Source organism: Ursus arctos, unplaced genomic scaffold (assembly GCF_023065955.2).
Source record: "Ursus arctos isolate Adak ecotype North America unplaced genomic scaffold, UrsArc2.0 scaffold_2, whole genome shotgun sequence".
Classification (NCBI taxonomy): Eukaryota; Metazoa; Chordata; class Mammalia; order Carnivora; family Ursidae; genus Ursus; species Ursus arctos.
The window spans coordinates 88,498,822-88,567,449 of NW_026622874.1; the positions used below are offsets into that span (position 1 = coordinate 88,498,822).

Below are 68,628 nucleotides of genomic sequence, written 5' to 3' on the forward strand. Positions count from 1 at the left end.
GTCCACTTATACCCGGATTTTTTTCAATAAATGTACATATAGCTCTGTAAATGTATTTCCACTTTCTTATGATTTTCTTAGTAACATTTTCTTTTCTCTGAATTACTATATTGTAAGAATATAGTATGTACTACATAGAACATACAAAAATGTGTTGACTGTTTATGTTGTCAGTAAGGCTTGGTATTTATATCTATATATTTATATATAAATATACAATAAATATATAATATATATTTATGTATATATACACACACATTTATATACATAAATGTATATATAATTTAGTATTTAAGTTTCTGGGAAGTGAAAACTTATATGTAGATTTTTGAGTGCATGGCAGTCAGTGCCCCTAACCTGTGTATTGTTCAAGGGTCAACTCTAGAAAGGTCCAGCAGGGCAGGGACTTTTTGTGCTTTGTTTACCAAGCCTGGCACATAATAGTTGCTTAATACATACTACTGAATTTTAATGAACAAATAAATGCATGAGGAATTTGTGAATTCAGTTGTAAGGGTCTAGCAAGAGGTTAAAAAAACTGCAGTACTAGATATTATGAAAGCTAAACATTTTAGGCAAATAAGCCTCGTTTTCATATGGAAAAGAGAAAGCAAGGAGAACCCTTGTAAAGAGGAACTTGAGAATAATTCGGTTTAACATAATCATGGAATTTTAAAAAATGACATGAAATCACTGGGTTCTTCTTTTTAAATTTTATTTTATTTTAAAATTTTTTATAAGGTTGAGAAAGATTTTAAATTTTATTATTATTATTATTATTATTATTATTATTATTATTATTTGGGTAATCTCTTCACCCAACATGGAGCTTGAACTCATGATCCTAAGATCAAGAGTCTATCGGGGCACCTGGGTGGCTCAGTTGGTTAAGCGTCTGCCTTTGGCTCAGGTCATGATCCCAGGGTCCTGGGATTGAGCCCCGCATTGGGCTCCCTGCTTGGAGGGGAGCCTGTTTCTCCCTCTCCCTCTGCTGTTCCCCTGCTTGTGCTCTCTCGCTCTCTCTGTCAAATAAATAAATAAATAAATAAATAAATAAAGTCTTAAAAAAAAAAAAAGAGTCATGTTCTATCGACTGTACCAGCCAGGGACCTTGAAATCCCTGGGTTTTTAATAATGCCACTGAGCTGCTGAATGCCCAGCTCCGGAATCCACCTCCGATCTTGCTCTGTGATACAACATACTGGCTATTGTTTGAATTAGGATCTCTATTATTTGTAACCCACAGCGTACCAACAGATATAAGCTCTATTGTAAAAACTTGGTGTATAATTATATAACTTTTATGTGCCTCAGTTTCTGCATCTGAAAATGGGGGTGATAATATCTTCTTCATAGGATTTCTAAGAAGATTAGAAGAGTTAACACACTTAGAACTGGCACGGAGTAAATGTTCAGTCAATGTCAGTTGTAATTAGTTTTTTGTTATTATAATATTTTAATTTTTTTATTTCTTTTAAAAATTATTATTATGTTATGTTAGTCACCATACAGTACATCATCGGTTTTTGGTGCAGTGTTCCATGATTCATTGTTTGCGTATAACACCCAGGGCTCTTTATAACACGTGCCCTCCTTAACACCCATCACCAGGCTAACCCGTCCCTCCACCCCTTCCCCTCTGAAACCCTCAGATTGTTTCCCAGAGTCCATAGTCTCTCATGGTTCATCTCCCCCTCTGATTCCCTCCTTCAGTTTCCCTTCCTTCCCCTAATGTCATCCAGGCTATTCCTTATGTTGCACATATGAGTGAAATCGTATGGTAATTGTCTTTCTCTTACTGACTCATTTCACTTAGCATAATACCTTCTAGTTCCATCCACGTCATTGCAAATGGTAAGATTTCATTCTTTTTGGTGGCTGAGTAATATTCTATTGTGTGTATATATATCACATCTTCTTTATCCATTCATCTGTCATTGGACATCTGGGCTCTTTCCATACTTTGCTATTGTGGACATTGCTGCTATAAACATTGGGGTGCATCTGCCCCTTCGAATCATGATGTTTGTATCCTTTGGATAAATACCTAGTACTGCACTTGCTGGATCGTAGGGTAGCTCTATTTTTAACTTTTCGAGGAAACTCCACATTGTTTTCCAGAATGGTTGCACCAGTTTGCATTCCCACCAATAGTGTAAGAGGGTTCCAGGAAGAGAGAATCTTAAGTAGACTCTGTGCTGAGAGTGGAGCTGGATGTGAGGCTCTTTCCTTGATGCTTGATCACAACCTGAGCTGAAATCAAGAAGCAGTTGCTTAACCGACTGTGCCACCCAGGTGCCCCTATTATTATTATTTTAAAATATATTATAAAATATATTATAATGCTAAGTGTTCACTATTTGGTCTGTTTTCTTAAAATGTTCAATTTTCAGAATTTGGCATTTTTAGTTCTATTTTTGGTACTTTCTATTTTTTACTTTAATGTACCATGATCATAGAGTGTGGCCTGAATCATTTTTGGTCTTTTGTGGCATAAAAATGGAATGGTTCTTGTAAAATGTGCTTCAGTGCTTAAAGAAACTCTATTTTATTTCTCAAAGTTAATCTTCACATATGTCTACTAATGCTGCCTTTCCAGTTGTGTTGTTCAGATTAATCAGCTCATTCCCATATCTACAAGTAAATCTGAACTTGTCTTCCCTTCTCTACTTTCTAAATCTTTGCAGGATCCACCTTCCAGGTTCTAATTGGACATCATTCCAACCTCTTCTCAAATTTCAGTTCGTTTCTAGACTCAGTGCCTTACCTCTAAGACTTTCCTGTTCTCTACTCTTAAAATAACTTTCATTATCAAGATTCTGGAAAAAGACTCCAAGCTATGGCTTTTCTAGCATCTCTGGTGGATTATTTATTTATTTATAATTTAAAAAATTTTAAATTCAGTTTAGTTAACATATAGTGTATTGTCAGTTTTAGGGGATAGAATTTAGTGATTGATCAGTCGCATATAACACCCAGTGCTCATTACGTCAAGTGCCCTCAAAGCCCATCACCCAATTACCCCATCTCCCTACCCTTCTCCCCTCCAGCAACCCTACTGGTGGATCTTCTGGGGCACCTGGGTGGCTCGGTCAGTTAACCGGTTAATCTGACTCTTGATTTCAGCTTAGGTTGTGATCTCAGGGTCAAGAGATCAAGCCCCGTGTCGAGCTCCACGTTTAGCGTGGACTCTGCTTGATATTGACTCTCTGCATCTGCCTTTGCCCCTCCCCCTGCCTGCTCTCTCTCTCTCTAAATAAATAAATAAATAAATATCTTTAAAAAACCACTTACACTTCTTGTTCTATGTGTGAGCAGGAAGTGTCTGAAACCAGATGTTCCTCCTTTCTAAATGCTGTCAAAATTTAACCTCCTTCCCTCCCCCACCACCATGTTGCATGCACTCGGCTTTTGGCCACATTATTGCTTCAGTTCTCTGTTGCAATAGTTTGTACACGTTTCTATCTTCAGACTAATTCTTTTGAGAGCAAAAGACACTATGGAACCATCCACTACATCTTACCTAGGCTTCATTGGCATTTTTATGACCCAGGAAAAGAGTTTTCAATGTGAGCTAAAGAGCTTGTGGTCAGATGTCAGCTAGGGCCGCAGTCATTTGAAGGCTTGACAGGTGTTGAGGGATTTATTTCAAAAGTAGCTTACTGACACAGAGGGTGAGTTCATATTGGCTGTTGGGAGGCCTCAGTTCTTCTCCATCAAGGCCTCTTCACAGGGTAGCTTAAATGTCCTTAACAGCATGGTGGGTGGCTTCCTTGAGACTCCAGAAAGAGTAATCCATGGGAGCAAAGCAGCAGCCAAAATGCCTTGGAAGTCACACACTTTCACTTCTGTTGTATTCTATCGATCACACAGGCCAGCCATGATTCAATGTGGAAGGGTTGTGAATGAATATTAAGAGAGGAAGATCAAAGGGGCCATCTTGAATGCTGGCTATTACATAGGGCATGCCAAGTGTAACAGATGTAGTGTGCTTGGACTATAAATGGCTAGCAATGAGGCTGAAAGTTATTTATGGACTAAATTATCAGGGATTAAAGAGTTTGGCTTTTAACTGTTGATGGTAGGGAAATACTGAAAGATTTTAAAGAAGGCACCTAGAGGGTTGAGCTGTTTCTTCTTATCCAAATTTGGCAGCAAGCTGTCCAATATATTTAAATAAGCCCTCCACATTCTCTGCTTTTTCTTTGGGTTATTTGAAAATTCATGTATATTTACATACATCCCCTTGTTTCATTTGTGTTGGACTGACTTTTGGGTCTATTTCGGCTCTAGGTACTTTGAGGTGACAGGGGTGTGATCTGCTCTTTCAATCCTCTTTCTTCTCTTTCCTTGTCTAATTGAAAGCTAGCTCTTCCAGGGTGAGACACTGGGAAGAAAGAATTGGAGAGATAGCAGAGGGTTCCTCACATGTGCCTGGCTAGCTGTTGGTAGTCAGAAGCATTCTGGTGCAGACTGAGTCCATCTCTCTTACTTATGACCTTCAGGATTTGAGTTCAAGGTGTTCTTGGGGGTGATATTTAGCTTTACTATGGTCCCCTTCCCTGCTGAGGAGTCCCTTGGAGGAGGAAATGCCCAACTCACTTGACCTCTCCAGGCTTAGCCCATTCTCTAACATGTGTTTCTTCATTTGGAACCATGAAGTCCCCATCTCCCTATTTCTTGGTCTTATTTAAGCTGCACAAAACTTTTCTGGAGGAAGGATCTTATACATGCAGCCCTTCCCCAAACCCCCAAACATGTCTGTAAAACCCTGAATAGGGAGACCCTGAAGCTGAATGTGACTGTCATGATACAAGATAAGGTCAAGCAACGTGGTTATTTGTCAAACGGTACCAGATGTTGTAACCAGAGGATAGTTAGTGTGATGGTAATGACAATGTGGCAGAGACACCGAGTTGTCTCCTGGTATCAATTTGCTTCTTTAGAAATTAAAACTCCAAATTTTTCCAGAATTTAAACTTCAACCTCCCTTGTAGCTATGTGTGACTATGCCAGCCAATGAGATGGGAAGGGAAATAGGTGTAGCTTATGGGTCACACCCTTGAAGGAAAGAGGCATATCCTCTATTTTTCCTGCCCGTGAGAAGGTGGACATGATGGTAGGCTGTCTTTGATGAAGCGGATGAAGACATACCTCGTGATAACACCACCTGCTGGAAGGCGCTTGGCTTTCCAATACCGTGGAGCTTCTCGAACCTCCCTGGACGGCCGATAAGGCAGGCTGGTTTAAGGCTTTGTGATTTTCGTGTCTTATTATGGCAATGAAACCTCAGCCTCAACTAATACAAAGTATCATTTGTTGGGTACATCTTACATGCCATGCACGGTGCTAAGCTTTTCACATACATTATTTAATCTTGATTGTTTGTTTGTTTATTTGATCGAAAGATAGAGAGAGAAAGAGCGGAGGCACTCATGAGTGGGGGGGGGGGCAGAGGACGAGGGGACGAGGGTGAAACAGACTCCCTGCGGAGCAGGAAGCCCAATGGAGCTCGATCCCAGGACCCTGGGATCATGACCTGAGCCGAAGGCAGACACTTAACTGACTGAGCCACCCAGGCGCCCCACATTATTTAATCTTTACAATCTTTTTGTTTTTTGTTTTTGTTGTTGTTGTTGTTAAGTAGGGGATCAGGTAGGGTTTATTGGGCAGAACCAACAGAAACAGATTTTGGCTAAGAAGTGACAAATGAAATTTACTGGAAGGAAATATGGTGGCTTATAGGATGGAAGGCAAGCAGACTCAGAGAGGACAGAAACCATGGCTTTGGCAGTCCTGACAGGAGAGAAAGAAACCAAATATTAAGTTTCTGCCTTGCATCACTGTGCTCAAAACTCAAATTAAAAGGAGAGAGTCCAGGGGTGCCTGGGTGGCTTACTTGGTTAAGCGTCTGACTCATGATTTTGGCTCAGGTCATGAGATCCAGCCCTGCATTGGGCTCTGTGCTCAGCGGGGAGTCTGCTTGGGATTCTTTCTCTCCCTCTGTCCCTCCCCCCACTCACATGTGCTCGCTCTCCGTTTCTCAAATAAATAAATAAATCTTAAAAAAAAGTAGAGAGTCCATTTGGTCTTACTTTGGTCAAGAGGCTACTCATTTAGTTAAGGTGGGGGTAAGGCACCTTAACTTACTTGATTTATTGTCTCACCAAGAAATGTATACAATGATAGAGGGGTCGTTGGTCAAAAGGAAATGGGCTGCTATTAGCAAAACAAGGGAAGAATGGGTATTGAGTAGCCTGACACAACAAATGTTCACCATGCGTAAGTAATATGGTTTCCAATTATGTGAAAATTAATAAAAGGGAACCTCACTAAAGCAAAGCCAGGAGGCCAGAGTGGGAGGCTAGAAGAGGAAACTGTACCACTCAACCTCAGTTACGGGAAGACTTGCTAATTACAGACCCCAACAGAAGAATCCTCAACAGGAAAGAATTATAAATTATAGGCTCCAACAAGGAAAGATGTATACTGCATCTCCTATAAGAACTTGACCACCCCTGCAATTCAGCCAACGGGAAACTGTCATCGCCAGGAACTCTGCTTCTCTCCAATGAACTGTTGTTCAAAACAATTCCTCCCAGCTTCCCCCTTTTCTATAAAAGAACATTCCTCTTCTTTGTTTGTTGTACTTGCCCGTGGTTTTGTCATAGCTTCCGTATCCCAAATTGCCTTTCTGTGCTATTCTCGAATAAATCTATTTTTGCTTGTAAAATAACTGTTTTATTTTTAAGGTTTAACAGTTATGAGGAAAACGAAGCTCAGAGAGGTAAGTTAACTTGCCCAAAGTCACACAGCTAGTAGAAAGCAGAGCTAGGGACTGAACCCAGATTAACTGACATGTTCTTAACCATGACGCCGGGTGGCTTCCAATGGCCAAGTCAGACCAGGTATATTTATGTGTGACTCTCCACAGAGCAGTGCTGTGCTCAGCTGGCTTTCTACTGACTGATGCTGCTTCAAATAGGGTATAAAGATGAATCCAGGGGCGCATGGGTGGCTCAGCTGTTAAGCGTCTGCCTTCGGCTCAGGGCGTGATCCCGGCGTTATGGATCGAGCCCCGCATCAGGCTCCTTTGCTGGGAGGCTGCTTCTTCCTCTCCCACTCCCCCTGCTTGTGTTCCCTCTCTTGCTGGCTGTCTCTCTCTCTGTCAAATAAATAAAATCTTAAAAAAAAAAAAAAGAATCTAATGCTAGCCCTTTTCCCTCTTGATCCTTGGCCTTATTTAGCCAGAAGTTGGGGGTGTACTTTGATAACAGAATAAAAAATTTGAAATCATCTGCAGTCGGCTTCGAACTGCAATGCTGCGCAGGAAACAAGTAGTTCGGACAGCAGTCCTGGGCTTCCGGCGTATGCACAGCCTCCTCTCCTCTTGTGGCACAGAAAGAACAAAACCCCGAATTGCCTCTATCCTTTGGGGCCACCAACATGACTATACATTGTAAGAACAGCTGTAATACCTGGAGGCTTGCCTGTTTATAAAGAATAGACACCTGCCTGAATTTCCCCAAGAAAATAGGGGCTTGGTGTGGAGACATGGGGATCAGGTATGAGGATGTGTGGAGGCTGGGCTAAAACCGGAAAGCACCCACAGAATCCAGGCTGCTCCAGGACTCACTCTCCAGGTCTCTCTCAGGGGCTGTGCGGCTCCCCTCATGGTATCGCGGCTCCTCTCTGTGCATAGACTTCATTCCCTTCCTGTGACCTCTATTCCTTCACAACGTAGTTTGCTCCCGTCATCACGTCCGCTTTTCAGGAAGAAAGTTCAGGGAGGGGAAAGGTCTGCCTCTTTGTCCATCAAGGTTTCCCTTCCATCTCATTGGTCAGAATGGGATCACATGGCCACTGGAGGTGGGCTGGGGAATCCTGTAGACAGCTTTTCTAGCCTGTCTCTTGGAGAGAGGCATGGGAGAGGGAGCTGGAGTTAACCTGCTAAAGTATCTGCCCCGGGAGGTGGAATTTATACCCATTAAAATGGGTATAAATATGAAATATTTGTGCTAAAATGTTATATCACAAAACCATGGTACAGAATTAAACCTACCCTATCATGGCAAATTTGTAAATTATATCTGTGCTGGGAGTGAGTGCAGAAAAGCTGATCTATGGGGCGCCTGGGTGGCTCAGTCGTTAAGTGTCTGCCTTCGGCACAGGGCGTGATCCCGGCCTGCTGGGATCGAGCCCCACATCAGGCTCCTCCGCTGGGAGCCTGCTTCTTCCTCTCCAACTCCCCCTGCTTGTGTTCCCTCTCTCACTGGCTGTCTCTCTCTCTGTCAAATAAATAAATAAAATCTTAAAAAAAAAGGTAAACCTGATATATGATGGAAGTGGGACTGCATGTTGCTTTTTCTTGTTTTCTTTAATATGGTCAAAATACTGTTTGTATGTTAATACAACCAAGAGAAAACAAAACAAAACAAAAAACAAAACAAATACGGTGGTTTTGTAGGCTTGGCTCAACTGTCAGGGACTGAACAGAGTCATGTATCTTAGGACATATCTGACCTACTCCCTGGAAATGATCTTTCTTGTGGAGTTAGGGAGAAGTTGTTGCCCTTTGACATTTGTGTCTACCCCTTTCTTCTAGAAGCAAAAATATCAGATAAAAGAGTTTGTGGTTCTTTTCCTTCTGTTCTCAGGTAAAGGACGTACAACTTCCTTTCTGTCCTATTCCAGAAATTAGTAATTTTCTCCTCAGTCCTGCTCAGGTCAGGTCCTGAGCCACTTCTTCTTTCAAGGATGAGAAAGAGGAAGAAGTATTTCAGGGGTGGTCGCAGTGCATGAGGTCTTTGCCCTGCAAGTGACCTCTGCCAACCATGTTCTTAGTGTGATCTTCGGTGGGGGGGGGGGGGGAATACCTAAGACTCCCACAAAGCATATGGTACAACTGTTTCTTCCTCCTGCCTGAAGTTTGGATCCCTGCTTGGACAACTGAGGGAGTATGTGGAACCATCTAGAATGCTTCTGAGAGAGCAACAGGCAGCTTTGAGGCCAATATACCCTTTATGTATCAACGGGGATGTGCTAGCCATATCATTGGTCAACCCAAGACACAGTGCATAGAATAATTATAGCTAATGTTGACTGAATATTCAAAACATGCACTTTGACATCTGCTAATCTCATTTAATCATCACAACTCCAAGAGGTTAAGTACTATTACCACCATCATTTTCCAGATGAGGACGAGGAGGTCCAGAGAATAGCTAACTTAATTAAGATCAAACACTTAATAGAGATAAGATTTTAACCCCCTTCGTCTGGCTTCAGACCCAAAGGCTTAACCAGATTGCTAAGAATGACATTCGGGTGGAACTTTTCTCAGCAATAAGCATAATGGACAAACAATATTGTGTTATTTGTACTTCCCAGAACCTTCTCAGAAGGGTAGCTCCTGTGTGGCCAGTTCCTTTGAATGTGGTGGATCAAGCAAATTGGAGAAGTCTAGACAGAAGTGACTTGTCTGTGTAGGTGGGGAGTGGGGGGACGATTTGGAGAGATAGGTCTGGGAGATTGTGTTAGGAAGACAGGAGCCACAGTCCTGGGTGCCATGTGGGGCACGAGAGATTAAGGAGACCCTGCTACCTTGCTCATTCTCTTGAGGGCAAAGGCAGAAAATTAGGGAGAAGAAACATGGTAAAGAGGATTTGTGAAGTTGAATATAGACTCATGGGATACCCCACATATTTGAAGGAGGTGAGAGAATGAGTCTTGAAGATATCTGGGGGAAGAATAGTCCAGTTAGAGGGAACAGCCCATGTGCTGGAAGTGTGCTTGACATGTCTGAGGACCAGTAAGGAGGCCAGCATGGCTGGAGTGGAAGGAGCGAGGGGTCAAAGAGGAGAAGAGCTCAGAGAGGTAAGGGTGGGAGAATGGGACAATATGCTCCATGTCGACAGATCACACAGGGCACTGTTGCTGTTGACTGAATGTGTGAGAATATCCCCACTACGGTGGCCCGGCCACCTGGCACTGCCACATAGACCACACAGGCAAAGGCTTAAACAACTGCTTGTCTGAGTTTTGGCAAAATGCCTGTGATCTTCCCAGAACAGAGAGTATGGGAGGCCCGTGAGGAGCTGCACTGGGGCCATTTTCTGCTTGCCTCTCTTCTTCCTTAGGAGGCCATCATGAACCAATTTCTGTGGTGTCCCAGGTTCTGAAGAGGTATAAAACTTTCTTGCTCCCCCACTCCAACCCCAAGAGCTACAGACTAAAACTGTCTCATCTATTAGTCTAGAATATTGCCTCCCCTTTTTCAATTCATCCTTTTTGATTTGCAGAACAAGAACCATGTGGAAATTTAGTTTTGCCATCTGGGTAGGTAATAAACTGAACCTAAAAGGGGCTTATTGTGTCTTTATTGGTCCAATCAGTCATGCCTTGGTCTTACCTAGCCTTGTTGTCTGCCTGAGGCTGAGATGGGGCAAGTTGTGGGAAGCAAGATTGAGAGCCAAACATACTTGGTTTGAGGTGCTTATTAGACATCGAGCAGGAAGTTGAATATCTGAGTTTGGAGCTCAAGAAAGGCGTCTGGGATGGAGATACAAACTTTGGCATGGTCAGCACACAGATGAGATTTATAGCCTTGAGGCCACCTAAGAAACTGAGCTCTGGGACCCTCCTTAGGAGCTTGGGAGAAAAGAAGGGACTGACAAAAGAAACAGGGAGGAGGGACTGGGATGAAGGAGAACAAGGAGAGTGGGGAGCCCCCAAGGCCAATGTGCAAATTAGTTCCGGGAAGGAGTGCTCAAACGTCAAAAGCTGCTGCTGAATCACTTAAGATGGGGATTGAGAAACAACTATTGGAGTTCACCGTGTATCCTTGGTGACCTTGACGAAAACAGTTTTGGTGGAGTGGGGGCTGGGGTGGGGCAAATGCTTGACTGGAATGGGTTTAAAGAGAGTGGGAGGAGCAGAATTGAGCACAGCAAATGCAGATGACTGTTTTAGAAACTGTTTCGCAAAAAGGAAGCAAAAAATGGAGCCCTCGCTGGTGGGGGAAGTGGGATCAAAGAAAGTATTTGCTTTTTCATTAAGAGAAATAAATTATTTCTGATGGGAATACCGGATTTCTGGGTATACATTCAGTATTGTTTTCATTGGCCTTATGCATTTATTCCAGAACCAATACCATACTTTAACTTACAATGGCTTCGGGGTTTTGCTTTGCTATGGCACCTCTGGCTGTGGAATGGTATGATGCAATAAGATATGTTTCGTAGTTTTCTAAGTTATTTCTATGTGTTTTCTCTTCCAGGTGAATTTTATTTTTATTTTATTTTATTTTTAAAAACTTATTTATGTATTTTTAAAAATATTTATTTATTTATTTGACACAGAGAGAGAGAGTAAAAGCAGGTGGGGCAGCAAGAGGGAGAGGGAGAAGCAGACTCCCTGCTGAGCAAGGATTCTGATGTGGGGCTCCCTCCCAGGACCCTGGGATCATGACCTGAGCTGAAGGCAGATGCTTAAGCGACTGAGCCACCCAGGCGCCCCACTTCTAGGTGAATTTTAGAATCAGCTTGTCAAATTCAATAATAATTCTGTTGGGTGAGAGTATACTGAATTACCGAGTATTCTGCTGGAGAACTGACGTATTTATAGTGTTAAGCCTTGTCATCCACGAATATGGCTTGTCTCTCTATTCTTTGATGTCCTTGAGGAAAGCAAAACAGTTAAAAAAAATATAGTTTTTACATATTTCATGTTAGATTTATGCTTACACGTTTTACAGCTTTTTGATGTTATGGGTGGTATTTTCTTATTATATTTTCTTATTAGAAGATTAGTCAACCTTAGCTGAATAGAGAATAGATTAGAGTTTTATATGTTCATCTTGCTGAATAAGGTTAGTTCTAACAAGGTACTGTTACCAGTCTTGGATTTTCATACTTTCTGCAAATGATGACTTTTTGCCCCTTGAACATGCCTTGTGCAGGAAAGCGTTATGATTGGATATTACTGCTGTCCATAATTTTTGCTCTTGGGGAGTCAACAAAATGATCAGAACAATTCTTTGCAGTGGTTTCCTAGCTGTGCCAGATTTACTCAGACTCAAAGAGAAAATTGCCCGGGCGGTGTGATGTGGGTACTGGAATCTCACTTTATATTGACTTGGATAGAGAATAGATGAATGGTTAAAAAAAAAAATAAAGAAAAAACCCCAGACAAATACAGAGAAGCAAAATTTTCTTCTAAAAGCTTATTTTAAAATCTTTTCAATAAATGAACTGAGAAATTATTTGTTCACATGAACAAAAATGAACTTGGACTCCCTATGGCACACCACATACACATAAAATAAAAAATAATTAAAACAGTTTTGCACAAAGTCAGAAATTATTATTATTATTATTTTTAGAAATTAAATAACACAAGTAAAACGAATATTTGAGACTATATCAGTGAAAAAGTTTTTTTTTTTTTTTTAACTTTGGAGATTTCTTAAGTCACAGGAAAGGCTAGTAATAATCATCCATATTAAACGTAAAAGCATCTGCCCAAGAGAAATGCCAATTATAATTGTTAATAGCATCTAACTCGTAGTTTGAGCATGAGTATCAGAAGAGCTTATGTCTGTGAAAGTGACTTGTAAAGTACTAGGCAAATGGTGGTTATGTTTACTTTTGAATCGCCCAGCAATACGCTTTATTTTCTATTTAGGCTTGTTTGGTGTTAAGAACACTGGTTCACTCAAATTAGTTCAAGTTTTGAAGATTTCGTAGTTAGGATTCTATGATAGCCATCACTACTGATCATTAATTTTTTCTTCTGTTTCCAGGTACAGGAGACAATTCTACTTCCTGTCTGAATTTTTGCGATAACACCTGGAAGATAACTTCTTGGGAGAGTTTCTCTTTCCTGTAGTGAATTTTGGACAAATTAGAAATAAACTGCTATTATATTAGGCACTGAGATTTTGGTATTGTTTGTTATTGCCGCAAAACCTACCCTATCCTTATTGATACAGAAATCCATAGTCTGGATGGAAAATCCATCTGAATTTCTAGTTTCTTAAATTGTAGAGTTAGGATGCTGATTTGAGATCTTCCTTTTCTTTTAATAAAATTTTGTTTATGATTTTAATTTTCCCTTAGCACTGCTTTCACTGCATCCCATTTTAAGTTTTGATATGTCGTGGTTTTGCTTCATTCATCTCTAAGTATTTCAAAATTTCCTTTGTAATTTCTTCTTTGGCCCATTGGTTCTTTAAGAGTATGTTGCTTAGGGGATGCCCGGGTGGCTCAGTTGGTTAAGTGTCTGCCTTTGGTTCAGGTCATGATCCCAGGGTTGTGGGATCGAGCCTTGCATTGGGCTCCCTGCATAGCGGAGAGCCTGCTTTTCCCTCTCCCTCTGCTGCTCCCCCTGCTTGTTCTCCCCACTTCCCTGTTAAATAAATAAATAAATAAATAAATAAATAAATAAATAAATAAAATCTTAAAAAAAAGAGTACATTGCTTAATTTTAAAAAATTTGTGAATTTTCCCATTTTCCTTCTATTGTTGATTCTAACTCTATCCTGTTATGGTTGGAAAAGATACTTTGTATAATACCTATCTTTTAAAATGTATTGAGACTTGGGGCACCTGGCTGGCTCAGTCGGTAGAGCATGTGACTCTTGATCTCGGGGTTGTGAGTTCAAGCCTCATGTTAGGCATAGAGCTTACTTAAAAAAAAAATCTATTGAGGGGCGCCTGGGTGGCGCAGTTGTTGGGGGTCTGCCTTTGGCTCAGGGCGTGATCCCAGCGTTCTGGGATCGAGTCCCACATCAGGCTCCTCCGCTGGGAGTCTGCTTCTTCCTCTCCCACTCCCCCTGCCTGTGTTCCCTCTCTCACTGGCTGTCTCTCTCTGTCAAATAAATAAATAAAATCGTAAAAAAAATCTATTGAGACTTAATTTGTTGCCTAACATAAGGTCTGTCTTAGAGAACATCCTATAAGGACTCGAGAAGAATGTGTATTCTGTCCTTGTGGGGTAAAGTGTTCACATATGTCTCTTAGATATAGTTGGCCTATTGTATTGTTCAAGTCCTCTATGTCCTTACTTATCTTCTGTCTGGTTATTCTATCCATTATTGAGAATAGAGTATTGAAGTCTCCCACTATTATTATAGGATGGTCTATTTATCCCTTTAATTCTGTCAATTTTTTCTTCATATATTCTAATGGTCTGTTATTAGGTGTGTAAATGTTTATAATTGTTATATTTTCTTGTTGTATTGAAACTTTTATTAATATATAATGTCTTTCTTTGTCCCTTGTGTAAACTTTTTGATTTAAATTTTAATTTGGGGCACCTGGGTGGCTCAGTTGGGTTAAGTGTCCAACTCTTGGTTTCAACTCAGGTCATGATCTCAGGGTTGTGAGATTGAGTCCCCAGTTGGGCTCTGTGCTCACTGAGGAGTCTGCTTAAGATTCTCTCCCTCTCCTTTTGCCACATTCCTCCACCCCCTGCTCATGCATGTACATGTGCTCTCTCTCTCTCTCTCAAAAAATTAAAAAAAAATGTTGTCTCATGGTAATATAGCTACCCTTGCTCTTTTCTGGTTACTCTTTGCAACTATCTTTTTCCATCTGCTTATTTTCCATTGCTTTGTGTCTTTCTACTTAGAGTGGGCCTCTTATGGAGAATGCACAGCATATAGTTGGATATGTTTTTAAAATTCATTCTGCCAATCCTCGTCTTTTGTAGAGAGGGTAATCTGTTTACAGTCAGAGTAATTACTGATAAGGAGGGACCGAACTTCTGTCATATTGCTATTTATTATCTTTACGTCTTAAAACTTTTATACCCTTCACTTTCTACATTACATTATTTTGTGTTTAGTTGATTTTTTTTGCAGTGAAACATTTTAATTCAATTCTCATTTCCATTTGTGTATAGTGTATAGTTATTTTCTTTCAGTTACCATAGAGATGACATTTAATATCCTAAAGTTATAACATTCTAATTTGAATTTATAGCTTCTCTTCAATAATATATTAACTTTGCTCCCATACAGCTCCATCAGCATGCCATCTTCCTTATGTCACAAAATTACATCTCTATACCTTGTGTGACCAAAAACATAGGCTGACAGTTGTTTAAAAATATGCATTAGTTTCTTAAAATATGTAGAAAACAAAATGTGGAGTACAAACCAAAGCTATAGTAATACTAGTTTTTAGACTAATAGTTTACAAAGCGCATTAATCTCTTAAATCACATGGAAAACAAAAGAGGCATAACACAACCTTGTTACAATAACACTAGTGTTTATAGTTGCATGTATTCACCTTTACTGAGATCTTTATTTCTTCATATGACTTCAAGTTGTTGTCTAGTGTCCTTTCATTTCAAACTGCAGGACTCCCTTTAGTATTTCGTTCAGGGTAGATCTAGTGGTAATGAGCTTTTGTTTACCTGGGGATATCTTGATTTCTCCTTCACTTTTTTTTTAAAAAAGATTTTATTTATTTATTTGACAGAGAGAGACAGCCAGCGAGAGAGGGAACACAAGCAGGGGGAGTGGGAGAGGAAGAAGCAGGCTCCTAGCCGAGGAGCCCGATGTGGGACTTGATCCCGGAACGCTGGGATCACACCCTGAGCCGAAGGCAGACGCTCAACGACTGTGCTACCCAGGCGCCCCCTCTCCTTCATTTTTGAAGGACAGTTTTGTGGGATATAAAATTCTTGGCTTACAATTTTTTTCTTTCAGTACTTTGAATATATCTGCCCATTGCCTTCTGGCCTCCAAAGTGTTTGATGAGAAATCTGCTGAAATCTTATTTAATATCCCTTTTACGTGATGATTCACTTCTCTTCTGCTGCTTTCAGACTCTCTTGTCTTTGGTTTTTGACAGTTTGATTATAATACATCTTGTGTGGGTCTCTGAATTCATTCTACTTGGAATTTATTGAACTTTCATAAGATATATATACCCAGGTCCTTCAAAAAAGCTGGGAATTTTTCAGTCATTGTTTCTTCAAACAATCTCTCCGACCCTCTCTCTCATCTGACATTCCCACAATGTTTGTATTGGTCTGCTTAATGATGGTCCACAGGTCCCATAGGCTCTTTTCACTTTTCTTCAATTTTTGTTTCTTTCTCTTTCTTAGAGTCAATAACTTCAGTTATTGCCTTACCTTTAAGTTTGCTGATTCATGTTTCTATTTGCTCAAACCTGCTTTTGTATCCTTCTGGTGAATTTTACACTTCAGTTAATGTGTTTTTTGGCTCTAGAATTTCTTTTTGGTTTCTTTTTAAGTTATTTATTTATTTAGGTTTTCTTTTTATTGATATTTCCATTTTGTTCATATTTTTTTCTTTACTTTCTCTATGTTTTCCTTTAGTTATTTGAGCAACTTTAAGACAGTTGTTTTAAAGTTTTGTCTAGTAGGTCTACCATCTGGTCTTTCTCTGGAATAGTTTCTGTTTTCTTCCTTTGAGTGGGCCATACTTTCGAACAAAATAATAACTCTGGAAATCAGATTCTCCTCCTTCCCCAGGGCACTCTCTCTCTCTCTCTCATTGTTATAGGCTATCTCTGTGCCAGGGATCAGCTTGAAGTATTAAGGTCTTCTTAGGGCATTTATAGTGACTTTCTAAGCACTTACCTATAGCAGTTACTTTTGAATGGTCTAGTTCTTTTTTTTTTTTTTTTTAGATTTTTTTTACTTATTTGTCACAGAGAGAAAGAGAGAGAGAGAGAGAGAGAACAGAAGTGGGGGGAGCGGCAGGCAGGGGGAGTGGGAAAAGCAGTCTCCCCATTGAGCGAGGAGCCCGATGCAGGACTTGATCCCAGGACCCTGGGATCATGACCTGAGATGAAGGCAGACGCTTAACTGACTGAGCCACCCAGGTGTCCTGAATGTCCTAGTTCTTGAAAGGCATGTTTTACACTGGCTTCCAAAAGGGGAAAAAGAGAAAAATGGAGGAGAAAAAGGCACTAGCCCTTTAAATCTCCTGGAAGTTGCTTGTTCCAGAGATGGAGGGACTTGCATAAATGGGGGGGAGGGTCCAACATGGTTGCCTGCCTGTGTCTGAAACTCTGAGATCAGAAGCTGCAACCAGCAATCAGAACACTCCTGCAAGCTGCATGCAAGCTGCTCCTGGAACATAAGCACAGCTTCCTGCCACCTGTGGGAGATGGGAGATCCATAAATGCTGTAGTACTATGAACTAAACAGATTGAAATTGGCCAGGAGTCTCTGAATAGACTCCAGAATTCCTATATAGTCACATAAGACAGGTTCTGCCAGTACAATTGCTATCCAGGTAGGGAGAAGGTTTCCTGATGCTCCCTACTCTGCTATCTTTCTGAAATCTTCATTCTGATTCAATTAATTTTTATTATGAATCTTTTTATGAGCCAGCCACTGTTCTGTGCACTGGAAATAGAGTGATGAGCAAGACACACAAGAATCTGTGCCCTCAAGGAGCTTATATACTCTAGTTGGGTTATACAATAAAAGAACTAAATAAATATATGATGTAATTTCATGTAATGATAAGTGCTATGAAAAAAAAATTTCGAGTATCCGTAGCAGACATTGTAGTTTCTCCACTCATGTGCCATCAGTATTTAACATTCTCATGCAAGCTGTCCAGATTTCTAGCTGTCATTGCCTGCAAGTGTTTGCCTGAGGGCTTTTTCTTTTTCTTTCTTTCTTTTTTTTTTTTTTAAGATTTTATTTATTTATTTGACAGAGAGAGACAGCCAGCGAGAGAAGGAACACAAGCAGGGGGAGTGGGAGAGGAAGAAGCAGGCTCCCAGTGGAGGAGCCTGATGTGGGGCTCGATCCCAGAACGCCGGGATCATGCCCTGAGCCAAAGGCAGACGCTTAACGACTGAGCCACCAGGCGCCCTCTGAGGGCTTTTTCTGCCTCTGGAGCCTCCCGTGCCTGGGTGTAGGGCAGGCAGCTTGGAAGCACCAGAGAATTAAGGCTACTCGAGAGAGCACCCCTCAACTAATAGCTGATTTGAATCGTGCATAAGAGTCTAGACCCCTTACCCCTCAGGCAGATCGCTCTGAGGCAAGTTTTATACTGGCTTCCAGAGTTCCTCAGGGTATCCAGCTCCAATTGTCCATAGTAGTAACTTTTTCATCACACATTTTTTTTAGGAGCTCTTTCCTGTTCCCACATCCGCACCGATATTTCCGGTATCACCTCCCAAATAAATTACGTGCACTAGGATCCTTGTCTCAGGGTCCATTTACCGTGGAACCCAAGCTAAGATATTATCAAGAGTGGGGCTGAGGAATAGACGAGAGGAAATGGCTGGGAGCCTATAGACAGGTGTCCACCTGTGGTTACCTGGTTAGGGGCACACCCATTGCTGAGTAAATGCGAAAGTCTCTGTGGGTTGGATAGCCATTCTGAAATTTTACCCATGCCTTTATAGATGGTGGGCCCTTGGCCACTGTTCAGGGCAAAAACAGGCCCTGATGTCTGAGCTATAGCAGCTTCCTGCGGTGGTCAGAGTGAAAGCTTTTACCAAAGCAAACCAAGCATATTCATGAAATTATTCCTCCACGCCCTGATCGGTACCCTCTCATCCAGGGCCTGTGGCCTTATTCCTCTTTCCTCAGCCCCTTTTACTGCTAACATGTATAGGCACTTTGTTGTTTTAAATTATTTATTGGTGTTTTTCTTTTCTTTCTGATTATAAAAGCCATTCTCTGTTTTGTTTTGTATAAGAGTTTTAAATACAAGAAAATATAGAAGAAAATTAAAATCAACCTGTGACAGATTAAAATAGACCACAATTCTTTGACACAATTCCCACTGAGAAGTGGGATCTATGTCTTCTCTCCTTGAATGTGGATGAGCTCTGTGACTGCTTGACCAATAGAATATGGTGGAAGAGGGGCACCTGGGTGGCACAGCGGTTGGGCGTCTGCCTTCAGCTCAGGGCGTGATCCCGGCGATCTGGGATCGGGCCCCACATCAGGCTCTTCTGCTATGAGTCTGCTTCTTCCTCTCCCACTCCCCCTGCTTGTGTTCCCTCTCTCGCTGTCTCTCTCTCTGTCGAATAAATAAAATCTTAAAAAAAAAAAAAAGAATATGGTGGAAGAGACCCTGTGGCAGTTTTCAAATCAAAAATCTTATGAGACTGGACACTTTCGATTATTGTCTCTTAGAACACGTACTCTTGAAATCTAATCACTATGCTGTGAGAAGCCCAGGGAACCTAGAGAGGCCACATGGAGGTACTTAAGTTGACAGTCCCAACTGAGCCCCCACCCGCACCAACTGCTGGCCATGTGAGTGACCAATTTTGAAAGTCCAGACCAACTGAGCCTTGGATGACTCTAGTCTTAGTCATGATCTGACTGTGACCACGTGAGATCCCTCAGGACTGCTGAAGCTGGACAATCCACAGGACCATGGCACAATAAGTCACTAAGATTTGGACTGGCTTGTTAGGCAGCAATAAATGACTGGAACAAATCCATAATCCAACCCTCCGAAGATAATCACTATTCACATTTTGGTTTTCTTACACACACATATTTTTAAGTGAGTAATTTTATTAAAAATGTATAGAATTTTTACGGATTTTTTTCAGAGATCAAACATTTATTTGCTCTGGTTATTAAGAAGGTAGGACGAGGGGCGAGAGAAAATGTGTTGGAGGGAGAGTGAAAAAATCATTGGCTTGGGGAGTCACATTAGCAGTCACGTACAAGGTACAGTTTGGTATTGTATGTATTTCGTGTGTGATTGAATAAAGGAAACCTCATTTAAAACGGAGGCAGGAGGCCAGGAAGGGGAGCTTTCACACCCTACTGCTCATGGTCAGTGGCAGACCCCAACAGAAAGAGACTTGCATTCACTGCAGGAAGACATCTATAGTTAATATATTTTTCCTCCAACAGGAGGAAGAAAGATTTTCTCCTTGCCAACAACAGCCTGCCAATGAGAGACGGTCCCGACTCAGCAACGAAAAGCAACTATACTTTTTTTTTTTAATTTGATGCAATGTTCCATGATTCATTATTTGCGTATAACACCCAGTGCACCATGCAATATGTGCCCCCCTTAATACCCGTCACCGGTCTATCCCAATCCCCTACCCCCTCTCATCTGAAGCCCTCAGTTTGTTTCCCAGAGTCCATAGTCTCTCATGGTTCACTCCCCCTTCTGATTACCCCTCCTTCATTCTTCCCTTCCTTTTATTTTGAACTCCCAGTTGACTCCAATGGACTTTTTGTGTATAACAGCCCCTCCCAACTCCCTCCTCTCCTCTGTAAAAGAGCTTTCCTGTCCTTTGTTTTTGGGATTTGCCTCTAGTTTTGCCATAGTTTGTAAGTCTCAAATTGCAATTTCTACTATTCTTGAATAAACCCAGTTTTGCTGGTAAAATAACTAACAGTTTTGGGGCACCTGGGTGGCGCCGTTGTTAAGCGTCTGCCTTCAGCTCAGGGCGTGATCCCGGCGTTATGGGATCGAGCCCCACATCAGGCTCCTCTGCTGGGAGCCTGCTTCTTCCTCTCCCACTCCCCCTGCTTGTGTTCCCTCTCTCGCTGGCTGGCTGTCTCTCTGTCAAATAAATAAATAAAATCTTAAAAAAAAACCCCAAAAAACTAACAGTTTCGTCTTGAAGGTTAACATGTGAAATTATGATCCTGTGTCTTTGAAAACAGATTTATAAGTGAGTAGACATGATGGAATGTAAGGATATATCACAGAGTGAGGCATTATTTACCAATCCCTCTGTTGTTGGGTATTTAAGCTGTCCTTGATTTTCAGTATAAAAACAATGCCAAAAAAATAATAAAAATAAAAATAAAAACAGTGCCACGGTGAACAAGCTTGTACATACGTTTTTGACTGTACTTTTCGACTATTTCTTAGAATAAATTTCTGGAAGTGAAAATTCCTGGACAAAGGGTTTGAGGCTTTAAAACAAATTTTTTTATTATATTCGATTAGCCAACATATAGAATATCATTAGTTTTTAATGTAGTGTTCAACGATTCATTAGTTTTTTTTTTTTAAAGCAAAATAATATTTAAAAAGCATGGGGTTTCTCTGTACCTGAATTGTCCTTTCTGATGGCTACGAAAGGAGAACAGCACTGGCTGAAGGGTACTCCTCATTTCCTTGGGCAGGAAGGAAGGACATTTTGCAGTGTGCTTTCAGGGAGAAACAGTGTGACTTCCCACATGTGCTTGTCTGTATTAATGTTTTGACACACGGTCCAGGAGGCAGGCCCTAAGTCTATTCAGCTTGCTTTTCATAATGCTTGGCCAACCCTAGAAGCAGGTGGGCAAAAAAAGAACACCTTTGGGACAATGATCTTCATGGTTTGGGTGAGGGATCTGGGTGGGAAGGGAGCACAGGCTGTTCGAAGCCTCAAGAAGGTCAAGCAGGCCTTGCTGGCTGAGCCTCCACCCTCTTCCTCTGAATGGCTAACAGACTTCTGTCACCGACTTCTCCTTTTCTGTCCTTCCTGTCTTTGGTGGCTTCCTTGAAGTGGCTCAGTGGTGCATGAAGCCCCAAGGTTCCTGCTCTCTCCCGCTATGACTCACAGAGTCCTTCTGTTACCAGGTACACCAGGGACTTGGAGGGGGGCCCTCAGGGGGAGGAGGAGGGTATCTTTTGAGTCTAAGTAGAGAGAGAGGGCACAGAATATCTAGGAGTTAGCCTGGAGGAAGACAAAGGGGATTTGGGGAAGGCTAAGGTATTCAAGAGCAAGTAGAGAGTAGAACCAGACCAAGATGGCATGCCCAAAGAAGATTGGATGAATAATTAAATTCATAGACTTATGCAGTGGGATTTGGCTGGCCCCTTCACTTTACAGATTAGGAAACTGAGGCCCCAGAGAGGTGGAATGATATGCCCAAGGGTGCACAACGCTTGTTGGATTCTGAGTGCTTCTTCTTGGATTCCATCTTATCACCTTCACTTGGCCCAGCGTTCTATTTTCCAAGGATCCAGGTGTAAATGTTAGTTGAATGACTGACCAAAATGATTCAAGTTTGTTTCCTTTTATGCCTGTACTTTGTGAGAATGAACCACAGAAGGGGAAAAAAAAGCACTTGAGAATTGCATAGGAAGGAAATTGCCTAATTAAGAGTCTTTAGGAACTTAATTGTTGGGCAGACCAGCAGGATGGCAGGGTAGGGTGGAGTTCAGAGACCGGCTGACTGCACCCCCACATTGGTGGTCCTTAGGTCAGGAATCAGCAAACCAAGGCTGGTGGGCATCTGGGGAGGCTTCCTCCCACCTGTCTTTGTAGGTCTCAGATGAGCATTTATTTATTTTAATTTTTAATTTTTTTAAAAAGTAGGCTCCACGCCCAACATTGAGCTCAACGTGGGGCTTGAACTCAGGACCCTGAGATCAAGACCTGAGCTGAGATCAAGAGTCTGTTGCTCATCCCACTGAACCACTCAGGTGCCCCTCAAATGAGCATTTAGAATCGCTTCATGATAGGGAATACTATCCTTGAATCCCAGTGAAATGATCTTCTCTTCCCCAGAGAATTCCATTTGTCTCATTAATACATTTAAAGAAAAGATTTTATTAAGCAATCTCTACGCACAATGTAGGGCTCGAATCCACAAACCCGAGATCAAGAATCACTGGCTCTACTGACTGAGCCATTATTATATTTTGTATATCCTTATTGAAAAATTTGTGGAAATGCATTTTCTCTCTTGTTTTAGAAGTACCTGCCAATATACTCTATTTGCCTCTTGGACCAGAAAACCTAAAATATTATCTGGCCCTTTAGAGAAAAAGTGTCAGGCTAACAGAGCCAGACCTGGGAGGTAGACATCTCCATGCTGGGTTGGGGTGAATTTCAGCAGGTAGATTCATGGCGCAGGAAGGCGAGCTGCTTTATCCCCGCCTGGCCCTCACCGCTTCTCCTTCCTCTAGCTTTGGTCTTATTATGTGATGGGTTCAACCTGGAGACTGAAAAAGCAGCGATCTTCCAAGAGAATGCAAGGAGCTTTGGGCACAGCGTGGTCCAGCTTGAGGGATCCGGGTAAGGACTGCAGGTGGACGTCTCTGTCTTACCCTTTTGCTCTTTAAAATGTATACGCCTGAAAAAAAAATCACAATTTCCTTGATTTTTTTTTCTTGATTTATTTTTTTGGATTGGTAATACAGTTACAGAGTTCTCAATCCAAAAGATTGAGCGCAATAGTAACAAGTCTCAGCACATACTCCTTTCCCCCATTCCCTACTCAGGAGGGTCCCTGGTAAATGGTTTCCTGTGGGTTCTTCCAGAGAAGAACTATGCTGCGTGTTGCCCAGTTTCCTAACCTCCATCCCACACACAATTTGTAACGCGTTATACTCAAACTGCAGTCTGCTTCCTATTTTTGTAAAGAAATTTTATTGACACAACCCTCATCCCAACTCGCCATTCATTGTTTATGGCTGCTTTGGAGTTAAAATAATGGTAGAATCAAGAGGCTTCAAAAGAGAGTATATGGCCTGCAAAGCCTAAAATATTTACCTATATGAAATAATAGTTATGGAAATAATATTACCTTTCCAGAAAAAATGTCCTGTCCTCTGCTCTATACCGAACTTTGTATTTTTTTTCTTTTCTTTTTTTTTTTTAAAGATTTTTTAAATTTATTTGACAGAGATAGAGACAGCCAGCGAGAGAGGGAACACAAGCAGGGGGAGTGGGAGAGGAAGAAGCAGGCTCATAGCGGAGGAACCCGATGTGGGGCTCGATCCCAGAAGGCCGGGATCACGCCCCGAGCTGAAGGCAGACGCTTAGCCGCTGTGCCACCCAGGCGCCCCTGTATTTTTTTTTTTCTTAATAGAGTTTCGTGATTTTACCAGATAAAGGCCTTACTCATTTTTTTTTTTAAAGATTTATTTATTTGAGAGAGAGAGAGAGAGAGAAAGAGAGAGCATGGTGGAGGGACAAAGAGAGAGGGAGAGAGAATCTCAAACAGACTTTGTGTGGAGTGCAGAGCCCTACACGGGGCTCAATCTCATGACCCTGAGATCAGGGTCTGAGCTGAAACCAAGAGTCGGATGCTTCACTGACTGCACCATCCAGGCGCCCCATTTTTTAAAAAGATTTATTTATCTTACTCTTTCTTTTTTATGCTTGCATCATATTCTATTATTTTGACATAGTGTAATTTACATCGATATTACATTTAAATCTCTTCTTAACAGACATTAGATTGTTTCCAAACTTTTGTGATGTGAAAAATGCTGTCATTTTGCACATGCGCAAGTACGTTTGGAAGTAAATTCCCAGAATTAGGATTCCTGGATCAAAGGGTACATATTGCATGTGTGATGCGAATAGGTTTTTTCCAGATTACCCTTCATGGAGGTGGCAACAATTTACACTCACACCAGAAATTTATGGAAACACCTATTTCCCCACCCATTTGCCAACCCAGTGTGTTTTCAAACTTACTGATATCCGCAAATTGAATAGGTGAGATATGGTATCTCAATTTAGTTTTAAATTGCACTTATTTTTAAATGAGAGATGTATTCACTTTTCTGTGAACACCTTTTTCTTATCTGTTGCCCATTTTTCTATTGTTTTTTTTTTTTTCCTTATTGGTTTGTAGGAGCTCTAAGTATATTGAGGAAAGTAGTCTGTGGCACGAGTTGCTAATCTCTCTCTGCCCAGTTTATTGTTTGTCCTTTGACTTTGCTTGTACAGAAATTTTTAAATTTAAATTCAATTAGTCAACATATAGTACTTCATTAGTTTCAGAGGTAGAGTTCAGTAATTCATCAGTTGCATATAATACCCAGTGCTCATCACATCCCATGCCCTCCTTAATGCCCGTCACTCAGTTACCCCATCCCCCCACCCCCTCACCTCCAGCAATCCCCAGTTTGTTTCCTAGAGTTACGAGTCTCTCATGGTTCGTCTCCCTCTCTTAGTTCTTCCCATTCAGTTTTCCCTCCCTTCTTAATGATCCTCTGCACTATTTCTTATATTCCACATATGAGTGAAACTGTATGATAATTGTCTGATTGGCTTATTTTGCTCAGCATAATACCCACCAGTTCCGTCCACATTGATGTAAATGGTAAGAGTTCATCCTTTTTGATGGTTGAGTAATATTCCATTGTAGATATATACCACATCTTCTTTATCCATTCATCTGTCACTGGACATCTGGGCTCCCCCAGTTTGGCTATTGTGGACATTACTGCTATGAACATTGGGGTGCAGGTACCCCTTCAGATCACTATGTTTTTATCTTGGGGTAAATACCTAGTAGTGCAATTGCTGGGTCCTAGGGTAGCTCTATTTTTAACATCTATTTTTAACTCCGCACTGTTTTCCAGAGTGGTTGTACCAGCTTGCATTCCCACCAACAGTGTAAGAGGGCTCCCTTTTCTCCGCATCCTTACTAGCATTTATTGTTTCCTGACTTGTTCATTTTAGCCATTCTGACTGGTGTGAGGTGGTTATCTCATTGTGTTTTTTTTTTTTTAAAGATTTTTTATTTATTTATTCGACAGAGATAGAGACAGCCAGCGAGAGAGGGAACACAAGCAGGGGGAGTGGGAGAGGAAGAAGCAGGCTCATAGCGGAAGAGCCTGATGTGGGGCTCGATTCCGTAACGCCGGGATCACGCCCTGAGCCGAAGGCAGACGCTTAACCGCTGTGCCACCCAGGCGCCCCTCATTGTGGTTTTGATTTATATTTTCCTGATGGCTCGTGATGTGGAGTGTTTGTTCATGTGTCTGTTGGCCATGTGCACATACAGAAAAAATTGAAAAGGTTTTAATCTAAATTCCAGGTGGTTAACATAACATACAGTGTTGTGTTAGTTTCAGGTGCACCATGTGGTGGCCCAACACTTCCATAATCACCCAGTGCTCATCACAAGTGCCCTCCTTAATCCCCATCACCTATTTAATCCATCACCCCACCCCTCTCCCTTCTAGTCACCATCAGTTTGCTCTCTGTAGTTGAGTCTGTTTCTTGGTTTGCCTCTCTCTCTCTCTCTTTTTTTTTGGTCCCTTTGCTTGTTGGCTTGGTTTCTTAAATTCCACATGTGAGTGAAATTATATGGTATTTGTCTTTCTCTGATTTATTTTGCTTAGCGTAATACTCTCTAGCTCATCCATGTCGTTGCAAATGGAAAGATTTCATTCTCTCTTATGGTCGAATAATATTCCCATTGTGTGTATATGTATATACCATACCTTCTATTTTTTAAAAGTTTTATTTGTAAGTAATCTCTACACCCAACATGGGGCTCAAACTCCCAACCCCAAGATCAAGAGTCACATGCTCCACTGACTGAGCCAGTCATGCACCCCAATATACCACATCTTCTTTATCCATTCATCAATGAATGGACATATAGGCTCTTTCCATAATTTGGCAATTGTAGATAATGCGGGTATAAACTTTGAGGTACATGTAGCCCTTTGAATTAGTATTTTTATATTTTTTGGGTAAATACCCAGTAATGCAATTGCTGGATTGTAGGGTAGTTCTATTTTTAACTTTTTGAGGAAACTCCATGCTGTTTTCCAGAGTGGCTGCACCAGTTTGCATTCCCACCAATAGTGCAAGAGGGTTCCCCTCTCTCCATATCCTTTAAACACCTGTTGTTTCTTGTGTTTTTTGATTTTAGCCATGATGCAGGTGTAAGATGATATCTCATTGTGGTTTTGATTTGCATTTCCCTGATATCACATACAGAAATTTATTGAAAAGGACTGTGGTCTATAGTTGAATTTATTAATTTTTAAAAAAATTTAATTCTAGGGGCACCTGGGTGACTCAGTCGTTAAGCATCTGCCTTCAGCTCAGTGTGTGATCCCGGGGTCCTGGGATTGAGCCCCGCATCAGACTCCTCCACTGGGAGCCTGCTTCTTCCTCTCCCACTCCCCCTGCTTGTGTTCTCTCTCTTGCTGGCTGTCTCTCTCTGTCAAATAAATAAATAAAATCTTTTAAAAAATTTAATTCTAGTATAGTTAACATATGGTGTTTTATTAGTTTCAGGTGTACAATATAAGATTCGACAACTTTTAAATGACTTCTTGGTTTTGTGTCATTCTTAGAGAGGCCCTTCCCCTTTCAAGATTTAAAAATTTCCTGTTTTTTCTTTGCTAAGTCTTCCTCCTATTTCTGGGAACTGGGAAATACATGTTAGGGTTGGCTCTCCTCACTTTCTTCTGGGTGTCCAAACTTCCATGGTCTCCTTCTCTCCCCACATGTCAGAGTTTTCTCTTATCCCCGTGGTGACATTTTCCTACCTCACCCCCCCCAGGTTTGTGGTTGGAGCCCCCCAGGAGATAAAGGCGGCCAACCAAACAGGTGGCCTCTACCAGTGTGACTACAGCACGGGCAAGTGTGAGCCCATCCACCTGCAGCGTGAGTCACTGCCCCTCCCTGGGACCCAGGGCTAGGTTTCCACCTGTACATACACCTGCCAGGTGTTCCAGGCATTCCTTTTGTTGGGGGTGTGTTGTTGGGGGCCCCAGTGTTCAGCTGCCTAGCTCTTGTGCTGTATACGGACTCTACCTCAGACATCCTCAGGTACCCCCTTCATTCCTTTCCTAGGACTTGGGGTCCTCCTTGACCTGTCAGGTCTCCATGTCTCCCAGGTCAAAGTGACCTCTGTTCACCTTCACAGAGCCCCTTTTACTGCCTGAAGGTGACCATATGTATATGTCTCCTCAGTCCCCCTGGAGGCGGTGAACATGTCTCTGGGCCTGTCTCTGGCATTTGCCACCAAACCTTTCCGACTGCTGGTGAGTTGTCCTGGGTCATGGGAGTGTCCAGAGGGATGGAGTCAGGGGCCCATGGCTGCTTGGTCTGTGGTCTGTGCAGGGTGGAGGTGCTGGGGGGAAAGGACAGGAGGCAGGAACAACCCCTCCCATCTGCAACCTTCCCCAGGCCTGTGGCCCCACTGTGCACCAAACTTGTAAGGAGAACACCTATGTGAATGGCTTATGCTTCCTGTTTGGACCCAACCTACGGCAGCAGCCCCAGAGTTTCCCAGAGAAGATCAGAGGTAGGTGGCTTTTGTCACAGAATACAGATGGCCAGTGTGAGCGTAAGGTCAGGACTGGGATGGGGGCTGTTTCCAGCCTGAGTGGTAACTTAGAGGTCTAGGTGCAGAAGCCGGAAGGAACTGGGCTCCGATAGAGATGGTGGGGGGAGAGGCAAGGATCTTGAACTTTAAGAAAAGTCCTGATATATCCACTCATCTTTGTGAGATGATGTCCCCCCCCCCCATCATCCTTAGAGTAAGTGCCTGAGTCTCCTGATCAAAGCCCTTGAGGCTCTCGCAACCTTTCTACTTCAGCCATTGTGTTCCAGGCACTCTGGCTGCCTTTCTTCTCCAAGAATGACACAAAGCTATCCCTGCCTCAGGGCCTTTACACTTACTCTTCCTTCAGCCTGGAAAGCTCTTCCCTCAGATCTTAGCTGACCACCCATTATTGTCATCTCAGCTCAAATGTTACCTCTTCAAAGAGGCCTTTCCTTCGTGGCTCTTCTAATCATTTCCACCATTGCTTCCTACCACATTATTATACTTCACCTTCTTCATATCTGTATATACATATTTTACTTGTTTCTTTTCTGTGCTTTCTTCTAGAATGTAGGCTTCATGATAGCAGGGATACTGCTTCCCTAGCTCATTTCTCTATGCTCTTATATCTATTGCTGCGTAACAAATTGCCCCTAAACTTAGCAGCTAAAAACAATAAACGTTCATTATATTGTAGTTCTTATGAATCAGGAATCTGGGTATGGCTTGGCTGGTTGCCTCTGTCTCAGGGTTTTTCATGAAATTGAAGTTAATTTGTTAAACCGGAGCTGTGGTGTCATCTAAAGGCTTGACTGGGGGAAGAAGATCCACTTGCAAGCTCATTTACAAGATTGTTGGACTGAGGGCCACCGTTTTCACAGGCTGTTGGCTGGAGGTTTCTCTCAGTTGCTTGTCACATGAAGTTCCCTATAGAGCAGCTCACAAATGCTCCCCCGAGGGCAGCTGACTTCCCTCAGAGTGAGTAAACAAGGGAGTAGGAGAGCAAGAGAGAGAGAGAAAACACCCAAGAAAGACCATCAGTCTTTTCATAATCTAATCTCAGAAGTAATAGTACATTGCTTCTGCCATCTTATGTTCCTTTGAAGTGAGTAAAAAAGTCCATCCCACTCAAGAGAAGGTGACTATGCGAGGGTGTTATTTCCAGGAGATGAGAACCTTGTGCACCATCTTGGTGGCTGCCTACCACACCCTTGCTCCCCAAACATTTGTTGATTGAAAGAGAGTGAGTGAGTGAGTGAGTGACTGAATCTTTTTTTCAAGCTGCTTTCTGCCACTTATTTCAACTGCTTGGCCATCCTTTTCCTTGTCTTCAAGTTGGTTCTGTTACCAAGGGCAGATATGTCTTCCTTTCATAGTTATTTTTTTCCCCCTCAAGCTCTGCTCCTTTGTACTTTACTCTCAACAGATAACCTTCCTTCCTTCTTCACAAAGAAAATCAAGGTTGCCAGGGATGAACTCCTTCTACTTACTCCTTCTCCCTGTTCAAATTTTGCAATGGTACCACCCTTGGCAGTGTCTCCCTGGTTTTATAGGGAGACCTGACCATCCGCCTTTCCATGAATCACTCTTCTATCTGGGCTTTTGGGGCTTTATCACATCACCAACTCGAAGCCCACATCCTCAATCATTCATTCTCTCCAGGAGCTTAAATTTCTCCCCCTCCTTTGAATGTAAACATACTCACATTTACCCATATCTTAAAAACAATCAACCACCAATATTGATAGCAATGAAAATAACCTTTCCTCTCCCTGGTCTCCTCTACATCTGCTATTTCTCCTTTCCTTCACAACCAAACTTCTTGACAGAGTTCTCTCCTCTTGTTTCCACTTCCTCCACATCACCATTCTTCACCCCCTGACATCTGGCTTCTGTCTCACCATCATATAAATCTTCCTCTTGCAAATGGCATCTGTGACTCCCTAAATGCCAATCTCTATTCTGTCCTCATGTTTACTGACTTTTCTGATGTGACCTAGAGATCATCTCTTCCTTCCCTAAACACCTTGGCTCCAGATTTCTCCCTTCCCCTCTCCTCCCTTCTTCTCCTCTTCCCCTCCCTTCCACTCCCCCTCCCCTCCCTTCTTCTTGCTTCTTCCGCTGCCAAGGGCTTCTGCTAAACTTCATCTCCAGGCCATCTTCCTCTGCCTCTTCGCATGTGTAGGGGTACCAGGTTACAGCTTCTATTCTTGTCCATGTGTTCTTCCTGCCCAATTGCATTCACTTCTGTGGCTTCAGCTCTTACATTTCTCTCTTCAGTCCTCACTCTCAGGATTCCATACTTTTCTTTTCTCTTTTTTCTTTTTAGATTTTAGTTATTCATTTGACAGAGACAGCCAGTGAGAGAGGGGACATAAGCAGGGGGAGTGGGAGAGGGAGAAGCAGGCTCCCAGAGGAGCAGGGAGCCCGATGCGGGGCTTGATCCCAGGACCCCGGGATCACGCCCCAAGCCGAAGGCAGACGCTTAACGACTGAGCCACCCAGGTGCCCCCTTACTTTTCTTTTTCTTTTTTAAAGATTTTATTTATTTATTTGACACAGAGAGACAGCCAGCGAGAGAGGGAACACAAGCAGGGGAGTGGGAGAGGAAGAAGCAGGCTCCCAGCAGAGGAGCCTGATGTGGGGCTCGATCCCAGGACCCTGGGATCACGCCCTGAGCCGAAGGCAGATGCTTAACGACTGAGCCACCCAGGCGCCCCTATACTTTTCTTTTTAAAAAACATTTTCAGTTCTTTAAAAATGATTCAAAATTCAAGCAGCACTTAAGCACATAACACTTCTCTCTCTTGGTTCCCCCAGCCTACTGTTTTCTTCCTGGGATTCAACCACTGTTAGCAGTTTCTTGTGTCTTATGGAGATATTCTATATTCACAAACAGAAACATATCTATAGTCTTCACTTTGTGCCACAAATGGTAGCATGTTGTACACACTTGATTATTTTTCATTGAACATATCTTTGAGATTTTCAACAATTTTTCTGGTTAATTTTCTTTGCATATTTTCCATATAAATGTTAGAATCTGCTTAACTATTTTTAAAAAGCCAATCATTTTTTTGGGTAATTTTATTTTTTTCAAAGATCATACAGTAAAATTGGCCTTTTTTCTTTTAGTGTACAGTTCCCTGAATTTTAAGGTATGTATAGATTTTCATAAAAAAAAGCATGAACATGGGGTACATGGCTCGGTCAGTCGGTAGAGCATGTGACGCTTGATCTCCGGGTTGTGGGTTCCAGCCCCATGCTGGTTGTAGAGATTACTTAAAAAAAACTCATTTTTTATAAAGATTTTATTTATTTATCCCAGGGGGAGCAGCAGGCAGAGGGAGAAGCAGACTCCCCACTGAGCAAGAAGGCGGATGCAGGACTCCATCCCAGGCCCCTGGGATCATGACCCAAGCTAAAGGCAGACACTTAACTGACTGAGCCACCCAGGCGTCCCTAAAAATAAAATCTTAAAAAAAACCCCACAAACCCAACATGAATAGAATACAAGAGTTCTGTTACTCCCCTAAAAAATCCTTCACGCTATCTCTTTCTCTCTTTTTTAAAAATTTGATTTATTTATTTGACACAGAGAGAAAGAGAGCCCAAGCAGGGGGAGCAGCAGGCAGAAGGTGAGGGAGAAGCAGGCTCCCCACTGAGCAGGGAGCCCAACGCAGGGCTCGATCCCAGGACCCTGGGATCATGACCCGAGCAGAAGGCAGACACTAACTTACTGAGCCACCCAGGGCCCCTCATGCTATATCTCTTTATAGTTAGTTGCCTTTTTTCTCTCCATCCCAGTCCTTGGCACTCACTAATTTGTTCCCCACCACTATATAGTTTGTCTTTTCAAGAAAGCTACATAAATGGAATTATAAGCTTTTGAGACTGGCTTCTTTCACTAGCATAATGTATTTGCAATTCATCCATGTCGTTGTGTCTATCAGTAGTTCTTTCCTTTTTTATTCCCAAATAATATTCCATTGCATAGATTTACCCCAGTCCCAGTCACAAGTTCATCTGTTCACACATGGAAAGATGTTTGGGTGGTTTCCAATGTTTGGCAATCATGAATAGAGTGGCTAGAAACTTTTCATTGCTACAGTAATCTTTCTAAATACAAAAAAGATCACCTTGTCTCCTTTTCTAAGAAAACTTCAGTGGCTTTCCACTGCCTAAGGGATAAAGTAGAACTTCTTTTTTGGGATAGAGAGGCCCTTCCCAACTCTCCTCTGCTTAATGACATAAGCTTATCTCTATTCGCATCACACAGATTTATCTTAGTAGTGCCATTTCCATCCCTCAATTCTGCAGAATTCTTTTCTGTTCATTTCCTTTGTATCAGTCAGGGTTTTGACTGGAATAGATGGTACACTCCAGTTAGAATAATCGGAGAAGGGTGTATTTACAAAGGGACTAATTTTAAAGGTTTGAGAGAGTCTTAGGGAACTACAGTGGATGATCCAGGAACCCAGGGCAAGCAGCAGCAGAGCTGTTACCACTCCTAGGCTGATTGGACAAGGAGAGGGAGAAGTAACCAGAATTCAGAAGGAGAGAGAGTTGTCTGGAGTGTGCTTCCTTGAAGGAACAGTGCTCTTCCATTGAGGGACACAGCTGGCCCAAAGCAAACTTCCGGGGGTGGGGGGGGGAGTAAGGGGAGAATACTCTGATCTCACTCTTCACTCCCTCCAATCTTCTGTTGAGGCTCGTAATTGGGCAAATCCAAGTAGAAATCAGAGGGCGAAGGAGCCCAAAATGCATGTGGTCCATGTGGTCTGACTTCCTGGGGTGCAGAGCAGATTGGAGGAGGGTAAAAAGTGGATTTAGGGCTGGGGACAGAAGGGAGGAGGACATCCAGCCTATCGTTATATGTGCTATTCCTTTTTTTCCTGTAATTTATTTCTCCCTTTGTATTTCTGGCAAATTATTTCTCATTTTCAGAATTAGCTCTGATATCATCATTTTTCCTGACTTCCTCGGGCAGAATTAGTCCAAGTTTTCTATACTTCATGCATCTTTCAAATCGTATTAAACGATATTCAAGTTTATTAAACAAATTTTAGAAAGTATTATAAAATGTTTAACTTTCCTCAGCCTCAAGATTGATTTTGCTCCCAAATTTTGCATATAATTGAGATTTTAAATATGCTAACACCTGCTGGACTGATTCCACTCTAGATTCTCAGGCATCGGTTTCTTCCTGCAAACTTTTCTTTGCTTCTCCTAACATTTCTTGTATTTATTCTTGTGAATGGCTAATGAAAACATCACCAATTTGATAAAGTATCATTAAGCAGTAGTCATCTATCTGCAAGCATGATGTCCTTACAAGCATCTTCTAAATTTTGTAGTTGTTTCTTTTTTACTTCTATTTCTTCCTTCAGCTATGTGATTCTACTTGTATTCCAGGAACGTTCGTTGATCTTTTGTTGATCTTCAAAAGTAGCAACAGTATTTTCTGGCAGATGCTTTCTTCCTGGTGGCTGTGATCTTGGGATTGTGTCCATGTTTTTATTAAACTTGGAACATGGGTTCCTATTGTTTACCTTTTATTTTCACTGCTTAGCAGAGAGCTGACGTGCAAACAATGAACCCCAGTCTCTAGTACTTAATTAGTTCACGCTCTTTCTCTTGTTCCCCAAGAGTGCCCTCGGCAAGACAGTGATATTGCCTTCTTGATTGATGGTTCTGGTAGCATCAACCCCATTGACTTTCAGCGGATGAAGGAGTTTGTCTCAACTGTGATGGATCGATTCAAGAACTCCAAAACCTTGGTGAGGGCATATGGGTAGATTAGGAAATGGCTCATATAAGGCTGGCAAATACGTGGCAACCAGGCCGCCACGTTCCCCTTTTACTCCTATTGCAGACATTGCCAAATTGCCAGTTGATCATGGTTTTCTTTTTCTTCTTTCTTTCTTTCTTTTTTTTTTTTTTTTTAGGGTAGGTAGATTTTTTTTTTTTAAGATTTTATTTATTTATTTGACAGAGAGAGAGACAGCCAGCGAGAGAGGGAACACAAGCAGGGGGAGTGGGAGAGGAAGAAGCAGGCTCCCAGCCGAGCAGGGAGCCTGATGCGGGGCTCGATCCCAGGACCCTGGGATCACGCCCTTAGCCGAAGTCAGATGCTTAACGACTGAGCCACCCAGGTGCCCCTGATCATGGTTTTCTTTCCTGATTCTCTTTCTTGCTCTGTCTGGATGCAGCCTCAGCTTCTTCCAGCCCTCTGTAAAGCAGGCAGCTCTGACTAATTGATAAGGGTTGGTATGGGAGATAACACTCACATATCATCTCTGGCTGAGTTCTAGTACTTAGAAGTGGGAGCTGATGGCAGATCTCTGTCCTGGTGAGGCAGAAGGATGGGGGACAGTGTAGAATCTGGAGGGGTTTGGAGGCTGGAATGTTTCAAGATTTAGGTAGGGCTTCCTGGGAGATGGGTAAGTGTGAGGAGGGTCACCTTCTCCAATGTAATGCCAGATGCCTCTTCCCAGTTTTCTTTGATGCAGTTCTCTGAAGAGTTCCAGACCCATTTCACCTTCAATAAGTTCAAGGAAAACCCTAAGCCACAACTTCTGGTGAATCCAATAAGACAGCTGTACGGGAGGACACACACTGCCACAGGAATCCTCAAAGTCGTGTAAGCTCTTTGCTTAGGATGGAAGGAGGAGGTGAAAATTTTTTTTACTGGGATTCAAATAATGAAGGGGGTTGTTCGGAGAGGAATGGGGTAAAGGATATGTGTAAAGGTGGAGGAGGGACTCTGGATGGCACAGTCATGAAATACAAGTTGTGAGTAAAGGTAGGAGTGAAGGGGAGATTAGAGGAAGCTATGGAGATCATTTGAGGTCAGGTCACTTAAGGCAACTGAAAAGCGAGTGGGGATCCACTGAATGTTTTAAGCGGTGAAGAGATGTCATCATATCTTGTTTTGGAAGGTCACTCTGATGTGTGTGTGTGTGTGTGTGTGTGTGTGTGTGTGTGTGTAGAGGTGAGGGTGGGGGTTGGGATAAAAGTTCAGGAAGATGAGCTAGAGAGCTGTTGCGTCAAACCAGGAAAGGTTTCCGAGGGCCCAATTATGCTTAAACATTTGTTTTCACTTAAAAGGAATAATGCTAAGGTAAAGAAAAAAAATCAATCTGTGCAAAAGTATATAAAGGCAGTGAAGATTTCCTGTCCTTCCACTCTTCTCCCTTCTCTTGCTGCCTTTCCAGGTCTTGGGGCAGCCGCGTCTCAGTGTTCATTCCAGGGGAGCCCAAACCCCTCTGAGCTGCATCTGTGTCTGTGATTGCTGACACGCCCTCCCTAGCATTCAGAGTATGTCTGTCTATTCACATTTGACTTTTCTTTCCTCTTCCCTGGACAGAAGAGAACTGTTTCACAGCAGCAGTGGAGCCCGGGAGAATGCCCTTAAGATCCTAGTTGTCATCACAGATGGAGAAAAGTTTGACGATCCCTTGGATTACAAGGATGTCATCCCTGAAGCAGACAGAGAGGGGATCATTCGCTATGTCATTGGGGTAGGAAATGTGGCTCTCTGGCCTGGTGCTTCTGTGGAACTGGTGCTTCTGTGGAAGTTTTCTTCTTTTCTTTTCTTTTCTTTTCTTTTCTTTTCTTTTCTTTTTTCTTTTCTCTTCTCTTCTCTTCTCTTCTCTTCTCTTCTCTTCTCTTTTCTTTATTTCTCTTCTCTTCTCTTCTCTTCTCTTCTCTTCTCTTCTCTTCTCTTCTCTTCTCTTCTGTGAAGGGTTTCTGTTTGGATATACCCTTCCTTCAGTTTGAAAAATCCCTAAAACCAAGGTGGGCCAAGGGGCACTGCTAGCCCATATGGGCCTGTATCAGTTAATGACTGTTACAATGTTGCTGTGTCACAGATTATCTTAGAATTCAGTCTTTAAAAAAATAAATGAGTCTGTAGTTCAGCTGGGCAATTTTTCTGGTTTTGACCGGCTCCCTCTTACATCTGTATCCATTTGGAGGTTGGTTAGCAGCTCTGCCGATCTTGGCTGAGCTCTCTCCGTTTCTGAGGGTTGCCACTTAGGTCTGTTTGCTGGACTGGCATGGCTGGAACAACTGGGGTATCTTGGTTCTACTGCTCCCTGTGTTATCCTCCCGTGGGCTAGCCTGGGCATGTCCTCACGGTGAAGGCAGAGGAACAAAAGAGCAAATGGAAATGTGGCAAGCGCTTTTTGAAGCCTCTGTCTGCATCATGTATGATAATATCCATTAGCCAATGGATATTAGCACGACTCATGGCTGCACCTGGAGATAAGTAGGGCAGATTACTCTCCCATGAGTAAGGGGGTACAGCAAAGTTTTGGGGGCAAAGGCTTGGATATAGGAAGGGGTAAAGAGTTGGGATCATCAGTATAATCAAACTACCACAGTACCTCGTATGACATAGAAAAAGGTATCATCATCGGTGGATGGCTTGGCAAGTAGGGAACCGCTTCATAGAGAGGAAGACTCCTTATACTCTGGGGAGAGGTCAGCTCCACACCAGGAGGCATGGCACAGCAAAGGGACCAAAGGCTGGATTTCAGTTCCTAATTACTCCCTTGACAGAATGCCCCATGCAGTGCATAACCCGTTTTACTATACTAGGTGGCCCTGTCCCAGGGGCCTTCTGGTGCATTCCCTCACTTGACAGATACTGTTTCAGATTCTTTTCCTGCAGAATTTTCTTTGCTGGATGAGACTGCTAACCCCCGATGGTGTCTGATTTGGCCTCTATTCCTTGGTAACAGGTGGGAGAAGCTTTCAACAATCTAAAACATCGTGAAGAGCTTAATACCATTGCATCCAAGCCTCCTCGTGATCACGTGTTTCGGGTGAATAACTTTGAAGCTCTGAAGACCATTCAAAACCAGCTTCAGGAAAAGATCTTTGCAATTGAGGGTAAGCTGAGGTTTCACATTCCTGCAGCAGCCCCAGGGCCAGCCTCTTACCCTCCAACAGGCATTTCCCCTCTAGAAACTAGAACCTCCTAACCCTTGGTATCCTGACTCTTAGGATTAATTCAACTCTCTCTCCACTTCCTCTAGTTCCTAGCAACTCTGGCCTCACTTGGTCATTTCCTTTGAAATCAAAGGGTCTCGACTTTATCTTTACTTTGCAAGCCTTGGCTATAGGCTGGAAAATTGGAGGGTAGGGGAGCCAAAACTCACACAGTCTTTTTCCAAGAATTTGGATATGTTGCCAACATGTGTCTGTTTGATTCCCTGTATCTCCAGTGTCTAGAATAGTGCCTGGTACACAGAAGGTGCTCAATAAATATTTAATGATTAAAAGCATTTAAAAAACTGGGGGAAGGTTCATATGCAATCTGGATTTATGGTTTGTCTTAAAAAGTTGGAAGATTAGACCGCATTCCCATGCAGCAAAAACCAGTTGGAGCCAAAGAGCCACCATCTCTTTTAAAGGGGTATATAGCTTTCTAATTCAGCCCAGCTGCCATCTGAGCCTCCTTTTGCCTGGTCACCGTAGCATTTGAGTTCCCTCTCTTCTGCTTTCTTTCATGTAGGAGGAGGTACTCAGTCAGGAGGTACCAGCTCCTTTGAGCATGAGATGTCTCAGGAAGGCTTCAGTGCTGCCATCACCTCTGTAAGTGGCCCTTCATTAAATTGGGATTGGGCAAGAGGAAGGGGAAGAGGTGCAAGGGCTTGGGGGCTTTTATCTGCAATGAGTACTTGTTGGGAGGCACTTCTTTGATGGGGAACAGTGGTCCCTTTTCTTTTCCTTGTCAATCCTGTTTTTTTTTTGTTGTTGTTGAGATACACCGGATATATATGATATGATATTAGCCTCAGGTATACAACATAATGATCTGATATATGCATAGATTGTGAAATGATCACTACAATAAGTCTAATTAATATTCACCACTACATAGGTTACAAAAATTTTTTCTTGTGATGAAAACTCTAAGGTTTATTTCCTTTTTTGAAAATTCAAAAAAATTTAAAAATTATTTATTTAAATTCAGTTTAGTTAACATATACTGTATGATTTGTTTCAGGGGTAGAATTTAATGATTCATTAGTTGTATATAACACCCAGTGCTGATTACATCAAGTGCCCTCCTTAATGCCCATCACTCAATTACCCCTTCCCCCCCACCTCCCCTCCAGTAACCCTCAGTTTGTTTCCGTAAGTTCAGCGTCTCTTATGGTTTGCCTCAATCTCTATTTTCACCTTATTTTATTTTCCCTTCCCTCCTTATCTACCCCTGGTTCATCTGTTTTGTTTCTTAAATGCCACATGTGAGTGAAATCATATAGTAATTGTCTTTCTCTAACTTATTTCACTTAGCATAATACCCTCTGGTTCCATCCACGTCATCGCAAATGGTAAAATTTCATTCTTTTTGATGGCTGAGTAATATTCCATTGTATATGTATACACCACATCTTCTGTATCCATTCATCTGTCGATGGACATCTGGGCTCTTTCCATACTTTGGCTATCATGGACATTGCTGCTATGAACATTGGGGTGCAGGTACCCCTTCGAATCATGATGTTTGTATCCTTTGGGTAAATACCCAGTAGTGCAATTGCTGGGTTATAGGGTAGCTCTATTTTTAACTTTTTGAGGAACCTCCATACTGTTTTCCAGAGTGGCCGCACCAGTTTGCATTCCCACCCACAGTGTAAGAGGGTTTCCATTCTCCACATCCTCACCAACATCTGTTGTTTCCTGAGTTGTTCATTTTAGCCATTCTGACTGGTGTGAGGTGGTATCTCGCTGTGGTTTTGATTCGGGGATGTACTGTATGGTGATTTGTATTTCCCTGATGCCAAGTGATATGGAGCCCTTTTTCATGTTCTGTTGGCGATCTGGATGTCTTCTTTGAAAAAGTGTCTATTCATGTCTTCTGTCAATTTCTTGATTGGATTTCTTGTTTTTTGGGTGTTGAGTTTGATAAGTCCTTTATAGATCTTGGATACTAGCCCTTTATTTGATAAGACATTTGCAAATATCTTCTCCCATTCCATAGGTTGCCTTTTAGTTTTGTTGATTGCTTCCTTTGCTATGCAAAAGCTTTTCATTTCGATGAGGTCCTGATAGTTCATCTTTGCTTTTGTTTTTCTTGCCTTTGGATACATGTCTAACAGGAAGTTGCTGTGGCTGAGGTCAAAGAGGTTGCTGCCTGTGTTCTCCTCTAGGATTTTGACGGATTCCTGTTTCACATTGAGGTCTTTCATCATTTCGAGTTTATTTTTGTGTATAGTATAAGAAAGTGGTTCAGTTTCATCCTTCTACATGTTGCTATCCAGTTTTCCCAATACCATTTGTTGACGAGACTGTCTATTTCCATTGGATATTCTTTCCTGCTTTGTCAAAGATTAGTTGAGTGTAGAGTTGAGGGTCCATTTCTGGGTTCTCTATTCTTTTTTTAAAAAAAATTATGTTATGTTAGTCACCATACAGTACATCATTAGTTTTTGATGTAATGTTCCATGATTTATTGTTTGTGTATAACACCCGGTGCTCCATGCAATACGTGCCCTCCTTAATACCCATCACTGGGCTAGCCCATCTGCCACACCCTCCCCTCTAAAACCCTCAGTTTGTTTCCCGGAGTCCATAGTCTCTCATGGTTCATCTCCCCCTCTGTGTCCCCCCCTTCATTTTTCCTTTCCTTCTCCTAATGTCCTCTCTGCTATTCCTTATGTTCCACAAATAAGTGAAACCATATGATAATTGTGTTTCTCTGCTTAACTTATTTCACTTAGCATAATCTCCTTCAGTTCCATCCATGTTGATGCAAATGTTGAGTAATCATTCTTTCTGATGGCTGAGTAATATTCCATTGTATATATGAACCACATCTTCTTTATCCATTTGTCTGTTGAAGGGCATCTCGGCTCCTTCCACAGTTTGGCTATTGTGGACATTACTGCTATGAACATTGGGGTGCATGTGGCCCTTCTTTTCACTACATCTGTATCTTTGGGGTAAAAACCCAGTAGTGCAATTGCTGGGTCATAGGGTAGCTCTATTTTTAACTTTTTGAGGACCCTCCATACTGTTTTCCAGAGTGGCTGTACCAGCTTGCATTCCCACCAACAGTGTAAGAGGGCTCCCCTTTCTCCACAACCTCTCCAACATTTGTTGTTTCTTGCCTTGTCTATTTTTGCCATTCTAACTGGTGTAAGGTGGTATCTCAATGTATTTTTATTTTTTATTCTTTAAATTATTTTTAAAGATTTTATTTATTTATTTGAGAGAGAATGAGAGAGAGAGAGAGCACAAGAGAGGGGAGGGCCAGAGGGAGAAGCAGACTCCCCGTTGAGCAAGGAGCCCTATGCTAGACTCGATCCCAGCACCCTGGGATCATGACCTGAGCTGAAGGCAGATGCTTAACTGACTGAGCAACCCAGGCGCCCTCTTTCTCTGTTCTTTTCAGTTTCCTTATTTTCCATCACTTTATCTTCTATATCACTGAGTTGCTCTTCTGCCTCATTCATTCTCATTTTTATAGTCTCCATTTGGGACTGCTTCTTGGTAATAAGATTTATTTTCTTCACAACTTTCAAATATACATTATAGTTTTATTAACTATACTCACTGTGCTTTATATTACATCCCTGCATTTATTTATTTAATAACTGGAAATTTGTACCATCATTTGACTATCATCACCCATTTTACCTACCCTCCCAACCCATTGCCTTTTGCGACCACAAATCTGTTCTCTGCATCTATATAATTCAGTTTTGTTTTGTTTTTAGAGTCCACATATAAGTGAGATCATACTCTATTTGTCTCTCTCCGACTTATTTTGCTTAGCATAATCCCTTCAAAGTCAGTCCATACATGTTGTCACAAATGGCAGGATTTTCTTCTTTTTTATGACAGAATACTATTCCATTGCATCATGTATCACATTTTCTTTATTCATGCATTGATGGGCACTTAGATTTTTTCCATAGCTTGGCTATTTTTTTTAAAAATTATTTTTTCAAGATTTTATTTTGAAGAAGAGAGCAAGAGTGAGTGAGTGTGAGTGGGGGGAGGGGCAGAGCCAGAGGGAGAGAATCTCAAGCGGACTCCATGCCGAGCGTGGAGCCCAACATGGGGCTCAATCCCATAAACTCAAGACCATGACCTGAGCTGAAATCAAGAGTTGGACGCCCAACCGACTGAGCCACCCAGGTGCCCCTATGTCTTGGCTATTATAAATGATGCTTCATGGACTTGGGGGTGCAGATAGTTTTTGAGTTAGTGTTTTCATTTCCTTTGGATAAATACTCAGAAGTAGGATTGCTGGATCATCTGGTAGTTCTATTTTTACATTTTTGAGGAACCTCTGTTCTGTTTCCCACAGTGGCTGCACCAAAGTGCTTTGGCTCTTTGGGGTCTTTTGTGGTTCCGTACAAATTTTAGGATTGTTTGTTCTATTTCTGTGAAAAAAGCTACTGGAATTTGGACAAGGATTGCACGGAAGTTGCAGGTTGCTCAATCTTGTTCTACCCTGTTTCCCAGAATGGCGTCTTGCTAGGTGCTGTGGGGAGCTTTGACTGGGCTGGTGGAGCCTTTCTTCACGTGTCAAAGGATAAATTCACCTTCATCAACACAACCAGGATAGATTCAGACATGAACGATGCTTACTTGGGTAAGTGGAAAGGGCAGGGTAACTTCAAGAAGGGGTCAGGATATGGCATAACTCAATTAGCATATATTATCATTGGATCTTTTTTGGGCCCTCGGAATAACTTTAAAGACAGAAATTTCAAAATTTCAATTTAATTATGTTAACGAAGGGGAATAGAGTGAAAGATCCAGTTATCCCTACTGAGCCTGAGGCTCCTACATTGCCCCTACTCAAGGGATGGGTCTCTCAGAGGAGGCAAGGTCTGTGAAGTAAAGCACTTACCTTCTCAGATCACCATCTCCAGGTTATGCTGCTGAAGTCATCTTGAGGAGCAGGGTACAAAACCTGGTTCTTGGGGCGCCTCGATATCAGCACATTGGCCTGGTGGTAATGTTCAGAGAGAATGCTGGTACCTGGGAGGCCACCTCGGTCATCAAGGGCAGCCAGGTAAGGGCAGAGCACGTGGAGCACAAATGTGCAAACAGAGGTGCCCCGGGGGCTGACATTCCCGGATGGGCTCATCAGGTGCCGTGTGTGTCAGTTTGTAAAGGAGCTTTCAGACGGCTTTGAGCTGGAAAGTCACAGGAATAAGCTTTGCATTTGAGAATGTTGTGTCCTCACTTTTCCTTTTTAAAAAGACAGAGAGTGTGGGGCGCCTGGGTGGCTCAGTCGTTAAGCGTCTGCCTTTGGCTCAGATCATGATCCCAGGGTCCTGGGATCGAGCCCTGCGTCGGCCTCCCTGCTCCGCTGGGAGCCTTCTTCTTCCTCTCCCACTCCTCCTGCTTGTGTCCCCTTTTTTGCTGGCTGTCTCTTTCTCTGTCAAATAAATAAATAAAATCTTTAAAAAAATAAAAAGATAAAAAGACAGAGAGTGTGAGTGGGTGGGGGGGCAGGGGCAGAGGGAGAGAGAGAATATTAAGCAGGCTCCATGCATGGAGCCCGACGCAGGGCTTGATCGCATGACCCTGAGATCATGACCTGAGCTGATATCAAGTGTTCGACGCTTAACTGGCTGAGCCACCCAGGGGCCCCTCACTTTTCTTTCTTTTTTTTTTTTTAATGATTTTTTATTATATTATGTTAGTCATCATACAGTACATCCCCGGTTTCCGATGTAAGGCTCGATGATTCATTAGTTGTGTATAACACCCAGTGCACCATGCAATACGTGCCCTCCTTACTACCCATCACCAGTCTATCCCATTCCCCCACCCCCTTCCCCTCTGAAGCCCTCAGTTTGTTTCTCATAGTCCATAGTCTCTCATGTTTCATTCCCCCTTCTGATTACCCCCCCTCTTTCTTTATGCCTTTCTTCCCCTACCGATCTTCCTAGTTCTTATGTTCCATAGATGAGAGAAATCATATGATAGTTGTCTTTCTCTGCTTGACTTATTTCACTTAGCATTATCTCCTCCAGTGCCGTCCATGTTGTAGCAAATGTTGAGAACTCGTGCTTTCTGATAGCTGAGTAATATTCCATTGTATATATGGACCACACCTTCTTAATCCAGTCATCTGTTGAAGGGCATCTCGGCTCCTTCCACGATTTAGCTATTGTGGACAATGCTGCTATGAACATTGCCCCTCACTTTTCTAACGACAACAAATAATGACACTTGACTTGTGCAGAGCTTTCTATGAGTCTCCCTGCACACAGAGCTGGTATTTCACCAATACAACCAGTATAACCATATTAGTTATTAAAATATTGAAATAATTCCATATCTGCCAATCAGTAGCTGCTTTCCTGAGATGAATGCCCTCTTCCCCCACCTCTGCATTCTGGTCCCTTTCCCAATACTCTTTGAACTTCCCCATGAGCCGGGAACTATGAGGTCAGACAGGGCACCTCAGGGGAGCTTTCACACCTACTCCAGCTAAGCCCCTGGTCGGTGCCTGAGCAGCCCCAGCAGTTCGATTTTTTGAAAATCACCCCTGCAAAAGCAGTGCCGTTGCATCTTATGTGGTATGAGAGGCAGAAATTTCTAGGTCCCATTATCCTTGCAAAGTCCTGAAATAGACCTGCGCTCGTGATGTGTCTGTAGTTCTATGTGCATTCCTTAAATTTTCATCACTGTTCACTTTGGCCAGCAATTCATGCATCATAGGTGGATGAAACCAGTTTCGTCTGATACCTGAACCGCTTGTCATAATTCTTTGCCATTCCTGAAATTTTTCCAATGGCCTTTTCGTAGGTTTTGTCAACACATACTGACTGTTGATGGCATCAGTTCCTGACACGTACAAGGGGTGGGGTGGGGAGAATGTGTAGAGGAATTCCAGGAAGTCAAGTGTGGATGTGATGCTATGTCTCTATTTTGTGTGCGTGGTCCAGGATCACGTGGAGAAGGCGAGCTAATGAACTCCTTCACCACATACAGGTATTACGCATGCAAATGATAATCAAGGATGATAAATACTTAAACTGGAGCAGTGTGGGTGTTATGAGAGCAAATGGGAGGAGCATCCACTCAAGAGCATTAGGGAAGCTTTCCTGGAGAAAGCGACAGTGAAGGGGGAAGAATAGAGAAGTGAAGAATGGAGAAATAAAGGGCCAAAGAAGGGAGAGAGCAAGAGACAGTTCAGAGTGTGTGTACTGGGGTGCGGGGTGTGTGTGTGGGTGAATACACTGGGAACGAGGGTAAGAAAGAGATTAATCTCAAATCTATCCACTCCCTCCATTTCTACTGAAATCAGCCTGGTCCGGGCCATCATCATCTTTCCCGTGGACTTAGCTGTAGCCTTGCTGGTCTCCCATAGTCTCGTGTTGCCTCCTTCTCTAATCCATAGGGGAAGGGTGAACTTTCTTTTTTTTTTTTTTAAAGATTTTATTTATTTATTTGACAGAGATAGAGACAGCCAGCGAGAGAGGGAACACAAGCAGGGGGAGTGGGAGAGGAAGAAGCAGGCTCATAGTGGAGGAGCCTGATGTGGGGCTCGATCCCAGAATGCCGGGATCACGCCCTGAGCCGAAGGCAGACGCTTAACCGCTGTGCCACCCAGGCGCCCCAAGGATGAACTTTCTAAATGAGAAACTGTTCATATCAATCTGCAGTTTAAAACCCTTTGTTGACTACAGACCAATATTTAATAAAAAATTAAATCTATAAAAAGAATATCTGTAAAAAGGATAATACGTCATGACCAAGTGTGGTTTATCCCAGGAATACAAGGCTTGTTCAACAGTGTTGAGAAATGGACAAGCTGATTCCAAAGTTCACATGGAAATTCAAGGGACACAGAATAGCCAAAATAATCTTGAAAAGGAAGAATTTCCAATTTCAAAACTTAGTACCAATCTACAGTAATTAAGATGGTGTGGTGCCAGCAAACAGATCAATGGAATAGAACTGAGAGTCCAGAAATAAACCTTACATCTACAATCGATCAATTTTTGACGAAGGTACCAAGTTCATTTAATGGGGAAAAATAATCTTTCAGCAAATGGTTCTGGGCCAACTGGATATCCCCTACCTCACAATATACAAAAATTAACTCAAAATAGATAAAAAACCTAAATGTAAGCAATAAAGCTATAAACCTCTCAGAAGGAATCAGGTTAATTTTTGTAACCTTAGATTTGGCAGGGATTTTTTTCTACTTTTCTGGATTTTTTAAAAACTTAAAATCAATTAATTAACATAGAGCATATTATTAGTCTCAGGGGTAGAATTTAGTGATTCATCAGTTGCATATAACACCCAGTGCTCATTACATCAAGTGCCCTCCTTAATGCCCATCACCCAGTTACCATCCCTCCCCAACCTCCCTGCCAGCAACCCTCAATTTGTTTCCTCAAGTTCAGCGTCTCTTATGGTTTGCCTCCCCCTCTATTTTCATCTTATTTTATTTTTCCCTTCCTTCCCTATGTTCATCTGGTTGGTTTCTTAAATTCCACATAGGAGTGAAATCATATGGTGTCTGTCTTTCTCTGACTTATTTTGCTTAGCATAATACCTTCTAGTTCCATCCATGTTGTTGCATAGGACAAGATTTCACTCTTTTTGATGGCTGAGTAATATTCCAGTGTGTGTGTGTGTGTGTGTGTGTGTGTGTGTGTGTACATATACATATATCACATCTTCTTTATCCATTTGTTTGTCGCTAGACATCTGGGCTCTTTCCATATTTCAGCTATCGTGGACATCGCTGCTATAAACATTGGGGTGCATGTGCCCCTTCAGATCACTGTGTTTGTATCCTTTGGATAAATACCTAGAGGTGGGTGGGGGGACGGGGTAACTGGGTGATGGGCATTAAGGAGGGCACTAGATGTAATGAGCACTGGGTGTTATATGCAACTGATGAATCACTAAATTCTACCCTGAAACTAATAATACACTATATGTTAACTAAATTGAATTTAAATTAAAAAATTTTAAAAAGAAGAAAGAAGGAAAAAAAAGAAAAAAAGAATTAAAAAGAAGTACCATTTACAATAGCACCAAAGATGATGAAATACTTAGATATAAATTTTACAAAACGTGTATGATTTCTGTATGCTGAAAGCTACAAAAACACCAATGAGAGAAATCAAAGCCCTAAATAAATTGAGAGATATACAGTGTTCATGGACTGGAAGACTCAGTATTATTAAGATATCAATTCTCCCCAGGCTGATCTATATATTCAACATAATCCCAATCAAAATCCTAGACGTTTATTTTATAGAATTGACAAGTTGATTCTAAGATTTATATGGAAAATCAAAGAAAGCCACATATCCAACCATTTGAAAAAGAAGTTAAGCAAATACCATTAGGTATTTAGTGGACAATTCATACACCACGGATTTTAGACTAACTGTAAAGTTATAGTAATCAGGACAGTGTGGCATCGGCAAAAGACATGAAGAACAGTGGAACAGAATAGGTCTGGAACAGACTGACACACACATAGTCAATTGATTTTAAATAAAGGCACAAAGACATTTCAATGGAGACTTCAATGGAACAATTAGACATCCATAGTAAAAACAAAACAAAACCTCTACCCATATTTCATATCATATTAAGATTAGTTCAAAGTAGACCATGGAGCTAAGTCTAAAATACAATACTTGTGGAAGAAAACATAGGAGAAAATCTTTGTGACCGTATGTTAGGCAAAGGGTTCTTAGTTATAACACTAAAAGCATGGTCCATAAGGGAAAAACTGATAAATACAACTTCGTCAAAATGAAAAGCTTTTGCTCTATGAAAGACACTGTTAAGAGAATGAACAGACAAGCTACAGATTGGGAGAAAATATTTGCAAATTTTCCTTCTTTTCTAAATTAGGTAGCTGACAAAAACCATGCATCAGAATATATAAACGATTCTCAAAGACTCAACAATAAGAAATCAAACCATCCAATTAAGAAATAAGCTAGATATTTTAACAGACATTTCACCAAAGAAGATGCACAGATGGCAAATAAGTACATGAAGATATCCTCTATGTCATTAATCATTACAGAAAGGCAAATTAAAACCACTATTAGAGGGACGCCTGGGGGCTCAGTCGTTAAGCATCTGCCTTCGGCTCCGGGCGTGATCCCAGGTTCCTGGGATCGAGCCCCGCATCGGGCTCTCTGCTCCGCTGGGGAGCCTGCTTCTTCCTCTCCCACTCCCCCTGCTTGTGTTCCCTCTCTCTCTGTCAAATAGATAAATAAAATCTTTAAAAAAATAAAATAAATCTACTATCAGATACTGCTCCATAGCTATCAGAATTATTAACGTAAGGAAATACACTGGAAATATCAAGTCTTGGCAAGGATGTGCAACAACGAAAACTCTCATACCTTGCTGTCTGAATGAAAAATGGCACGCCTACTTTGGAAACAGTTTGTCAATATCTTATAAAGTTCAATATGCGGTTACCATACCAACAATCCCACTTTTAGGTATTTACTTAGGAGAAACGAAAACAGATATTCACATGAAAACCTGCATGTGAATGTTTCTAGTGGCTGTATTCATAATTGGTAAAAACTAGAAACAATCCAAGTGTCCCTCAGCTGGGGAATGAATAAGTCAACTGTGGTTCATTCATTCAGTGGAATATCAGAAATATTAGGCTAGGCTGGTGATGGGTATGAAGGAGGGCACGTATTGCATGGAGCACTGGGTGTTATACGCAAGTAATGAATCATGGAACTTAACGTCAAAAACTAGGGATGTACTGTATGGTGACTAACATAATATAATAAAAATTATTATTAAAAAAAGAAATATTGGAAATTAAAAGGAATGGACTACTTACATACGTAACAACCTGACTGAATCTTAAATGCATTATTGTGGGTGAAAGGAGCCAGACATGAAAAGCTACATACTATATAATTCCATTTATACAACATTCTGGAAAAGGAAAAACTATAGGGACAAAAAACAGGTCAGTGTTGCCAGGGGTTGGTGTTGAGGGAAGAGGTTGATTACATTAGGGCATGAGGGAATACCGTGGGAGTGATGAAACATATCTTGAACATTGGTGGTGGTTACATGACTGTATGTGTTTGTCAAAACTTACAAAACTGTACTAAAAAGGCTGGATTTTATTGTAGGTAATCAACTTGACCTAAAGACAAAAAAATCCTACTGACTTTAGGTCAAAGCTTAAATGCCTTTATTGGGCAATGAGTGAGGCCTCCTTCCATGGTGTGTGGGGCAGAAATCAGATTGTAGTGAGTCATGTCTTGACGTCTGCACTTCTCATTCCAAGAATTTGCCCCACTTTGAAATTGCTAAATACATCTCCCTGTTTGTCTGGTACTGTTTCCCTCTGCTCCCCTTGCTCCATGGAGAACCCACTACCCAGCCCCATGCTCAACAAATTGCAAACCTTTGCGCTAGCCCAGTGATGGGTATTAAGGAGGGCACGTATTGCATGGGGCGCTGTGTTATACGCAAACAATGAATCATGGAACACTACATTGAAAACTAATGATGTCCTGTATGGTCACTAGCATATCATAATAAAAAAAATTGCAAACCTTTGTTTGTTGAATGAATGAATGAATGAATGACTAAATGGATGAGTCTTGGGGATGAATTCTACACATTGACATTGAACATATTTTTGTGTTTTTGGAACATACTTTAAAAATTTTTATTTTATTTTATTTTTTAAAAAATTTTTAAATTTTTTATTCTTTAAAAATTATTTTAAAAGATAGACAATACCTCACAATATCATGCAAAAAAAAAAATTCCTGTAGCCATAGTTATTTTTAACCTAAGCCAGTTGATTCCTTACCAGCCAGACTGTCAACTTTGAATTTTTTACCCCCCTAAAGACTTACAATATATTGCAAAGATATTCCGTATGGTCTTCCAGGCTTTTCTGTGTAGTTTCCAATTCAACTTCTTCTTTGCTATACTAATCATCTCCCTGGACCGCCATTGTTGGTAAATCCTTAGCCACCGCCCATCAACTCTATCATATTTTCCTCAGCTGGCAGTACACTCAAATGAGAGTGTGAATTGTGCAGAAGATCAGATCTGCTCCCAGGTGCTTCCCCAGCTGGTATGATTTTTCCTCACAGGGAGAAAATACTCACACTTTGATTTGGTGGCAAGAGATGTGATCCCGGACTCATCTCTTTCAGATTGGCTCCTACTTTGGGGCCTCCCTCTGCTCTGTGGACATTAACAAAGATGGCAGCTCTGACCTGGTCCTCATCGGGGCTCCCCATTACTACGACCAGACAAGGGGAGGCCAGGTGTCTGTGTGCCCCTTGCCTCGAGGGGTGAGTGACTATAGGAGCCTGGGCTGGGTGGGGGCCTGGGTGTGGGGTGGGGGAGTTGCCCAGGTTGGGACTTGACTCTCTTTTTATTCAACAGAAGGCAAAGTGGCAGTGTGGGGCTGTTCTCCGTGGGGAGCAGGGCCACCCCTGGGGCCGCTTTGGAGCAGCCATGACAGTGCTGGGGGATGTGAATGGGGACAAGCTGACAGACGTGGCCATCGGGGCCCCAGGAGAGCAGGAGAACCAGGGTGCTGTCTACCTATTTCATGGAACCTCAGGACCGGGCATCAGTCAGTCCCACAGCCAGGTGAGCTCGGGTCACTGTCCCCGTCATGACAGTAGCTTCTTTGTTGATCTGTCCCTTTCTCATTCAACATCCTCACAGCTGCCAGATGAGTTCTCCCAGTACTTCTTTTCAGAACCTTCAAAAGTAATAACACACTTCATAGAAATTCTCACCACAACTATAGGAGGTGCATGGGGCATCATCACCCCCACTTTACAGATGAGGAGATTAAGGCTTAGAGGTGGTAAATGGCCAGGTGGAAGCGTTGGGATGTAGGCATTCCTTTCTTCGGAATCTCAGTCAGTCTTGTTAGGGAGACCAATAGTCCTGGTTTGTTCCCATCTGTCCTGGTTTTAGTACTGAAAGAAAGAAGGAACTTGCCCTTAGTTTAATGCTCTGCTCTTGCTCTCTTGAAATTCTGAATTTTTGAACGAGGTATTCTGCACTTATTTTTTTTGGGGGGGGGGAACTGGAGCCTGCAAATTATGCAGCCCATCTTGATGGTTGGTCACTTGAAATCTTGGTCACCACCCCTGGTTTCCTCTCTAAAATGCCTCCCTGTTATGTGCTAGATGGAGTCCACTGTTTGGAGGGACCCCACAGTCTGGCTCTTTCCCGCCACTGCCAGCTGAGGCCATCTGGTCTTCCGTCCGTGGGTCTCTGTCTTTTCTCCAGCCTCACATTTTTCTTAAGTCTTTTTTCTCTCTGTCCCTCCATACTCCTGCCAAATCCCTCACGCCAGAGGTTCAGTCCTACCAACACACTGAAATCGCCTGAAGGTTTAAGAAAAACACAGATGCTTAGGCCTTGCTAGTAAGGATTCCAATTTATTTATTTGGGGTTGGTGCCGCAGGTATCAGTAGAGTTTTCTAGCATTTCATTTAGAAAATTTTCACATTTACAGCAAAGCTGAAGGAATTGTACAATGAACATCCACATATTTACAACCTGGAATCTACAGTGAACATCTGACTACATTGATGTTATCACAGATCCACCCTTTTATTCATCTTATTTCTAGGCACCCGTTAGTGCCTCTTGCTTTTTAATGCACTTCAAAGTAAGTTACAATGCCCTTAACTACTTGAGTAGTTAACTAGAATTCACTAGTTAGAATATCTAGCTGGATATTCTAGTTAGATATAGCTAGTTAGAATATCACTAACTAGAATTCAATGTCTGCTTACCCTTGTTTTTATTAACAGCCAGGAAATGCACAAATCCTTTGCCGTTCAATGATTTTGACAAATGCATACACCTGTGTAACCCACATTCCTATCAAGATACAGAACATAATTACCACTCCAGAAAGTTCCCTCCTGCCCCTATCCAGTCAATTTCTGACCCCGCTCTATTCCAGAGGAAAACATTGTTCTGATGATTTTCCACCATAGATTAGTTTTGCCCATTCTAGAACCTCATATAAATGGAACAATATACCATGTAGGCTGCAGTATTTTATTTATTAAATTTATTTATTTATTAAAAGTTTTATATCTTTATTAATTTTTTTCTTCAAATTTTTATTTAAATTCTAATTAGTTAACATACCGTGCAATGTTGGTTTCAGGAGTAAAATTCAGTTATTCATCACTTACAACACCCACTCCAGTATTTTATTTTATTTTTTATTTTTTTAAAGATTTTATTTATTTATTTGACAGAGAGAGACACAGCGAGAGAGGGAACACCAGCAGGGGGAGTGGGAGAGGGAGAAGCAGGCTTCCTGCCAAACAGGGAGACCCATGTGGGGCTCGATCCCAGGACCCTGGGATCATGACTTGAACCGAAAGCAGACGCTTAACGACTGAGTCACCCAGGCGCCCCCACTCCAGTATTTTAAAGACACTTGTTAGTTGCTGCCAGGACTTTTTGGGTGTCATCTCAAGTCTGTGGTCTAAAGCTGAATAGTTGCTCTAATTCCTTGAGAAGTTGTAGGAGATGAGACTTGAGTGGAGCCCAGACAATATGTGCTTGGGTCACTCTTGGCAACAGAGTTACACACGTCTGTATTCTTTCCCACTCCCTTTCTGTCCTCTTTTCTACCCTCAGCGGATTCAAGGCTCCCAGGTCTCCCCCGGACTCCAGTATTTTGGTCAGTCACTAAGTGGGGGCCAGGACCTCACAATGGATGGCCTCGTGGACCTGGCCATAGGGGCCCAAGGCCGTGTGATGCTGCTCAGGTGAGAACTTCTTTTGGAGGACACCAAATATCTTCCCTTTAAGGAATGGCTTTGTTGCCTGAAGGCCTCTGATGGCCCTCTGGTGTCCCTACAGATCCCAGCCTGTGCTGAGCCTTGAGGTGACCATGGAGTTCATACCCAAGGAAGTGGCAAGGAGTGTGTTTGAGTGCCATGAAAAGGTGGAGAAAGGCCAGATTGCTGGAGAGGTCAAAGTTTGCCTCCGTGTCCGCAAGAACACAAGGGATCGGCTAGGAGAAGGTGAGGCTGGGTAGGTAAGTCTGAAAGGGTTAAATGACTAGAGACATTGATGGGTGGCCCACTCCAGTCTTTCCAGCCTTCTAGCAGTTCAGAGCAAACTTCCAGACAGGCTCCGACAGCCTTTCCCAAGTGTGGCTGGAGTGAGCAGGCATTTCTCTGGCTGGGTGGAGAGGCCCAGCAAACCCCACCAAAAAGTGAGTATGTGGCACTCCCTTACTCTCTCAGTTCTCCAGAGAAGCAATGGCCCCACACCTGTGAACTAACCAGGATTTTTTTAAGCTCAAGAGATAACTCATTCACAAAACATTCAGACATGCATTTTATCACAGCGAGCTTGACTTTCTCCTTATCTCTATTCTGAAAAAGTAACATTGTGCTTGGTGTGGAGGAATAGTAACAGTGGTACTAGAGAGAAACGAGGAGGAAATAAAATCAGGTTTCTAGCAGTAATCTTACTGGGCTGAGGAGACAGCAGTCAGTTTGGGGCAGCCAGCGTGGCTAGACACTGAGCACAAAATGTTGGAGAGTAGAGAATTGCATAGAAGGTGCCCCAAAACCTACATATAAATTCCTCTCCAGTATTGGTTGACTTCCTAAGCCATGTATGTCTAGGTCAATATTCTAAGAAACTCAGTAGAAGATAGCAACTAAAGAGTTGAGTGGAAGTTGAGCTCTCCAGCGCTGGGGAAACAGAAATTTGAGAGGAACATTAGTAAGTAACTTGGTTTTTCTGTTGGGAAAATGTCTATTCAGACCAGCAACCAAGAGAAGCAAAGACAATAGAAATAGACTGATAGGTGATTCAGAAATTAGAGTTATTAGGAATTTAAAAAACAGCTACAGTTACTATCTTCAAGAAGAAAGTGGAAGTGATGGAGAAGTTCAGAAAAGACCCGGAATTCATAAAATAGAGTAAAATGGAAATCTAGCACTGAAAAATACAGTGACTGAAATTAAGAGTTCAATAAATACATTTTACAGCAGGTTAGAAGCAGAACAGAGAATTAGTGAGCAGGAAAATAAATCAATAGAAAATATTTAGAGAGAAAAAAGGATGAAAAGTACAGAGCGGAAGCGTAAGACATATGGAACATGGTGAAAAATTTAATAAACATGTAATTGGAATTCCACAAGGAAGAGAGAGAGAGTAAAAAAGAAGTAACAAAATAGTGGTAATGCATTTTCTAAAACTGATGAAAGACATCAAGATTCTCTGCCACATCAAAGCAGGATAAATATAAAGGAAACCATACCATAGTATATTATAGCGATGTATAAAACATTATGCGTTATACCATACCAAAGCACAAACTGTTGAAGACCGAAGTTAAGAAAAAAGTTAAGAGCACCCGGGAAAATATACTTAATTTTCTAGTATGTAACAGAATAGCTACCATTTATTGAGCGTTTCCTGTGTGGCAGGCACTGGTGCTAAATGCTTTATGGACACTATTGCATTTAATTTTTACCACTGGGAAGGTACACTTATTATTCTCAATTTAAAATTAAGGGAGAGACAAACCATGAGAGACTATGGACCCCGGGAAACAGACTGAGGGTTTCAGAGGGGTGGGGAATGCGGGAATGGGTTGGCCTGGTGATGGGTACTAAGGAGGGCACATATTGCAATGAGCGCTTGGGTGTTATATGCAAACAATGAATCGTGGAACAGTACATCAAAAACTAATGAAGTATTGTATGGTGACTAACAACATAATAAAAAAAAAAGGAAGGGGAAATCACAACCTAAAGGCTACCTCCCCCCCGCCCAAAAAAAAGAAGGAATGGAAACTCAGAGAGGTCATATAACGTGCCCAAAGTCATATGGCTGGAGAGCAATAGAGCTGGGCCTCGAATTCATGCTTGTTTGATTCCAAAGCTGGGCTCCTCACCACCATGCTGCCCTGCCCCCTCAGGAGAGATCCAGAGCACCGTTACCTATGACCTGGCTCTGGACCCAAGTCTTCCACATCCCCGAGTTGTCTTTGATGAGTCAAAGAACAGCACACGCAGACAGACAAGGATCTTGAAGCTGAATCGAGAATGTGAAACCCTAAAGCTACTGTTAGTGGTGAGCAAGGGTTGGCCACGCTTCTGGGTCCTCCAAGCATGGGGTGGGCTTGGGAAGCTGAGGAGGGCAGACCCTGAATGAAACCCCTACTATCTCTCAGTATTGCGTAGAAGACTCAGTGACCCCCATCATCCTGCACTTCAACTTCTCTCTGATGGGGGAGCCCTTGTCCTCATTCAAGGACCTCCAGCCAGTGCTGGCTGTGGATGCTCAGAGACACTTCACAGCTTTGGTGAGTCCTCAAGCTGGGGTCCTGCAGGGGCCAAGGTCATGGAGGCACATGTTATTTCATTTCACATAATTTTATTTCAATATTTTATTTTATTGTTTCATTTCACATCATTTCATTCTTTCCTTTCCTTTCCTCATATTCTTTCTTTCTTTCTTGTTTTTTTTTCTGGTAGTTTCCCTTCGAGCAGAATTGTGGCAATGACAGCATCTGCCACGATGACCTCAGCATCACCTTCACTTTTATGGGGTGAGTTTCTTTTCCTCGCTGCTACCTGCAAATGCACCACAACCCAGTGCTCTGTTCTTTCCCTGGCCCCCGAGGGAGTCTGGCACAGGACAGCTGCTCCAGAGGTGTGCGTGGGGCTGCCCCAGCCACTGTTTTCTCTCTCCAAGGGTCTGTGCCTCCTTCCCACCAGGGCAGACTTGCCACATGGAAGCCCTCAGCATCTCATGGCCTGGCTTGTTCTTCCCACAGCCTGGACACCCTGGTGGTGGGTGGTCCCCGAGACTTCAATGTGACACTGACTGTGAGAAACCAGGGCGAAGACTCCTACAGGACTCAGGTCACCATCTTCTACCCACCTGGCTTGTCCTATCGGAGGGTGTCAGTAGCCCAGGTAGCCAAATCCTTCTCAGGCTCTGTCTGACTTTGCTTTCCCCGTCCCTGCAAGGGGGTGGTTGACATCACTACCTCTGTCTCCCTTGCCTTCCAGAAGCCGCTCTCCTGGCGACGCTGGCGCCTGACTTGTGAGTCTGATGACTCCACCAATGGGCCTGAGGGCCTGAAGAACAGCAGTTGCAGCATACACCACCCCATCTTCCCAGACTCCTCAGAGGTCGGGCTGCTGTCCTCCTCTCTTTTTCTCTTTTGTTTTCTTCTGAATTCCTTTTTTAAAAATTTTTTATAATGTTATGTTAGTCACCATACAGTACATCATTAGTTTTTGATGTTGTGTTCCATGCTTCATTGTTTGCGTATAACACCCAGTGCTCCATGCAATACGTGCCCTCCTTAATACCCATCCCCGGGCTAGCCCATCCCCCCACCTACCTCCCCCCTGAAGCCCTCAGTTTGTTTCCCGGAGTCCATAGTCTTTCGTGGTTCATTCCCCCTTCTGTTTAGCCCCCCTTCATCCTTCCCTTCCTTCTCCTACTGATCTCCCTGCTATTCCTTATGTTACACAAATGAGTGAAACCATATGACAATTGTCTTTCTCTGCTTGACTTATTTCACTTAGCATAATCCCCTCCAGTCCCGTCCATGTTGCTGCAAACGTTGGGTAATCGTTCTTTCTGATAGCTGAGTAATATTCCATTGTATATATGGACCACATCTTCTTAATCCAGTCATCTGTTGAGGGGCATCTCGGCTCCTTCCACGATTTAGCTATTGTGGACAATGCTGCTATGAACATTGGGGTGCATATGGCCCTTCTCTTCACTACGTCTGTATCTTTGGGGTAAATACCCAGTAGTGTAATTGCTGGGTCATAGGGTAGCTCAATTTTTAACTTTCTAAGGGACCTCCACACTGTTTTCCAAAGTGGCTGTACCAACTTGCATTCCCACCAACAGTGTAAGGGGTTCCCCTTTCTCCACTTCTCTCTCTCTCTGTTTTTTTTTTTTTTTTAAGATTTTATTTATTTATTCGACACAGAGAGAGACAGCCAGTGAGAGAGGGAACACAAGCAGGGGGAGTGGGAGAGGAAGAAGCAGGCTCATAGCAGAAGAGCCTGACGTGGGGCTCCATCCCAGAACCCCAGGATCACGCCCTGAGCCGAAGGCAGACGCTTAACCGCTGTGCCACCCAGGCGCCCCTGTTTTTTTTTTTTTTTTAAGTAGAGGCTCCTTTTTTTTTTTTTTTAATAGTTTTATTGAGATATGATTCATATAGCAAAGAATTCACTCATTTCAGGTACACAATTCAACGGCTTTTAGTATGTTCACAGAGTTATACATTCATCACCATGATTGATTTTAGAATATTTTATTACCTCAAGAAAAGACCCTGCTCTCCTTAGCCATCTGCTCCAGTCCTCTCATTTCTCCAAGCTCTAGGCAACCAGTAATTTACCTTCTGTGTCTAGAGTCACCTACTCTGGACCTTTCATATAAATGGGATTATACAGCACGTGGTCATGTTCTCAAGGATCCTCCATGTCTGCAGCATGAATCAATACTTATTTCTTTCTACTGCTGAAAGTAGTTTGTTATCTGGATGCACCACATTTTATTTCTCCATTCTTTAGTTGATAGACATTTGGGTTGTTTCTTCTAGTCTTTTCACTGTCTCTCTTTTCTCTGACTCCAGGTCACTTTTAATATCACATTTGGTGTGGAATCCGATGCTTCCTTTGGAAACAGAATACTCCTCAAGGCCAATGTGACCAGGTGTGCTGTGCCCAGCTTCCCCGCTTTGAGGTCCCAAACCCCTGCCCGGTGTGGACCACTGCCCTCTCCCCACTGGTTCTCCCTTCAGCTCATTTATTTATTTATTCATTTATTCAATAAATACCGACTGAGCACCCTCCAGGTGCCAGGCATTTTACCCAAGGCTGGTGGTGGGACAGCAATGGACAAGACATCTGTGGTTCCTGCCCTTGCAGAGATTATAATTTAGTGGAAAAGATCTACAAGAAAGCTCTCTGTTTCCCTTCAGTGAGAACAACACGACCAGGACCAACAAAACTGAATTCCAGCTGGAGCTGCCTGTGAAATACACTGTCTTTGCGGTAGTCACCAGGTACTGGCTTCTAGCGCTCTAGCTCTGCCTTTACCCCTGGGCTGAACATGGCCCATTGTGTATTTGTGTGTGTGTGTCTAGCATATGTGTGTATGGGTGTGTACTTGTGCAGATGTGTGTGTGTGTGTGTGTGTGTGTGTGTGTGCATGGCCCAAGCTATGTGTATGGCCCATCCTGTGTGTCTGACACACATGGCCCCCTAGACACCATCCCACTGGCACCCTCGCGGGGCAGTATTACCCATGTGTCTATTCACTCCCTAACACACTTTGCCCAAGTCCCACTCCCAGGACACCTCTAAAGTCCTGACACTTCCTGTACTTTCTTCTTTCTCCCATCAGCCATGAGGTCTCCACCAAATATCTCAGCTTCATCGCTGAGGAGAAGACCAGCCACAGTATAGAGCATAAGTACGAGGTGGGTAGCTGAGGAGGAGGCCCGGGAGGAAAATCAACGTGATGGGAACGCAGTAATGGGAAATAATGATGGGAGACATGCATCAGATGCCTACTATGTGCTGGGTTCTGTTCCAGACTTATTCTCACCCTATACACACACAAGCGTGCACACACACACACACACACACACGACTCATTTTATCGTTACAATGACTCTTTGAAGGAGGGACTGTCATTATCTCCAGTTCCCAGATGGAGCAACTGAGGCCCAGAGAGGTTAACAGAACACGGCCATGGTCTCACCACTGGTAGTGGAAGAGCCACTGCTGAGTACCAGCCTGTCTGGCTCTCAAATGTGTGTTTAACTCCTACCCCTTCTGCCTCCCAGAAAGCATCAAGAGGCAGGCCGCTTGGGTCTGTGAGGCCTTATTTAGGTGTCCTGGGCTGTCTGGAGTGGGGAGGCTGATTCTAGTTGCTGGTGGGAGCAGAAGGCCAGAGCTCTGATACCCACCACCTTCCTCCCACTGTGCAGTTTAACAACTTGGGACAGAGGAGCTTCCCCATCAGTGTGGTCTTCTGGGTGCCCACCAAGCTGAACAACGTGACGGTGTGGGACAACCCCCAGCTCAGCTTTTCCAAGGTACGTCTAGCTGGGCTTGAGGAGTGACCCAACTCCTACCACCCTAACCCTGGTCTTTCTTAAAATCTCTGTTTCCTTTGTTGGATTTTGGAGCCATTTTGACCCGTTCCTGGACCATGGCCATTTCAGTCTCTGTGAGGGTGGACCCACAAGCCCTCATTCCCCTCCCTTCTCACAGTGTCTCTCTTTCCTTAGAACCTCTCCAGCACATGCCACACCGAGGAGAGGGACCCCCTTCTCTCTGACTTCCTGCTGGAGCTTGAGAAGACTCCAGTTGTGGTGAGACTACACTTAACCTAGCTTTAGGACCACGTGCAGACTCAGCTCTGTTCCCTTGTTGGTGGCTGAGTACCATCTGTCAACTGAGCGGGCTGGGTGCATGGACATTTTCTGTATCCGGCTTAGTCATTTCTCCCCTCTGCTCCCTTCCCCAGAACTGCTCCGTCGCTGTCTGCCAGAGAATCCAGTGTGACATCCTGTCCTTTGACATCCAGGAAAAAGTCAATATCACCCTCCAAGGCAAACTCTCGTTTGACTGGTTTATCAAGGTATGTGAGGGCCAAGGCTCGGCTGGGCCCAGACATGCTACTTCAGGGGAACCACGGGCCCAGCTCCCATCCTCTCTCTCCCACAGACTTCCATAAACTACGTTCAGGTCGTGAGCAAGGCAGAGGTCTCGTTTGATAATTCGAAGTTTGCCGTGCTTCCAGGACAGGAGGCATTTCTGAAGGCCCAGGTATCTGTCTCTGACCCTGAGGGACTACTGGAGGGAGGAGGGGAGGCTGGGCTTGTGGAGATCTCTAGGTAAAGAGATAGAGAGAGACAAAGGAGGAGGAGGAGAGGAAAGAAGAGTGAGGGTATAGGGAGGGGTTAGTCATTGGGTTCAGGGAGTACACAAGGTCTGGCTGGGGACCCCCCAGAAATCTGAAGTTCATCATCCCCCCTGATGCACCCTCCCTCCCACAGACAGAAACCAAAGTGGAACTGAAGGAAGTGCACAACCCTCTACCACTTATAGTGGGCAGCTCGGTAGGGGGGCTGGTGCTTCTGGCCCTCATCACCGCCGCACTGTACAAGGTATCCCCTTTTCCTGTCTGCTCCCCTCTCCCTCACTGCTTCTTACGCAGCAGCTCATTACTGACTTTGACTCCCACCAAGTCACAGAGTCTGTTTCTTTAGCTATAAAATGAGAGTATCAATACCATTTTGTGACGGTAACTGGGTTTTAACCCAATATTTGTAGTGCGCTTAGAATTGTCCTTAGTATACAATGACCACTATGTAGGTATTAATTCTTCTCCTTTGTCTCTGTTTCTTTCTTTTCTCTTTTTCCTGTCTCTGACATCAATGCTGTCCATTTCCCTGCCCCATTTTCCCCAGGTCACTTTACACTCTGCCACATTATTCTTTGTGCCTCCTGGTCCCTCTGTCTCCCCTCCTGGTCTGCATGGCCTTTGCCACTTCCCTGGCTTCGGTGATCCTTACTCCTTTGTCTCTGCCTCCACAGCTTGGCTTCTTCAAACGGCAATACAAGGACATGATGAGTGAAGCTGGTCCCGAAGCTGCCCAGCCCCAGCCCCAGTAACAGCTCCTTCCCCATTGAGTGACCTCTCCTGCAGCAAGTAGGACATTGGTTAGACCAACATGCAGGTCCCCAGGCTGTTGGACGGATTCAGCTATTAGGGGAGTGGGGTGGGAGCGTCTCATTCAGGAAAGAACATCTTGGACTTCCACTTGTGTGTGCGTATGTTTGTGTGAGTGTGTGTGCAAGCATGTGCATGAGTCGTGTGCATGACGCAGATGTTTCTTGGATGGGAATGAGTGCCTTCAACACAACCTCTCACGCAGAAGGGAACTGCTTGGGCTTCCTCGTGTGGGGGTGAAGGTGCCTTTGGACCTTTTTCCTGACAGGTGATGGCAGCTTTTGTGGGTGAACATAAAGCGAAAGGAAGAGGGACCTCCTTTCGTGGGCGAAGACCCAGACCTGCAGCAGCTGGATGGAGACCACACTGGAAGAACCACGGCGAAGCCAGGATTTGGTCAGCCACCAGGAGCCTGTCCACCCATTCCACACTTGAGCTGTAGAAGGTCCAAGAGACAATGGTGCACCTCCCTTTATCTATGCATTTACTTATTATTTTAATGTTATTTTTATTTTTTGGATAGATAAACCTTATCCATAGTACAAAAATAAAAAAATGTGGAAGCAGGTGTGGTGAAGTTTCCCTTCCATTCTGGTCCCCTCAGCCATTCAAGTCTCTGCTACGGGGCTGTCAAGGCTGTGTGTTTTGGGGTCTCCTTCACAAAGATTCTAGGCATATGCAAACACACAAATACAAGCTTTTGTACACAAATGATAATAGATGTTATTTATACTGTTCTGGATCTTGCTTTATTCATTAATGTAGTTCAGATGTTTTATATCAAGACATAAAGTATTTTGTCATTCTTTCATACAGCTGCATAGTACCCCTTTGTGTGCACGGATCATAATGTGTTTAACCAGTTTCCTTTTGGAATGTGATGTCCAGCCTCTAGCAAATACAAACAATGGTGAATTAATAAATTGAACGGATGTCATTTTTGCATATGTGTAAAGATAATTTCTAGGTTATATCCTCAGAAGTTTGAGTTCTTCTGGAAGCAAACCCAAGATAAGAATTTGAGTGAAAGAAGTTTGTTTAAGAGTGGCCCCAAGAAATAGGGGATGGATGTGGGCTGGGAAAGAAAGTCATCCAGAAAAGGGTGTATTTTCAAGAGACATCACCGTGAGCCCCTGGAGTGTAACCCCATTGGGAGTTCTAAGAGATGGAGCAGAATGCAAACCTCAGCATTGTCCCACTCGAAGACAGAAGGGACTGAAGTATGTATACAGTTGACCCTTGAACAATGCTGGGATTAGGGGCACTGATCCCTCATGCTGTTGGAAATCCATGTATGACTTTTGACTCCCCAAGAACTTAATTACTAAGCCTTACTGATAACGTAAACAGTCAACACCTAATTTGAATGTTGTATGTATTATATTATGTATCCTTATAATAAAGTAAGCTAGGGAAAAGAACATGTTATTAAGAAAATCCTAAGGAAGAGAAAATACATTGGTAGTCCTGTATGTATAGTTACTGAAAAAATCCACATGTACGTGGACCTGTGCTGTTCAAACCTGTGGGCGTTCAAGAGTCAGTTGCACCCCAGTTCCACATAGTTACTGGCTGAGGTCTGCTCTTGGTGGGGAGGGGGTCATTAATTCCCTGGCACTTCTGACCTCACCTGAATGAGGACAGGATGGGCTCTGGTGGCCAAAGGGATAACACGTTCTGCTAGTTGGAAGTCTGACAAATGAGCCTCTGCTCCCTTGGCAAGGTCCACAGGGGTCCAGGCAGGCCACTGGTGGCACTTGCTACCAAGGGCGTGCAAGGTTTTGATAGCTGTTTCTAGGTAGCCTTCCCTCCTCAGGGGAACACCCCCAGTGCCCATTCTCCTACACCTTTGCCAATGCAGTAAGCACGGCTCTGGCCTTAGCGTGCATCCTCATTCTCGCACCAGTCCTGCTAAGTAGCCGCTACTTGCTGTTTAGTAATACCTGAATTTCACTTCCGAGGAAACGGAGGCTTAGAGCCATCACACCAATTGCCTGAGGTCATACAGATAGGCGTAGAGTGGAGCTGGCATTCAAATCTGCCTCTGTCTGGTTTCAAAGCTTTTCTCTTGTACTGTCCCCATGGCTTTTGAGGAATGGCCCTGTGGCAGGGGCGGGCCCAAGGGAGGTGTGGGGAGCTAGTAGCTGTTAACTTAGTTGTTACAATATCAGGTGAACCATATGAAATTGCCAACATGTTTGTTGGCAAAAATGGCAATTTCGTGGGGCTCATCAAAATATAGAAAATCATGGCTTAGACAGACATCTGTTCCGGGATAGGAACAGAGATGATAGGAAGGAGGGAGGGCTTATCCTGCTTGGGAAGATGTGGGAAGGGTCCCCGGGGGAGGCAACACCTGACTCAAGTAGGGGCAGGAATGTTCCAGTCAGAGGGCAGCACAGATGGGGCTAGAGAGTGGGTAGGAGTTTGGGCAGGTGTGCTTGGTAAGCCAGAGTGAGGAGTTTCACTTTTACTCAAAGTGCAATATGATGTCATTAAAGGTTGACTAATGAGACAACAGTCCTTTGTATCCTTGGGGGTGCTATGAGCACATGTCACCTTTGGATGATTCTACACAATTTCCTCTTCTGACTTCAAAATTCGTTAAAAATGTTTTTCTACTTCCTTAAGTTGAAAGATAAAAGACCTTAATATCTGCAGAAGTCCTTAACTGTCCCAGGGAAGGGGAGGGCCTCTGTATTTGCAGGGGCCTGTCTTTGCAGGAACAGTTAAGGTCCTGTGGGCTCAGAGTCCACATTTACGTCATTGCGTTGGAAGCTTGTGTCGAATTCAGACAGATAGGAGTTTTATGATGGGTTTGAAAAGAAATAATTTCTAGTGAAAAATTACTCTAGCGCGACCGCAAAGTTACTAATAAACAGGGCCATAAATCTCTCATGATAAGCAGCCAAATGCAGGAAAATCTGCTCTTGTTTTTACTTTTTGGGGTCCCTTGCTTCAGAATGAACAGATCCCTTCAGCCTCTATCCTCATTTTCTTACTTAGGAATAGGGCTCTTATCTGGGCCATCACGGAAGATCATTAGAATTATGACCCCCATGCCCAAGACATCAGAGAGGGAGACAAACCATGAGAGACTCCGGTCTCCGGGAAACAAACTGAAGGTTACAGAGGGGAGAGGGGTGGGAGTAACCGGGTGATGGGTATTAAAGAGGGCACATGTTGTGATGAGCACTGGGTGTTACCTGCAACTAATGAATCGTTGACACTACATCAAAACCTAATGATGTACTGAACATAAAAAAAAAGAATTATAACCCCCAGTGAATTGGGTCTCCTCGTGTCCCACTCATTTGCAATGGGACACTGCTGCTCTTTCCATCAAATGAGGGGCCTATCTCTACCACCTGGAATCTGAGCTGGTCTTGTGGCTTGCTTTGACCAATAGAATGTTATGGTTTCAGGGATGTGTGGGAGTTCCAGAGCCTAAGCTGAGAAGCACTACAGCTTCTGCTCTCACCTTCTCAGAATCCTAAGACCACCATCCTGAGACCCATCTAGCCCCTTAGAGAATGAACAGCCACAGGGCTCTTGAGAAGGCCTCTAACTGACAGCCCCACAACCGCATGCTTGAGGCCATCGCGGCCCTTCCAGCCCAGTCCAGCCATCTGATGACTGCAGCCACAGGCCAGTCCAACAAAAGAACTGCCCAGAACTGTGAGAACTAATAAACTGTTCATGGCTCCATCGACTATGCTTTGGAATGGTTTGTTATGCCGCAATGGGTAACTAATACAGCCACCCAATTAAAGAGCACATTTCCCAATTTCCTACGTAGCTACGAAGGCTGTGTGGCTAGGTTCTGGTTAATGGGATAGGAGTAGGTTGAACGAACAACTTTGCAGTCAGGCCCTCTGAGAGAAGTGTCCTTCCTTTTTCCTTACCATGTTTTTACCAGCTGGGGCGTCAATGCCATGGTGCACCATTTTGGACCTCACCTATGAGCACAACATCTAAGAAGCCAGCGTGAGACAGAAGGAATCTGGGTTCTAACTCTGTGGAACTACCATGTTAGCCCTGGACTCCAGAATCTCATATTGTTATAAGAAAGAAATGAACGCTGATCTTCTTGAGAACAATGGTGTTCTGACCCTTCAATACAACAGCTGCCCCCGTATTGTAAGTAATACCACCACCTTCTCAAAAGTTCTATTTTCCTCCTTGATCCCAGAAACTAAACTTGTGGGAAAGCCTGAAGGTTTCTCGATGGCGCTGCTAGCCCAGTTCCCAGCATTTCAGTCCCCTCCTACTTGTCAGGACTCCTGATAATGGCTGGCACCCAAAATGGAGGGCTGGGAGTGTTCCACTCTGTCCATCCTCAGGATGGTCACAGTTTTCAGTTACACTTTCTCCATCCATGGGACCTTCCTGATGAACCCACTTGGTTTGGTCTCCAGGATTTATCCTCAACCTCTGAGAGCACGAAGGTGGGATCCTACCCATCTCTCCCTTCCTTCCAGGTGGCTAAATGACCTGATAGAGAAATTAACTGGCCTGTTTCCCCTGTAGATGCATGAGAAAGATAGTTGGAAGGTATTTCCCTTTCCTCTCCCTCGAGATTACTAGAAGTGTGCATCTTGATGGTGTGGATTTCCCTTTCCCGGGGAAAGCTCGCAGCCTGTTTTCTTTTTTTTCATTCTTTTTCTTTTTTAAAAATCTTTCCGTTTTACTCATTTGCAGTTTAGATGGGTACTAAGGAGGGCATGTGTTATGATGAGCACTGGGTGTTATATGCAACTAATGGATCGTTGAACACCACGTCAAAAACTAATGATGTATTATATGTTGGCTCATTGAATATGATAATAATAAAAAAAAAAGGAAAACAGATTTCTAACTGGCAACCCTTAGGCCAAATCCAGCCCTCAGGTTTTATTTAGCTTACATGGTTTTGTTCTTTTGTTTCTTATTAGTTGCTGACATTTTAATATTGAGAGATTTCTTTTTTTAAATTAAATTAAATTTAAATTCAATTAATAACATACAGTGTATTATTAGTTTCAGAGATAGAGTTCAATGATTCATCGGTTGTATGTAACACCCACTGCTCATTACACCACGTGCCCTCCTTAATGCCCATCACCCAGTTACCCCATCTCCCCGCCCTAAAGTTGAGAGATTTCTGAGAGAAATCCAGATTTATGGTTTTTCTTGAAAAATGGGAGTGAGGCAACACGAGGCTGCAGCTCGGCAGAGCCCCTGTGAACAGGCAGGACCTGGCTCTTCACTTCACTCCACATAGCTCTCCTGCTCTGAGACCAGGGCCCATTGCATTAAAGGTGACCTTCGAAGGCCCTATGTGATCTGGTCACAGCCTACTGCTGTAGCCCACCTTCTGCTTCTGCTTTTCGCTCTCAAGCTCATATTTTTCCCATATACCGTAGAGTGACCAGCCAGGACCCTTTTGAAAGTGAAAGGGAGTGTGATTCATAATTACATTGGGATGTCAGGCCTAAGCACGATCTTTTGGGGACAGGTCAGGATGAATCTCTGATCCCCTGATACTCTCTCTCACATCCCAGTCTCGGTCCATGCTTTATCCTCTGTCCAGAACTCACTTCCTCTCCTCCTTCACTTGACACTTGTCTCAGCTTGAGTGTCCCTTCCTCTAGAGGCTCCTGACTGCCTAGCCAAGAGAAGCTTCACTTCTCATACGCTGTCAGTATAACATGTATTTTTTCTCTTTGACACTACATTCCTGGAGGGCAGGAACCCCCAGGACAATATCCGGAACACAGAGCAAACAATTGTTGAAAATATGTGTTTGGCGAATGAATGAATGAATGAATGAATGAATGAATGAATGAACAGGCTTGGTTTTCCTGGCTTCCTGTTCTTTTTGTGCCTTCCACTGGAAGACAGAGCTCTCAAAAATCTGTTTCCCTATGGTACAAAACATTTCTTCAGGACCATATAGTATTTGGCTATATGTAACTACTTCACATTTTCTTTTTTCCCTCCTGTATTAATTAATAATTAAGCAAAATTTAATTAATAACTAGTCAATCATATCAACGATCAAGTATTATTAATTGATTATATTAATAATTAAGTATTATTTAATTAATAATTAATAATCAAATAAGCAATCATAACAATAATCAATTATTAATTGATTGCATTAATAATTATTATTTAATTAATAATAAACAATAACTTATTATTTAATTAATAATCAATCAATAATTAACTGTTATTTAATTAATAATTAATTGACAATTAAGTATTATTTAAATAATACTTAATTATTAATTAATTTATATTTAGTGATTCATCTCATATAATACCCAGTGCTCATCATAACAAGTACTTCACATTTTCTAAATCTTGAGAGAATGAATATACCAATGGAGAGTGGGCAGACCACACAGAAACAGAACTCTGACCCATAATCTCGTAACCAGCCCAAGAAACCCACCCATTAACTACAATATTCAGCCCAAGAAGCCAACCTGTCACCTATAAGTCAGACTTGTAGGAAGTCACATCTTCAGCAAGTGGTCCAAGAAGCCAAACAAAAATTAATTGGCTCAAAATGAGCCACTGGCCTTAATTAATAACTAATTTTTGCCCCTGCATCCAACTTAGGACCAACCAGGGAAAGCCAGATGTGGTCCCCTAACCAATCACAGGATGTCCTGTTTCTAGTTAACCAGCATCCAGCTTCCCTGGCCCACAGCTCCAGTCAAGTCACACCTAAAGACCTCCCTCTTTTATACGATCAAGCTTATCCTTTCCTCTTCCCCTGCCTTTGAGTATCTGTCAAAATGCAAGTGATCGTGGCTGACTTTCTTGCTAGAGCAAGTTTTGAATAAATAGCCTTTGACCAAACAGGCATTTTGTTGGTTTTCAGTTATTTCCACAATCCTTTGGTCCAGTTACTGTGATTAAAAAAAAAAATGAATAAATGCAGCCATCTCCTTTCCAGTTTCTCTGTGGGCATTCCCATTTTGGCATAGACTTTGAACACTTGCTGAAATCAGTCCCCTAATCTGCCCTCATCCCTTGCTATCCGTTGAAGTTCCAGGCCCCTCTGAGTAAGCAAAATTGAATGCATAGATTGCCAGGTTCTGCCATACATACATTTGCCTGTCGAGAACAATCCAGCTGCCAAGCCAAGACCATGATATAGAAGTTGAGCCTGATGACCCAGCCTTACCCCTAATCTCTGGACTTCTCCCTCCCCTAATTCCCACAAGCATCTCCAGCCCAGCCTCTCCCAGGTGTAGCCCCTCTTGGCCCATGTTCTCTCCAAGACAGTAGATGCCTGCTGTTCTGTGTACCCACCCTACCTTCCTAGGACCCCTTGCTCCTTCATTTTGCCCTAAAAGGAGATTGAGATTAAATGATTCTGTAATCACTAGATGCTGTCTGTGCCCCTCCCAGATTGCCCTCCTTGGTCAAGAACAATTTCTCTATGTTGAATGTGTTGTCTGCTAAGGTTTCACAGCTGCCCCGTTCTCTGAAGAATCAACCTTGGGTGAAGAGGAGCGGTCTCTATCCCTGGGTGTGGGAGAAGGTAGAAGAGTGGCCAGTGGTCAGTGACTAATGGACACAGCAAGTACCACAGACCTGACCTTGGCCTCAAAGTGGGGCCCATTCTGGGATGCAATTCCTGTTCCAGAGCTCCCCCTGGGATCAGGCTGAAGCTAGATTCCAGTCTCACTATCGTTTAGCTTTTTTTCTCTGCTCCATCCTGCTTCCCTCATCCCTTTCTCCTAAGAACCTCCTTCAGTAATCATTAACCCCCAAATTCCCATCTTACACTCTGCTGCTAGGAAACTAGACCCAGGGCAACGGGCACTCTAAAAAATGTTCTGGACCATTTTGTTTTCTTTTAAACCTTTATCACTATCTGAAAAAATGTTTGAGCTTGTTTCTTTGCCCTGGGTGCTGGCACCGAGCAGGGGCTCAATGGATACTTGCAAATGAATGAATGACAGATGTTCAGCTTGCAGTGGTAGCAAGGGAACGGACTCCCTCTGCATTTTTGTAAATGTATTACTTTTCTTGTTTTTTTAGGGAGCTTGCCCCTTTTTACAAATACTAAGTCTTGTACGAACTTAGAAAGGGAAATGGGTATATGTGTGTGTGGGAGAGGGGTGACCTTTTGGGGAGCGCTGGTCAAGAAGTCTATGATACCCATCAGGTTATTTCCCATGTTGCTTAAACCCAGGGTGCCTATCCCAGCCAACTGTACGTTTAGGCAGGACAACCTTGGAGAAGGAAAGGGGCACTGGTAATACTTAACCAGGGATAGCAGCTCTGAGCCAGAACTCACACAGCTCCCCTGCTTAAGGCACCATTAAAGTCAAGCCATCAGAAGAAAAAAGAGAGAAAAATTTTTTTGAAAAGGATGTAATATTTGTCCTTCCCAAAGAAATATCAAAGTAGTATTGGAAGGAAAACCGGAACTTCGAGGACTTTCCTTGCACTTACTTTTTCATTTAGAATTGTTTTTGAGTTCCAAGCAGAGTGGAGTCGGCAGAAAACTGCTGTCTTTTCTGGTTTAAGGGCACCTTGATCTATGTGTCACAGCTCAGGTGGAATCAGCCCATTCTTCAAGGTTTCATGCATTTTATTTTTTAATTTTTTTAAAAAGATTTTTTTTATTTATTTGACAGAGAGAGAGACAGCCAGCGAGAGAGGGAACACAAGCAGGGGGAGTGGGAGAGGAAGAAGCAGGCTCCCAGCAGAGGAGCCTGATGTGGGGCTCGATCCCAGAACTCCGGGATCACGCCCTGAGCCAAAGGCAGACGCTTAACGACTGAGCCACCCAGGCACCCCGGTATCATGCATTTTAAAGGAGTG

The 68,628-nt window shown here is 42.9% G+C and overlaps 1 protein-coding gene and 1 pseudogene across 3 annotated transcripts; one reads left to right on the plus strand and one right to left on the minus strand.

Moving 5' to 3' along the window:
• Positions 1 to 21,467: 21,467 nt before the first annotated feature.
• On the plus strand, positions 21,468 to 60,733 carry ITGAM (integrin subunit alpha M). Of its 3 annotated transcripts, none has more exons than XM_026515879.4 (31): positions 21,468 to 21,559; positions 22,895 to 23,003; positions 27,250 to 27,353; positions 27,663 to 27,733; positions 27,879 to 27,996; positions 33,667 to 33,797; positions 34,515 to 34,660; positions 35,387 to 35,540; positions 36,765 to 36,915; positions 37,541 to 37,620; positions 41,509 to 41,638; positions 41,922 to 42,064; positions 49,206 to 49,346; positions 49,441 to 49,650; positions 51,682 to 51,812; positions 51,907 to 52,070; positions 53,987 to 54,141; positions 54,242 to 54,373; positions 54,546 to 54,619; positions 54,848 to 54,989; positions 55,086 to 55,208; positions 56,684 to 56,763; positions 57,032 to 57,115; positions 57,457 to 57,532; positions 58,046 to 58,153; positions 58,349 to 58,432; positions 58,588 to 58,701; positions 58,788 to 58,889; positions 59,120 to 59,230; positions 59,661 to 59,786; positions 60,065 to 60,733. In XM_026515879.4, exons 1-30 carry the CDS (start codon positions 21,532 to 21,534, stop codon positions 59,736 to 59,738), a joined length of 3,474 nt encoding a protein of 1,157 aa, XP_026371664.2. In that variant the 5' UTR covers positions 21,468 to 21,531; the 3' UTR covers positions 59,739 to 59,786; positions 60,065 to 60,733. The 3 variants fall into 3 exon arrangements, with proteins under 3 accessions (XP_026371664.2, XP_048080740.1, XP_026371666.2); XM_048224783.2 differs by having other exon boundaries at positions 59,661 to 59,775; XM_026515881.4 differs by lacking the exons at positions 27,250 to 27,353; positions 27,663 to 27,733; positions 27,879 to 27,996 and having other exon boundaries at positions 21,475 to 21,559.
• On the minus strand, positions 31,588 to 33,552 carry LOC113267496 (prefoldin subunit 4-like; annotated as a pseudogene).
• Positions 60,734 to 68,628: the final 7,895 nt, after the last annotated feature.

What these genes read in the sequence shown, in the direction of transcription:
- ITGAM (XM_026515879.4), top strand. Translation starts at nt 21,532, where the DNA reads ATGACTCACAGAGTCCTTCTGTTACCAG. An exon ending in AAGGGATCGGCTAGGAGAAG is followed by an intron (nt 52,071 to 53,986) that starts GTGAGGCTGGGT and finishes CTGCCCCCTCAG; the next exon opens with GAGAGATCCAGAGCACCGTT. An exon ending in CGTTTGACTGGTTTATCAAG is followed by an intron (nt 58,702 to 58,787) that starts GTATGTGAGGGC and finishes TCTCTCCCACAG; the next exon opens with ACTTCCATAAACTACGTTCA.